The 70,542-nt window shown below is 50.7% G+C and overlaps 1 protein-coding gene across 4 annotated transcripts; it reads left to right on the top strand.

The window, feature by feature from the left end:
• The first annotated feature begins 16,086 nt into the window (after positions 1 to 16,086).
• Positions 16,087 to 69,422, top strand: HLF (HLF transcription factor, PAR bZIP family member). 4 transcript variants are annotated; one of them, XM_028521917.2, is made up of 4 exons: positions 16,087 to 16,678; positions 18,759 to 19,091; positions 59,842 to 60,062; positions 64,945 to 69,422. In XM_028521917.2, exons 1-4 carry the CDS (start codon positions 16,564 to 16,566, stop codon positions 65,161 to 65,163), a joined length of 888 nt encoding a protein of 295 aa, XP_028377718.1. In that variant the 5' UTR covers positions 16,087 to 16,563; the 3' UTR covers positions 65,164 to 69,422. The 4 variants fall into 4 exon arrangements, with proteins under 4 accessions (XP_028377718.1, XP_028377719.1, XP_035889605.1 ...); XM_028521918.2 differs by having other exon boundaries at positions 16,090 to 16,678; positions 64,948 to 69,422; XM_036033712.1 differs by lacking the exon at positions 16,087 to 16,678 and adding an exon at positions 16,948 to 16,968.
• The last annotated feature ends 1,120 nt before the right edge of the window (positions 69,423 to 70,542 follow it).

The following is a 70,542-nucleotide window of genomic DNA, read 5'->3' as shown; positions in this document are numbered from 1 at the left end:
TGAGACAATAGGAATTTGTTTTCCCAGAGCTCTGAGGCCTGACAGTGGGAGAGCAAGGTGTTGGCAAGGTGTGTTTCTTCTAAGACCTCTCTCCTTGGCTTGTAGGTGTGCATCTTCTAAGTTTCACATGGTCTTCTCTCTGTGTGTCGGTCTGACTTTCCTCTTCGTGTAAGGACACCTTTCATAATGGGGTAGGGACCACCCTAATGACCTTGTTTTAACTAAAATAACCTTTTAAGACCCTATTTGCAAATATGGTCAAATTCCGAGATACCGTGGGCCAGGACTTTATAATATAAAGTTGGAGGGAGGGGCATACAATCCAGCCCATAACATCCAACAAGACATTAGTGATATATAATATGGATTGTTTGAAATCAGATCTTTACTCTTATTCTAGTTCTCCCCAAGGTTTTTGTTTCGGGGGGCGTGTGTTAGAGGCTGAGGAAGGGACAGAAAGTGAGATTGGACGAACGTCCCTCTGAGTATCCCTCCAGCAAAACAGCATGCAACGAAGCTGCAGCTAAGTCCGCTCGTAAATATCTGCCCTCACGTAACGATTCGCACTGATGACAGGAAAGCAAATGTAAAGGCAGCTTTGGTTACGTCGCCCTGTGTGAAGATGGGCAGCTTTTCTAAAGAATATGTTTCAGGCCAATCTCTCTCTCTTCCCCTTCTTCTTTCTGAACACCTCTTGGCTAGACCATTAGCTCTTTATTGAGGAACGGAGCCTCGTTGCGGGACATGGCTGAACAGCTGTTTCTGCAGTCTTCCTAATTTCAGGAAGGCACGGTTCCAAGACGGAACAGACAGCTTGGGTTGCGTCCCTAGGCCGGCGTTGAACGGCCCCGTTTGTGCTGCAGGGAGACGCTGAGCGGCGGAAGGAGTCGCTTTCCCGCTTCGGACTCAGTTTCTCCAAACGTAAAACCAAGCAGACGGACCCCAAAATTCCCCATGTTTCCATCTACTCATCCTATCATGGGATGAAAAGAAAGTATTTTGGTTTCTTTGTTGGGCTTTGTCAGTAAAAACTGCTGTTCTTCTCCAAAACACTCCCCCAGCACGCAGGTGGCTGTCACACCCCGCCGGTATCAGGGGCTCACACACAGACAGCGAAGGTGCGTTTCTCTGAGAATAAGAAGATCCGGGTCGTCCACCTTTGAACACCTAGTGCTGTTGATTTCATTGCACACTTCCTTTATTTTTATTTCTCCTAGAGTGAGGACGGGGAGGGGAGCAGAACGGCCTGAGGTGGAAGCCAGCATCTGAAGGACACTGTTCCGTCATTGCTGCTCAGCCTGCCACCCGGGAAAAGGTGCTCCCACCCAGAGGTCTTTCACCAGGGATGCGTAGCAAAGTCGCCCGTGAGATTTGTAAAAAATGCGTGTGCCTGGGGCTGCACGTGTCAGAAGTGTGAGTCAGCAAGTCTGTGGAAGGGCCTGAGTTTGTGGACAGGTCTGCGGGCATAACGCACCACCAATTCTGAGCTGCGTGTTTGCCCCCAGCCACTCCCGCCTCCCCACCCGACCAGCCCCAGGCCCACGGGATGGAAACAGCTCGTGTTACCAGTACGGCTCCCACGGAGAGAGCACATCTGCAATCACGGGAGACAACTCTTCTCCAAAGCCACGTGTTTGGAGTTTTCGTTGGTTGTAAGAAAAAGAAGACATCTAAATAATTCATAAAATGTTACCTATGTCACTGCTCTAAATGCAGTTATCATTTCTGGAATCAGGTGTAATGTTTTTTCTGTAGAACGAATGACTAATGCACTCTAGACAACTGCAAAACCTGGTGTGGCATTTGCAGTGGATGGAAAGCAATATTCGGTGTCAGCGTTCTTTGTTAACTCTCCGAGGCATAGTCTAGTATTACAGCCCTAAAAAACAATAGGCTTAACACCATCAACCCTCCCGAGGGTCTGTGTAAGGAAATTGTTTGCTCAACCACAAATCAAGCAAGTGCCAGCCGCCCCACTCCTCAGACTCGCGTCGCCGTGGCTGCCCGTGGAGTTTGCTCTCACTGCACTCCAGTGAGGGGCATTCAAGGAGAGAAAAACCTTACACAGAACATAGAGGAACCAAGAATGTCCTGTTCCCACCAGAAGTCCAGCGCCTGGAGCCGGGGTATCAGCAGGCGTTTGGGAGTCTAATAGAGCTGACTCGGTCCCCCAGCTCCCTCCTTAGCAGGACCGGGCTACCTGTGGAACTCCGACCGTCACCTCACCTTCCGAGCTCCAGCACGCTTTCCCCGCGCTGTGGCCGCAGCCGCAGTCCTGGGCGGGGTCGCTGCGAGGATCAGAGTCAAGAGGTCGTCTGTCAAGTGCTCAGCACCTGACAGGCACCCTGAAGTGGTTCCTGGCACCATCATTATTATTTTTCCTAAGGAAAAAAAAATGGTGCCGATAGGCAAGAATGTACTTTTTCTTCATGGTTCCCACTTACTGCGAGAAATTCAGAAGGAATTAGACTAAATTTTGGGAAGCTCGGATTTGCTTGTGGGCAAACAGAGGCGGCAGGCCTGCAGTGGCAGCTTCTCCGTAGACGGAGCACACAATGTGCACGGACACAGTGGTGTGCGTGACGTTCCCCTCGGCTCCCTTGGACCCCACGGGAGCCGTGAATCAGTAGCTTCCCTTGCAATCTAGTGACAACTCAGTCCCTCTCAAGTTGCTGCTACAGGTCGGCCCAGTCTTCGTCAATACGGGGAAGGTGGACTCAAACAGAGAATGGATTATTTACAAGATCTCATGTTCTCACAGGACCTAAGATTAGTGGGTCCAAAGCAGGTGGCTGGAAACTGCACCTTAGTTATTGTGAGGGAAGGGAAGAGGAAAAACGAGCCCTTTAAAATATGTTAACCCATTTAAGTCCTGAACTTGCTTGGGGAAAATTCTTGCATCCATTTGAGTGTCCAGGAAAAGTGGAAGAAGGAAGGAAGGAAGGAAGGAAGGAAGGAAGGAAGGAAGGAAGGAAGGAAGGAAGGAAGGAAGGGAGGGAGGGAGGATGTTAATATCAGACATTCAGAATCAAGCAGAAGTATAACTACCTGAAATATAACTACCATAAATCTTTTTGCACCAAATAACATAACATAAAAATGTAAAACATAATATGGTTGAAATAACATATACATATCAACAATTTACCTACTCTGTAAATAGAGAATACATATTTTTTTCTGTGCTGAAACATTTTCAACACTAACTACATACCAGGACTCAAACATTTGGTAAATTATCAGATGTTGGCAACTGCCCTGCCTGATTTCAGAAGCTATAACCCCCTCAAGGCTAAGGCTGAGGGAGTGACCTTTGGACCGTAAGCCACTAAGGAGACAAAGCTTATCTCCCTGGCAGAAGTGCCGCTTCTGCTCCTTTTTCTATAACTGACCCCCAATGCTTGGTTGGTTAGCCAATGACGGGTAAGATTCCTTAAGGGGGGAACAATCTAAGACAGGCATGATCATGTGGGAGGCCCCAGGGAAGGATGTGGGGGGCTATAGCAAAACGGGGTGATGGACCTTCACCCCTCGGCTTTGACAAAGCCCGAGTCCTCATTCTGTCTGCAAGAAGTCCCCTAATCTCTTGGCTGCCTTACTTCCCCTGCCTGACTCAAGCCTGAAACAATGCTGGTGGTGGGTGCCGCCCTGTGCTGGAAAGGGCAGGTTCCCTAGGGCGATGAGACCTAAGAAAGAATACAAAAAATCCTGTGAAACCTGCTTTGTTTAGAATGCTCTCAGTTCAGTGATAAGGGTCCAAGCAAGAAGAGAGTTTGTTCCTCAAAGTTTTACAGCTCTTTAGCTATCTGACCCTGACTCAAAATAGGCCTTCAGAGTTCTTTGTTTGTTTGATTCTTACTGCCTGACAATGATTAATGAGCTTTACCTGTATTCTTGTGCAAAATGAACCCAATAAAAGCCTGTCAAGGCAAGGGTTGGGGCGCTCTCCTCTTGAGAGAGTAGCTGTGCCATCCCTTTTCCTCCACAGGACTCGGTAGTCCATGTGAATTTGTCTCATGTCTCATCCAGGATGCTGTGGACACTGCAGGCCGGTGTCAGCATCAGTCAGATATGCACATAATATTAGCAGTGGTTAACTCTGAAGGTAGGGTTCAGACTGGCTTGTATTTTTTGTGGTCTTGTACAGAAAGTATTTGAATATTTTATAACCCATGTATGTCATGTTTATTAGAAAAAATAAGATTTTTTCATTAGAAAACAATATCTAAGAATTACTCAAGACTTACTGTGTGGCAAGTCTAAGTATTATTAAGCATGTGTCCTGACATTTCATTTCATCCTCATGACAACCCCTGCAATAGTACAGTAAAGACTGATGGTTTCTCCCGTCTTCTCACATCTCTTTTCTCTCTTCCCTAGTAAAGCAAGTTTTAGGTAAACACGTACCACTCACCCAGAGACATTTCCCAGCTTCTCTTGCAGCTAGGCAGTCAACTAACTGGATGAGAGTGGAAGAGATGAATGCAACACCCACTCCTCTTCTCTCTTCTGGCCTCTCTGGCTGCTGGGCGGTGGGCCCAGTGGACATGAGGCAAGCCATTGCCACCCTGTAGGGGATGGGGGAACGAAAGAGAAGCCCTGGGTTCCCGATGCCATGGCACCCAGGCTAGCCTTGGATCGGTGGCAACCGACTATTGGGAGGGGGAGAAATATCTGTCTTGTTGAAACCACTGTTACTTTCCTATCTGTTAAAGCTGCCAAATAAATATTATTATTTTACATTGTGTAGCTCTTCTTTCAAGAATTGTGATATTTACATTGTTTTATAACCACAAAATTTTATTTTAATTTTGTTCAACATATTTCAGTGCTCACCAATAAGCCTTGTATGCCTTCAACATGACTACTTTCATAACTATTTTATTCTAATTATGCTCAGTGGCCCTGACGCTGTGTTTTTATTCCAGAAGGGCATGTAGATCACAGTCTCATATTCCTAGAGTCCTTCATACTGGAATGGCAGCAGGGTTGTTTCCAGAATGCCCCGTTCCCCCAAGTCTCTCAGGTTGTTTCCTGTGGTGGTTGTCATTGTCATTGTTGGTGTCATCGTTGTCTCTTGGGCTGTCGGGAAGTTTGATATCAGCCTGATTGTTTCTTCTCTTAAAACTCGACTCTTTCTGCTAGGACACCTTAGAATAACAGCTTCACAAAGGTTGTGTGACAGCATCAGCCAATATTTAATCATTTTAACAGAGCACTATAAACCCTTCAGTGGTAGATTTCTGATTTCATCATGCGATTTTCTTCTTATATCATTTAAGTTTTCTTTTTATTCTGTTATCATCTTAAGAAACACCAACTGTCTATCTTAACTTATTCATCCATTCAACAAATATTAAACAAATGTTGACTACCAGTTTTTCTATTCAATCATTTTTATCTTATTTTATTTTACTTTATTTTCTTTTTTTGTAAAAAATAACTTATTTTTTACTGTTGTTCAACTACAGTTGTCCATATTTGCCCCCTGCCATGCTCCCCCTACCCACCCACCCCCACCTCCCACCCTCAGTCCTACCCCCATTCGACTTTGCTCAGGGGTCCTTTATACATGTTCCTTGATGATCCTCCCTCTTTTTTTTTAAGATTTTATTTATTTATTTTTAGAGAGGGAAGGGAGGGAAAAAGAGAAAGAGAGAGAAACATTAATGTGTGGTTGCTGGGGGCCATGGCCTGCATCCCAGGCATGTGCCCTGACTGGGAATCGAACCTGCGATGGTTTGGTTTGCAGCCCATGCTCAATCCACTGAGCTATGCCAGCCAGGGCCGATCCTCCCTCTTCTTTCCCCCATTATCCACCCTCACCATCCACCCTTGCCCCTCTGGTTACTGTCAGTGTGTTCTTTATTTCAGTGTCTCTGGTTATATTTTGCTTGCTTGTTTGTTTTGTTGATTAGGTTTCATGTATAGCACTCGTAATGTTACTGTGTGCCAGGCCTTGTTCCAGATGCCAACAGCAGAGTAATGAAGAGGATGGACAAAGCTTCTACCCCATGGAGCATGTATTGTAGTGTGAGGAGGCAGAAGATAATTTAGCCGACAGAGAACTAAACAAGATTACTTCAATACATACATTTTAGAAAGAAACACCAGGATGATGTGCCCATGTGACTGCCACAACACAGTGGGTCAAAGACAACGTCAGCGTTTGAGCTAAATCCTGAATGATGTGAAGGAGACATTCATCCAAAGCTCCTCATCTCTTCTTTCTTTGTCACACTTCACATCCAACCCCTCAGAAAATCCTGCTGGGAGTGTTTGAAAGTAGATTTCAAAATATGTCTTGAGTCAGACCACTTTCACCACCTCAGCTGCTACCACTCTAGACCCAGCTACCTTTATCTCCCGTCTTGTCTCTCTGTTTCCAATCGTACGCCTGCCCCCAGAGTTGCTTCCTCTAGCATCCATAACGACTTCTGAAAAATTAGTCAAAGTGTGTCGTTCCGTTGCACAGGTCCCTATACTGGCTTCCTATGACAGAGAGGGTTATTTTCTACCAGAAACCATTTATTTTTTTTTCCTCTACAACTGGAATTGCTCAGGTTTAGCTGGGCACATTTCCCAGCTTCTCTTGCAGCTAGTTTTGGCCATGTGACCAAATCTGCCCAATAGGATATGAACACAAGTGACATGAATAATTTCTAGTCTGTTCCCTTAAGAAGAAAAGGATTATCCTTTCCTTCTCCTTCCCTGTAGTTCCATTGGCAGGCCTGTGGACCCACACAGCGGTGAGCTACCTTCCTCCAAGGAGAAGATGGCAAACTCTGGGGGAGGGTGGGATGACACAAAATGTGCTTCCTGTCACTGTGGAGGCCCTTGGACTGCTTACCCTCAGCCTGTGATGTGAGAGAGAAACAAATGTCTATAGAAATGAAATCATTGCCGTGCGGGGGATGTGAGCTGAAATGATGAGTGGCACTTCTGGACCATGCGCTTCAAGGAAAAGATCGCTGTGCATTTCCTGACCTTGCTCTCGGGTGGTGCAGGCACAATGGCAGCAGAGGGAGCAGCCGCCTTGCACCTTGGACTCGGGGCTGGAACTCTGTGGTCAGGAGCTTTGATCTCAACTGCTATGCCGCAGAGAGCCAGACAAGGATTTTAAATAACGAAGAAAAGTGATCCAACTCCTCTCCCCCTTTTTAACCCTAGTGCCTTTCAAGGGTAAATTTTTTTTTTGAAGTAAAATGTATATTCAGAAAAGTCCGCATATTTTAAGTGTTCAGCTCAATACATTTTAACAATATGGAGATCTCTATGTAACCAGCATCCAGGTCAAGAAGCAAAACATGACTCCAAGCCCAGAGTCTCCCCCTCACATCTTGTTCCGTTCACTTACCCACCCCCACGTCATGCTGAAGCTGACCCCTGGCGGCTTGCCCGCGATGATGGCCAAATTTGCAGGAGTTTGCAAGCTGGTTGTTAAACACAGCCACTATGAAAAATAAGTCTATATAAACTTCCAAGTAAATAAGGTATATTAAAAGCAAAGGTAAGAACTAGAAAATGCAAGCAAAAGTATAGTAACAGATAGCAGACCAGGGTGGCGGGGAGACGGGGAGGGGCAAAGGGAGGGGCCAGGAGGGGCCTGAGGAAATCTGAGGGGCAGTGGCTGTGCTCGTTAGCTTGATTGCGGTGGTTTTGTGAGTGTGTGCAGAGGTGAGAACTTATCAGACTGTATATTTACACATGTAAGTAGTTTATTGTATGCCAATTATACCTCAACAGAAGTGGCAGAAAAGAAAATGTGCCGAGGACAGAGCTCACCAAATATTTGCTGAGAAGCTAAATCAATACGGACTAGACTAGGAAGGTTCAAGGGTGGTGGAAATCCCAAGTGTCGTTGGACGCCTGACATCATTTTAATCCTGTATTCTCAGGGGACAGCCGCTGCTGGGGCTTTCAAATTCGTCTGTGAGCAAGGTGCTGCTGGGAAGGCCATTTGGCACACAGAAAAAGGTAATACATAATCAAAACCTCCCACTTCCTAATATTCGACTGTGTTTTACTAGTATTTATGCTCTCGACATTATTTACATCTATTGTCTCCGTCTCGTGGAAACCCCACACATTTTTGCTACAGCAAAGCTTTTCCCAACTCCGTCTGGTGACATCACAGTAGTAGCTCGAAACTGGCCAAGATAGGAGGAGTATTTACACCAGGGTAATCAGTCCATACTACAAATCATGACTTTCTTTTTTTTTTTGGAAAGCCAGGTGTTGAACATTTCTCAGCCCCTGCTCCCCAGAGTAACCGCTGCTAAACTGGCTTCTAAACTCATAGGAAGTCTATGGGCAGCGCAGACTCTCTTGGAGCCCACTCTTTGGCCCCGCCCACCCTGCGTGTGTGCGCTTCGCCACGACTGCGTGTGGAGTGGATTCACGGAGGGGAGAGTGGATGGCGGGGGTGTGAGGATGGGCGAGGTGGACGCCAGAGAAGATGTACGTGTGGCCAGATTTTGCTCTTGGGACAATATCTGAGAATGGACTTAGAAGGGGGAGGCAGAGCTTTGGGACGATGGCCCGATTCTGGAGAGGTTCTAGGACCTGACCTGCTTGGAGAAGAAGGGCTTGAGGGCTGAGAAAAGGGTAAAAGTGCCTAAGGAGGGGGCATCATCTAAAATAGGTTTAACCTGTAGTTAGAGGATTAGGAGTTCAGGAAAGGACCGCGTGGTCAAGGAGACGAGGCAGGTTGCAGCCATGAGATTAGGTCCCCCATACTTTTGCAGAAAAGGCAGGTATTATTGCAGATCCCTGGTTTCAGAGATTTCTTTGATTTGAGTCAGGATGGGGAAGGTGACTCACACACAGGAAGAGAAAGAGGAGGAGTCTTATCTCGATGGTAAAATTACACTGATAAGATAGGGAGGAGAAAACCTGGAAGGGATTAGAGGGAGGAGGGGTGGATTTTCTTTTCTTTTTTTTTTTTTTTCAGAATTCAACGTTCAACCAACTCCTGCATGAGTGGAAAGAAGAGGAGATACTTCCATCCTTTTGTGCGTTCATTCATTCATTCATTCATTCATGCATTTAATGTGTATGTTTCAAGCAGTCGGCTCAGAGCATTTGATGAAGAGGCAATGTCTGAGCCTAGAACTTACTTAGATTTTACAGTCAGAGTCTTATTGTGGTGGCTGGAAAGGAAAAGATTAGGCATTCAGGAGGCGGTGGAGCAGGTTGGGCGGGGGTGGGGGGGTGTTGCACAATGAGAGCGGAGGAATAGAGCCAGCTCTTCTGCTCCCCCCACTCTCCCACAGCCAGGTGAGGAGGAAGAGGTGCGCTGCTGGGGCGGAGCTCCTTCTCCCTTTTCTTTCTTATATTTTTAACTTACTAGCATCCTAGCGTAGAACCATCGAGCGATCACGAAACCCAGTATCAAGATAAGTTCTAAAACTGATCTAGAATCTAGGGCAGCACATTTATTTATTTATTTTTTTTACAGATGGCCTCAGAATCCCACAAATCAGAATAACCTCACTAATGGGTTAAATTTTGTCCCCCCCAAAAAGATATGTCCCAGCCTTAACCCTTAGAACTGGTGAATGTGACCTCATTTGGACAGAGGATGTTTGCAGGTGAAATGAAGGACCTCCAAAGGGGTTCTAAGTCTAATGACTAGTGTCCTTATGAGAGGAAGAAGAGAGGTATTTGAAACCCACAGGCAGAGAGGCGAAGGCCACGCGAAGGTGGCAGCAGAGCTTGAAGTGATGCGGCCACAAGCCAAGGGATGCCTGCAGCCGCCAGGAGCTGGGAGAGGTGAGGAAAGATCTTCCTCTAGAACTTTCGGGGGGCAGGTCGCCCTGCTGACACCTTGATTTCAGACTTCTGGCCTCCAGAACTGTGAGAGAAAAGCTTCTGTTGTCTGACACCACACTCGGGGTCATTTGTTAGGGCGGCCCTAGGAAACTGCACACCTTGTCAAGAAGGCAGAAACATCGACCCACCCCAGACTACTGCACGGAAATGTTTAGCAACAGACCCAGGAACCTGCATCTCAATGAACTCCTCTAAACTTTGCTAAACGTTGACAACTACTGATTTAAAAAAAAAAAAACACCCAGCTGAATGTGGCTTCTGTCTTTCTGGACTGAAATGGCTCCATATTTTAAGATTTAAAAATAAAAATAAAAAAGGAAATCCCATAGTCTGCCTGCCATTCATTTTCTTAGCAAAGAACCCAGGCTTATTAAGCAATGATATGAGATACCCAGATTACTGGTTATTGGAGACTTGTAAATTGCTTAAGCATCGACTGTGTAGCAACTGGAGACAGGGCGACCGGTCTTATTGGACAGGAAACCTTTCTGATTCTGCATGTGCAAAAACTAATAAGGAAGGAGAGCTGAATGACTGAGGTTTAGTCTCGGCAGGTAAACAGAAACCCAAGCTGGAGAGGTAATGAAGAATCTGGGAAGCATTGATAACAAACACGATTAACATTCAGATTTGGATGAAAGCTGACAGGCAGAGGAGGAAGAAGCAAGCCCCTGAACTCTGTAAAGGACATTGTTCACCCTTCCAAGGGCCAGCGAGTAGGAACAGTTGAAATGTGAGAGTCAGAGAAGACAATGCTCAGCAAGATGATCGGTACCTTTAGATGACCCAGGCAGATGATTCTAAATGTTGATGTTGCCCCCATGCAATCTAGCAAGTCACACCTTTGAATAGTTCCCGGGTGTCTTCCGTGCAGTGAGTGAAGTGGCAGGCACAGAGGAGTATCCGGAGCAGCAGCGGGGAGATGGGTGTGTAAGCAAGTTTCAGGAGCACCAAGGAGGACTAGCTGTTTGAGGAACGCTTCACCAAGGAGCGGCCACAGAGCCAAGTCCTGAAGGTTGTGACAGGCATTTGTCAGATGAGGAAAGGAAGCGAGTGTGAAATGTGATAGTGTGGAAACTCGTATTTATTGAGTCCCTGTTTTGTGCCAGGCACTAGTGTGAGTTCTTTATGTACATTACTGCATTTAATCCTCACCCATGAGGCCCATATAATCACTATTCTCATCTTACAGTTGAGGAAGCTGATGCACCGAGAAGCTCAGTGACTTGCCCGAAGTCACCAGGCTAACAGATGGTGGAGCAAGGGTGTGAGCTCCAGGGGGATTGTTCCAGAGCTGCCACCAAAACACTGCATGCTGCCTCCTGCTGTTGGGGGCGGGGTACAGGTGGAGGGCTAACGGCAGGGATGGAGGGGGCTGCGCTGAGCTGGAAATGAGCCTGGAGATTGGTGCTCAGCTGGGCTGGGTCGTCTGCTGCGTAAGAGCATAGGTTTTATTCTACAAATAGTGTGGACACACTGAAGGCTCATAAGCGAGAAACAAAATAAAACCGAACGAGTGCTTCTGACCAATGACTTTGGCGGTGATGATTTAGAAATGGGAATGAAGGGGACGAGTGTGCCTACAGCAGTGAGTGAGGAGGCTGTGGAAACTCTATAAGGGAGAGCTGAAAGTGTTTTAACAAAAGCAGCGACAGGATGGGAGGGAGAGGGTGTTTCTGAGAATTGTTAGGCGCTATCCTTGTCTGTTTCTCAAAAAGTCACATTGGGGGAAGAGGAAGAAAGCAGGGTCCAATGTGCAGCTTTTCACTTGGTGGCAGGGTGCACGATGCCGTTATGGGAGGAGGGAAGAGTGAAAAGAGCTCCTTTCTGAAGGACAGCCAGGCCAGGCCAATCTGGCTGCACATGGTTTGTGCCATGTGTCGGAGGTAAGCCAGATGCCTTGGCCTCTAGTAGTTAAACCAGGTATCAGTGTCTCAACAAAGACACCCACTAATAGATGTAAAGTTGGCCAGTCGCTTACAAGATGGCCCACAGGGAACCCTGCCCAATGCAAAAACGCCATATGAGATGATGGCAGTTTCTGTGGATCAGAACCTTTGGGGATGAAGACACAATGAATTTTAATCTTGGGTAATGTAATTATGATGTGCCTTGGGGTGTTCCTCCTTGGATGCAACTTCTTGGACCCCTCTGAGCTTCCTGGACTTCCCAGAAATCTCTTTCCTTTGCCAGATTGGGAAAGTTCTCCTTCATTATTTGTTCAAATAGGTTTTTGATTTCTTGCCCTTCCTCTTCCCCTTCTGGTACCCCTATAATTCAGATGTTGGAATGTTTAAAGACGTCCCAGAGGTTCCTAAGCCTCTCCTCCTTTTTTTTGAATTCTTGTTTCTTCATTCTTTTCTGATTGGATGTTTCTTTCTTCCTTCTGGTCCACACAGTTGATGTGAGTCCCAGTTTCCTTCCCATCATTATTGGTTTCCTTTACATTTTCCTTTATTTCACTTAGTGTAGCCTTCTCCTTTTCATCTGATTTGCAACCAAATTCAACCAATTCTGTGAACATCCTGATCACCAGTGTTTTGAACTGTGCATCTGATAGGTTGGCTATCTCTTCAACACTTAGTTGTATTATTTCTGGAGCTTTGATCATTTTTTTTTTTGTCTTGATGCATCTGTTACATAGTGAGGGGCAGAGCCTTAGGTGTTCACCATGGTGGGCAAGCCACATCACTGCTTTGTGACACTGTATGTGGGGAAGGGGTCCCAGAGGGAACAATGACACTTGCTCCACTCTCTGTGGGCTTCCAGTCACTTCCCCCACTTCCCACAAGCAAATTGGGCCCTTCTGGTGCTGATTCCTGAGTGAGTGGGCTTGTGTATGTTCTTGGACCCTGTGGGTCTCTCCAACGAACTCTCCTGTGAGGCCGGAAATCTCTCCTGGCACCTCCACTCCCACAGGTGTTTTCAATTGGTGTTTTGAGGCTTTATTTCCCTGTGCTGGGGCCCTTGTGCCATCTGTCTCGCTCCCCAATTGTTCCTCCCAGTTTATCTGCACACGAATGTGGGACCGCCCACTCCACCAGCCACTGCCGCAGTCTTGCTGGCCAGCTGCAGCCTTGCGTGCCCCGCTCCACAATCCAGCGCTGGGTCTGCCAGCCACTGCCTTGCCCGCCCTGGTCCTCCAGCCACTGCCTCACTGCAAGTCCTATCCATGTGCCCCTCTCTGCCCCTCCTACAGGTCTGGATGAATGTGTCTTCTTTCACTCCTTGGCTGTTGGACTTCCATACAGTTTGATTTTCTGCCAGCTTTTCATTTTTAAATTGTTGTTGTCCTTCTTTTTGTTGTGCGAGGAGGCACAGTGTATCTACCTACGCCTCCACCTTGGCTGGAAGTTTTGAAAATCTTTTCAACAGTCACTGCTAGAATAATCAGATAGTCCCATGAGAAAAACAAAACAAAACAAAACAAAACAAAAAAAGAAGCAGCAGCAGCTCGATCTGTACCTCAACATTGTACACAAAAATGAATTTGAAATGAGTCAGAGACCTAAATGGAAAAGCTTAAACTTTTAATAAATAAAACTTTTCATGAAGAAAGTTTTAGAGGACAGTATCTCTAAGACTTGGGGTAGTCAAAGGTTTTTTAGTTCACAGAATGTAAAAATCATGCAAGACAAATTGGTAAATTAAACTCATCAAATTAAAAGCTTCTGCTCACCCTGGCTGATGTAGCTCAGTGGATTGAGCGCAGGCTGCAAACCAAAGTGTCGCAGGTTTAATTCCCAGTCGGGGCACATGCCTGGGTTACAGGCCACAGCCCCCAGCAACCCCACATTGATGTTTTTCTCTCTCTCTTTCTCCCTCCCTTCCCTCTCTAAAAATAAATAAATAAAGTCTTTTAAAAAAAAAGCTTCTGCTCATGGCAAGACAACATTAAGGAAATTAATAGGCAAGCCACAGACTGGAAGGAAATATTCACAACACATATATCTGTGAAGAACCTGTACCCAAAATGTATTTAAAGACTCCTGAAATTCAATAGTAAAAAGACAAACTACCCCATCTTAAAATGGGCAAGGGACCTGAACAGACACTTGGTGTAGTCCCTTCCCACATTAACTCAAGCCTCGGCCAGGTGTCTTGCTCTGAGCAGTGGAACTTGAGTGAGCAAAGTGTTGATGAGCACTGCACACAGGGAGATGCATCTTGAATTGCCAGCTCACGGCCACCCTGAGCTGCTGTGTAGGAAGCCTGACTACTCTGCTGGGAAGACCACATGAAGAAGCCGTGTAAGGAGACCGTGTGAGAAGAGAGAAGTAAAAGAGAAGGCCAGTCGTCTCAGCATCCCAGCTGAGCCTCATCCAGATTGCAGAATGATGAGAAATGAAATGCTTCTTGTTTTAGGCCACTAATTTTTTTAGCAGAGGGTGGGGTAGGGGGGCGATTATAGGTAGGTGGGGGAATGAAGCAGGGAAATAGCCTTTGCCCTTGCAAAGGGATGGAGGGGGGGTCCCTTATTTCTGAAGAACAACACAATAGAATTGAGGGATTCGCAAAGTTCAGGAAAGACCATTAACTCCATGCCCAGCTCAGACTCCTTCTCTGGACTCCCTCCCCAAATGTAAGTGCCCACGTCACCTGTATCTCCCCATTTTCACTTTTCTAAGACTATATTATAATGTTTGCAAATATGCCAGACCCTAAACTATAAGTTCTTGTGGGTTGGAATAGTCTTATTCACTCTTTTCTCCCGAGTCCCAGCACAGTCTCTCCCATACAGAAGCTCAGTACCTGTATGTAGCATTAGCTAAAAGTCTGTTTTTGAAATTTGGCTGAAATCTGAAACATAACACCACTTCACTTAGAACTGTTACCTTAACTTTTAGTTGTAATTTGCAAGTAGGGAGAAAATGTAGAAGTCATTTGATCGTATGCCCTTTTAGGAGGAAACTGAAGCTCAGAGAGGAAAAGGCACCTGCCAGAAGTCACTCTGCCTGGGACCCCCGGCACCCACGTGGCTCTGCTGGGCTCCTGGCTTCCAGGTGGCTTCTCCCTCCCACCTCCCTCCTGGGGGGGGGGAGGGGGGCTCCAGGGAAGTAGGACGCACGGAGACTCCACCTTACCCCAGTCCAGGGATGTGGGCTTTGTGGAGGTCTTTATACTGGTAAAGGCCTTTATGTCTTAGTGAAAGAACATTTTCTTTAGTCTGTGCCCATTCCTTCTTGCAGACCCTCTCCAGACCACACTACCAGGATCTCAGAGAGATGTGGGGGGTGGGGGAAGAACCTGCTTCCCTGGAGCTCTCCAGGCCTGGATGCCATCGCCCTGAGCCCACCCCAAGTCGCCCTGAGCCCACCCCAAGTCGTGTGGGGAATGGGGGTCCACTCGCACTGGGGGCAAAGGGGCACAGAGCACTCCTGGGCCACCGGCGCTGTGATGCGTCAAAGTGACAGCCAGAGACACTGCTGCTATGGCAATGAACGCCAAGACCCCCTTTAGAAATACTTTACAACTTTATTTTAATTACCGTGCGGACTTTGTAACTTGACCCACGAATGGTCATCTGTATTCTCCTCGAGCAAATATTCCTAAATCCCATTCAAGTGTGTGCGTGTCTCTTTCCTGACCTCATTCAATTTCAGGCAACTGTGTATCCCTGTTGCTACCCCCTGACAGCGTGGGAAACAGCTCACAGCGCTAGGTCAGGCGCTGCCCTCTCCACTCTACTTTTTGTATATTACTAGAACTGCCGGTAGGTAGCTCTTTTCCGTGGTTGAGGGAGCGGGTCAGGAGACGGGGACGCTAAGCTCTCTGGGGCCAGGAGAAATATTTAGAAGAGTATTCACCTTCAATTGAACTAAACTTGTCGTTCTTAAGCTTCAGTGCTCATTAGAACCACCGGGGTGCTTTACCAATTAATGATGCCTGGATGTCAGCGCAGAGGTCTGACTTAATTGACCTGGGATGTGGCCTGAGCATGTGGATTTTTTTAAACTCCCCAGGTTATTCCCAGGTTGAAAACGACTGACATAAATTCCCCATCCTTTGAACCACCCTTAAAAACATCAAATTCTTAGCCCAGGACGTTGGCCTTGGGGATCTGGCACCTGACCCTTTACAACCTGCCAGCTCCGCATGGTCCCGAAAAATCCGCGCGGGCGACGATGCTAAACACGCTGCCGCGGAGGGCGGGGCGGAGGCGGGGCACCACGTGGCCACGCCCCCTGTACGCCTATCGGTGCGCGGTGCGGGCCCTGACGTCACTCTTGTCAGGGCCACGGCACATGGGTGGCCGGATGCGCTGAGCCCGGCGCTGCGGGGCCGCGGATCGCGGGGGAGCAGCGGCCACCGTCGCGGGGAGGGGGGTGGGGTGGGACCCCGTGTGGCCTCCGGCGCTGGCGGGACGGGGCCGCCGTGGCGCGGTGTGTTCCGCTGTTTTGCGGCCGTCTGCATATTTTGTCTTTCTTTTTTGGAATTCTGAACATTTGACAAGACGAGGGGGTTCAAGGCAGGTGAGAGCATCCCGCACGTCGCGGCGGAGCCGGCCGGGCGCTGGGCGCGCTCTCCAGAGACCGTCTGCACCGGGGACCTGAAAGTTTTTTTTTATGCAGATGTATTTATAAAGATATAAGTAATTTTTTTTTCATCTCGTCTCCAAGCGAGTACTTTTGGCAAAGGACAGAGGAAAAACCTCAGCAACATTGGGGGGGGGCGGTGTTTTTTTGCTTTTTTGCCTTTTTTTTTAACCAAAAAAATATTTTCAACGCGATGGAGAAAATGTCCCGACCGCTTCCCCTGAATCCCACCTTCATCCCGCCTCCCTACGGTGTGCTCAGGTCCTTGCTGGAGAACCCACTGAAGCTCCCCCTTCATCACGAAGACGGTGAGCGCTGCCCTCCTGGCTGCCCCACTCTGGGGAGGGACGACGCTCCTGGGGTCCCCCCTCCTCGGCATGGCACCCCTGCTGGCTCGCTGGAGCGTCCACCCCCGCGCCCGCCCCATCCCGACACCCTGGCCCTGCTTCAACGAACTGGAGGGGCTCTCCCACCACCCCACCCCTCCTCACGCATGGGGGTCCCGCTTGCTGAGCCACGTTTGAAATAGCCGTGGGGGCCCGGCCCAGCCTCCCTGGGTCCCAGTCCTGCGGCGCAGGTGGGAGAGGTAACTGGACAGGTCAGTCTTTCCTAAAAAAAAAAAGGCTTATCCGCCCGCAGAGTGAAACCAGCTTCTCGAGAGCGGGGCCGTTCCGGCTGGGGAGGAGAAACCAGGGGGCTTGCCTTTGGGCAGGTGGGGGCTCGGGTGGGGGTGTCTCACTGCCCAGGCCGCGTATTGTCATCATATTATTGTTTATGTTGTTAGCTGGGATTTGGAACTCAGGAGGTGTGAGCAGAGTTGCGTGTTCTCCAGTGAAGAGTAATTCAGAAAGGGGGGTGAGAGGTGGCAGGGAGTGGGGGTTGTTTCTCGGCGGGAAGCCGTGCACGCCTCCTGCGCTGACACTTTCCCCCGTGCACTTTCTTGGTGGGAGGGGAGAGAGGAGCAGCCTCACGTGTAACCGCGCAGGAGCCTCCTCTGGCTTGAGCCCTTTCTTGGTAAGTCCCAAACCTTCCCCAGCAACCTTGGCTGGGGAGGGACCCGAGGGGTCGTGCAAGGAGGTGCTGAACCGAGCTGGTGCCGCTAGGGATTTGGCATTTGGGCTATTGCGGTTTCTTGCTTTCTGTATCACAGCAAATGCGGGCGGTGCGGCTCAAAGTCTTGAAAGATCATTTGGCTGCAGATACATTGGGAGTGCTGGCATCTCCTTTCCTAGCAGGAGGCAACCTGTTGCATCGCAAACATTGAGGGGTTTGGTTCGTGGTCTGTAGCAGCACAGCCTTCCTGGTGACTGCCCTTTAAGGAAGGAGTAGCGCTTGGGAGGAAGGTGCTGCCAGTAATCTTTTTTTGCATCCGTTGTTGTTTTAAGTCAGATTCTCAGCAGATGAAACCCTGGCGTATTAGAATGGAGGACGTGTGGAGGCTGTTTCTCTGAGGAAGAAACTCCGAAACCAAATTCCTTAGTCCCGGATTTCACCAGCGCCTGAGGACTAGACTTGGCAAAATTCAGAGCGCTGGTTAAAGCCTTCAGGGGGTGAGGCAGTACTTCCAGGTAGAAATAGCTGCATACCTGCGTCATAGGTATGTGGAGTAACCACCTTCTCCATTAGCTGTGCTTTTGATAGGTTGCGTACATGTGTGATTTTTGTGAATCGGTTTACACTTAAGTGTTCGGAGGAAGAGGGGAAAGAAAACACTGTATTTAAAAAAAAAAAAAAAAAACTACTTTTGTAAAACGCAGTGTTGCCCCGTGGATTTAGAAGCGAACAGAGGGGAGATCGGGAGGGGAGCTCGGTTTCCTTCCACGCCAGCGCGAGGTATTGGCCAAGTTCCTTCAAGGCTCAGGGTCCCCATTTCCTCATTATGAATGGGGGTGACCGCTATTTGCAAGTTGATTACAACATTTTTGGAGGTAATTTACGAAAAGCCAACTCACCGGCTTTCCGAGTCTGAATGACTTCACGTTGTTCCTGTACTAAATTCGGTGGCGGTTGCCTGTTGTCTTAAAAATCACAGCAGCTTTACGGGATTGCGGGTGGTGTATTCCCACCTTGGGTTTTGATTGTCTGTCTCCTCAAATAATGCCCTGAGGTCTGTGCTCTCTTGTTCATATCCTCGAGCAGCCTGTAGCCCTGTCCCGAGGGCAAGCGCTTTCCTTCCAAAGTAAATAGGAAGATGTTGAAAAGCGGGCAGAGATCCGCGTCCTGCCTGAACTTTTAACTCTAGACCCACACGAGCCAGCGGCCAGACAACCCTGCTGTTTGTGATGAGTGGTTTCGTAGCAGAGTCCAGGGGAGGTGGTAAAAAAAAAAAAAGAGGGAAAAAGAAACTTTGTTTCTTCGTTAAAGTCCAGTATCCCCCTTTTCCTGCAGCATTTAATAAAGATAAAGACAAGGGAAAGAAGCTGGATGATGAGAGCAACAGCCCGACGGTGCCCCAGTCAGCCTTCTTGGGACCCACCTTATGGGACAAAACCCTCCCCTACGATGGAGATACTTTCCAGTTGGAATACATGGACCTGGAGGAGTTCTTGTCAGAAAATGGCATTCCCCCCAGCCCTCAGCATGACCACAGCCCGCACCCTCCGGGGCTGCCGCCGGCTTCCTCAGCTGCCCCCTCCGTCATGGACCTCAGCAGTCGGGCCTCCGCACCCATTCACCCGGGCATCCCGTCCCCGAACTGCATGCAGAGCCCCATCAGACCAGGTAAACTCTCGGGAGGCTCTCTGTCCGGAGTGGGAGGAGGGCTAAAGGGAGGGGCAGGATGGGGCGGGGGCATAAACACCTTCATTAGGGGGCACTTAGCTCACTCTAAAAGAGGCCTTGTACCGGATGGGGCAAATACAGGTTTACAGTTGTTTGTATGGAAAACGATACCATAATAAATAATAGTGCAAGAGTAAACTGTTTTGCATGCTCACCCTGTAGACCTGCTCCCCCCACCCCCCATATTTCATGCACAGCAGTGGTTGTCCCACTTCTGTGAGCATCTGTATTACCTGGAGAGCCAGCTAAATGCAGATTCTATGGACACCTACCCTAGAAATTCTGATTCTTCAGGTCTGGGGTCATGGCCTAGGAATATGCATTTTTAACTAGCTCCCTGGAGGGTTCTGATGAAGCTGACCCTTGCAAGGACTGCGGTTTAAGAGCTACCAACTTACAGTTAATGGTTTGGACGATTCAGGTGTCCGTCTCTTCTGCTGTCTCTCTTCCCTGTTCCCCAAACACACAGATAATAGGCTCCTGCTGAATGATGTGGGTAGACCCGCTGTAAGGCTGTGGTTTACCCGCATTCATCCTTGTCTTGGCCTAAAGGGAAAAATGATGTGAGCTTTGGGTGTGCAGCAGATAGCTTTTTTTAAATCTTTCCATCTTGTGTTGTCAGTAATTGGGAAATTGAATTTAAAAGCAGCTCTCATATTCACCAGCCTTTTTCAACACCAGACCCTATATTTCTCTCTTTAGTATTCATGTGCCTATCACACTTAATCTGCTTTTGTGAAAGCCCGTGAGGCCACAAGGTCGGCTGTAAATAGTGTTGAAATATTACAAAAACGTCACCTGAAATGACCCCTGCCTCAGAGCCCACAGCTGGGTGCTCAGACGCAAGCACGCTGAGGCAGCTGTGGCTGCAGGCCCCCAGCCCTCTGTAGCACAGAATGAACAGGAAGAAAGGCCACTCTCTGTGTACAGGTAACCAGGAACAAAGATGCAGCCAGAGAGCCGAGGGCCTTAGCCGCAGGGGAAGACAGAAAGCAGGACCATGGGAGGCTTGTGCTGGAGATCACTCATGAACCCCCGTCCTCGCCTCCTGTACAATGTCTGTGACACAAAGAGCGAGATTAAAATGAAGGAAATGATGCAAAGGAGGAAGAGCACACCCCTCCCTTGAGTATTAGCACTGGAGTTCGAGTTCTTCCATTCGTAGCTCTCCGTACTGGCCCCTTCTCCGAAACCTGCTTTGAACTGGAACTCAAGGCTCCTGGCTGGAATGGAGTCTAGCCTTGACCTCTGACCCACCCCGGGGGCTGCAGAAGCTTGGGGAGAATACTCCTGCATGGGAACCCGAGTCCCTGTCACTGAGAATGTGCAGTGGCACTGTCTTCACTTTCTTCCCAGGAACACACACCCAGCAAAACAACCACAGTGGGGAGAAACCAGGGAGAAGGGGACAGAGCCCCAGTGAGAAGGCACAGCTGTGTCTCAGTACCTCTTTGCTGCTGTGTGACCTTGCAAGGTGACAACCTCTTGGAGCCTCAGTTTCCCTTTGTGTAGAATGGTATAATTTGTATTTGGTTGGGTTACTGTGAGAATTAGAGATGGCCTATATCAAAAGGTCAAAGGACAACTAGCACAAACGTTCTATGAATGAGAGCAGTTACAGTCGTCGTTATTTCTGTGTCGACTTTTATCCTTTACTTCAACCCCTGTCTCCTGGAACGCCTACTGACAGGGGTCGGGTCCAGTAGAGAACTTCTTCTTGAGAGAAGCGTCAGGGAATTTGGACCAACGGGGATTGGATTGGGGTGTTTGAACCCCCCAACACTTTCATTCAGTTGACAAGTATGTCTTAATCCTCTGCCAAATACAAGATATATACCATGTTAGAAATACCACATTTCCCCCCCTGGACGCACCCACTTATTAGGCCCCCACAGCTCAGTTCACAGTGAGAATCAGGAATCAGGGTTTGGGGATCTGAGGCTGCCATAAAAGTCATTTGTTGTCAGAGTTCGTTAGGATCAGTATTCGTCAGTGACCCCCAGGAACTCGAGGTGTCCTGGTCAGACTCACCATCCACAGCCGAGGGCCCCTGAGTTTCCGTGAGTGTCATTCCTTAGCTCTTAGCTCGTGGAGGAAGGAAGGGCCTTAGAGTCCAAAGGGACAGTGGGATCTACAAACATTTAACTCATCATTTAAGTGTCTCTTTGATCATGGAAATGCACTCCCAAATAACCTACTTTCAATCGAAAACTCAGCGATCCTCCTAACAAAAAAGGAAGAATGTCAAAACTCTTTTTCAAGTACCAGATGCAGACAGAGTGACCCCCTGCTGTTTATGCAGTGTCGATGGAGATGAAGATTATGATGGGAGTGTGGCCCTGGTGGGTGGTGGCTCACAAACAAACCTGAAAAAGGAGAAAGTTCTTGATTGTGCCCTGTAATCACCCCGGTGGCCAGACTAGACATACCAAGTTAATCTTGGGGGAAAGTAAGCCCCCAGAAGGGGAGCACACAGAGGTAGCCTAGAGCATTCTGGGAATTGTGTCAGCTCAGTCCAGAGCAGGATTTCTCCGCCTTGGCAGCGTTGGTGTTTCGGGCAAGCCTTTGCCGTGGGGACTGTCCTGTGCGCGGTAGGAAGTTCACACACACACACACACACACGCACACACACACTTCAGCTATGACGAGTGAAAACAGATCCAGTTGCCGCCCAGATGTCCCCGGGGGCACAGTCACCCCTGTTGAGAACGACTGATGTAGACTTGCAACCTGGACAGCACACTCAGGGCTTAACCCAGGACTCGGACACACACGTGGGGGGGGGGGGGGGGTTGTGCCGCCAGTGGTGAACGCCCTGTAGCGAAACCTTCGAGAGTGTCAGCAGACGGTTAGGTCTCAGGAAGATATACAATGTCAACAAGAGCACCGCTACGCACTTTTGGTGGGGAGAGCTATGACATGAGGTTAATCCAGAGACAGTTTCAGAGTGATTTTATCAAACATTTATTTTCTGCTGTTTGCATCTTTCGAGCTGTGCTCTGTAGCACTGTGCCATTCGGGCGCCCTGAAAGGGAGTCTGGCTGAAAGGGAATGGAGCCGTAAGGTGGCCCATTGTGCAATGCTACGTCTGCCCAAAACGTGTCTGGGAATGACGAGATGAGCGTTCTTGCGAGTTCTCGTACTACCTACCGTGAGTGCCCCTGACCCCATTTCCCATTTTATGCACCCACCCCACTTCCTCTGATCCAAGAATGGATCAAATATCTGTAGAAATACACTTTTCCTTGAAGAAATGACCCAGGCGCCCGCTGAGACCTTCTGTGGCTCTGGGGAGACTGCCAAGCGCTCTGGGCTGACGTCTTCATGAAGCAGGAGAGCAGTGGCGGCGGCGCTCCGGCCACCTGCACGAGCTCCTCTGGCACCTGAGGGGCAGCTTCGGGGTTGGGGGGCGTGCCCAGGCCAGCAGGGATGGCGGAGTCATCCCGACCCCGTCGTCAGTGTTTGCGTTTCAGGTGCTGCCAGAGGTGGTACTTGGAAGCGCCCGGGTACTGGAAAAATAAGGATCTGTTTGCCCCGAGAATTGAGCAGTTGCTTTAAGGACAGCAGTCCCTTTAGGGAAAGTCATCTATAGCAGACAAAGGCAGAGTTATTTTTAAATCACATGCTTGTAAAGCCAGAGTTGAAATCGTTTCCTCTGGTGGTTTTTCTCTGAATAGCTTGGGGGTGCCCTGCACTGTTAGACCCATATTCAGCTGAGGATTGAGAAGGTTCCCTTTCCAGCCCTGAGCAACGAGACTGTGTCAGGAGGAGGGCTGGTTACAGAGGGAAGCGAAAACCCTCCCGTGCGGGGGGGGGGGGGGGGGGGGGGGGGGGGGGGGGGGGGAGCCTCAGCGGGCGGCACAGAAGAGGGGGGAGGTCGGGTGGAGCCTGGTGCCCCTTTTCCAAGCTGGAATTGGTGGTGTCTGCACTGACTTGCCCCTTGAGGAGGTCTTGGCGTGGAAGGAAGGTGAGGGCGCTGGCTCTGGGACCCGAGTGACGGCAGGGCGAGCCCTGTGCTGCCGGGTCTGGGGGGGCAGGAGGTCCTGCCGAGGCGCCGGCACTCGCTGGCTTTTCCCAGGCCCAGGGGGTGAAGCGTCAGCCTCCCCCTCCCCACACGCGCAGGCGGTTCGTGTGTTCCCCACCCGGCGCACTGGCACGTCTGCAGGTCGGGAGCGTCATGGCTGACGGTTGCTGTGCTCTGGGCCTCGAGTATCCTGGAAGAGCCTCAGGGTCCAGAAGAGCGTGCAGAGGGCAGAGTCAGCTTTGCCGTGGAGGCAGGCAGGCTCTTCTCTGCCTCCTCTGAGAGCCTCTCTTCTGCAGCAAGCCCTGCGGAGCACAGGCTTGCCCAGTCTTCTGGCCATGTCATGCTGTGCCACTCCCGGGGCAGTAGTCCCCAGTCCCCAGCCTTCTGGCAGAGGTATTTTCAGAGAGGTATGGGCGAGGGCAGCGTGCTTATTAGGGGCCTAGGCCTCAGTCCCAGGGACTTGGGTCCACAGCCTGGACTCCCATTGACCTTCTGTGTAACCTCGGGCCAATTTCTCAATCCCTTTAAGCCTCAGTTTACTCACCCATAGAAGGAAGACTGTAAATAGCCCCCCTCCCTGGGGTGTTAGCAGGGTTCAGTAAGATACCACGTCACAGAGGGTGACACGGGGTGTGGCCCACGGAGACCCGGTGCCGGAGCTGCCCTTACGGTGTCTGTGGCACGGGGGGAGGAGAAGAATGACTGCACCCCCAGCCCCTGTTCTTCACTTGGGATTTGTTCCATCCAGTCCCCTTCCCTCTGCGAAAATAGGACATGCATTTTTTTAATTTTTTGTCAGCACTCCCAATATTCTGTGCAGCCTGCTCGACTCTTCTCCTGCACTCTGAGTTAAGACAAGCCACTCCCCCGATGTTCACCCATCAGCATCACTTCTGGGTTCCCACCTCCTGTGGAGGAACAGCCACGCGCTTGGTGCCCAGCACCATCCCCACTCCAGCCCCCAGCCACTCCGGGCCCAGCTCGCGTGAGCCCCGGCGACCCTGGCTGCCTGCCCACGTGGCCGTGTACTTCAGGCACGTGGCCGTGCCCTGAGGAGCTCGCCCGACTCCGGGTGGTGCGCTGGCTGGCTTCCGTCCCCCTCCCCCACGCTTGCTTCTCTTCCCAGGAGAAGCCCAGCAAGTGCCAGCGAGAAATTGTAACGCTGACCCTGGCACGAGAAAGCCGAGCTCTGTGGGACGATTCAGATGCCAGGGAAACCTGCTCTCTCCCACATCCTAGCCAGACCCCAAACTTGGCCCTGTGTCCTCCCGTCTGCCCAGCGGCCCCCGTCTTCTCCGCATCGCTGGGGTGGGCAGGGTTCCTGCAGGCCAGCTCCTGCCAAGGGTCTTGGCAGAGTCTTTCCAGTTCAGCACTGTGCTTACCAGACTAGAAAAAATAGCCGTGTAGAGACAGAACTAGGTAGAGGAGAAGGAAAGGGCTGGGGGAGGTGGGAGGAATAAAAGCCTTGATGACATCCGAACGTAGAACGCCAGAGGAGGAGAGGACGGCGGTGATTTATTGAGCTTCTCAGAAACCTCTCTGCCAGCCAGCACTAATCACTTTCACCCAGGAATCATTTTTTATGTCTCAGCAGTGAAAATAGAGGGAGGAGGGAAGGTAGTCGGGGAAGTAATAAGATTTAAAAAGAAAAAAAAAAAACGGGAAAAAGTCACACAGCAGAAGGACGGGAAGGTCCAGGGTCTGTGTTTGACTCTATAATGGGAATGCATGAGAATATTCTTCATCCACTGTAAAATTTGGCGTTGCCTCAGCGAGTGTCGGCCTGAAGCCACTAAACCATCGTTTGGGAATAAACTTGCATTTCCTTCAGCCACAGGTACCTACTGGCTCACCTTGCACAGCGTCTGTCAGAGTGTCTTGTGTTTGAGACACAGGTCTGGTACAGGCAGCGTCGCGAGGTGTCAGAGCCTAGGATGCAGCCAGCCAGCCTGCTGTGACGCTGACTGTGCCGTGCACGCTCGAGACCTCTGGCAGGTCGTCTCAATGACCCGAGCACCTGACTTCCCATCTGGGATGTTAGCATAATAGGGAACCCGCCTCATGGGATGTAGAGGGTCCCAGGAGCCAACACGCGTGCAGAGTACTTGGCATGGAGTCCGGCACCCAGGAAGTGCTCAGTGACAGCCCACTACTGTGGGAGGCATCCTTGCTGCCCCCCGACCTCGGTTCTCACGGGAGGACCCAGCCCGGGGGTTTCCACACCTCTCCCTTCCTAGCTGACGAAGGCCTTAGGTCGAGCCATTTAAATTTCTCCTCTGTTTCTCTGCCTCAGTTTTCTCCGCCTCTCTTAGCCTCTGAGGTTTAGGTAACCTAGGGTCACTAACTGCAGTCTTTATTTATTCCTCCTCACTCGCTAGATTAAAAAATCAGACAAACAAAATGCAGTTCAAGGAAGTTCTTGATTAGAAGATTTCTCCATGATATCTCTGCTAGTAAAGCAGTCCATCCATCAGTGCTACTGTTGCATTTTTAATAATAGGCATTAGTCATTGTACTTGATGTAACATAATGGCCTGGGGGTAAAGAAACTAGAAAGGCATGTTTCGGTGCTGGGAGAGGGAAAAGGTCCAGTCCGGTTCAGCCTCCCGCTTACAAGCGAGGCTTTACACACTCACTCCAGAACAGTAATCCCTCTTTCCCCGAAACGGCCCTTGAATGGGCAAGTCCTTCTTCTCTCCGAACCTTCCCTTTCTCATCTGCAAAGTAACATCTCTGTTGGGTGTATGTGAGCCCTCTCCCTCCACCACAAGTCAGTCTTGTTTCCTTTCTCTGGTAAACGGCATGCAGGTTCGAAAGCCACAGGGAAGTCGTGGGAGCAAGGAGCAACGTGGATGGCGCCCAGGAGCAGCCTTGGCTTGCAGCTGCACCCTGGGGCAGACGGGCAAGAGGAGCACGGCTTGGCTGCTGGTCTAAGGAGAGGGCAGTGCAGTGGGGCTAGTAGGGAAGATAGAACATTTAGGGGAAGGGGTGAGTGACAGGACGAGCCAGCGTGTTCTCCATGCCAAACGATGGATTCACGGAAGCTGCCGGTTCCTGCAGAAAGGAGGGGCGTGAAAGAAAGAGAGTGACACCTTTCAAAACCAGGGAGGAGTGCAGACAAGAAGACCTGCCAGACCTCACAGGAAGCAGCCGCTGCCCGGGGCAAGAGTGCCCCCGGGCGAGGCTTCTTGGAAGAGTGGGGCCTTCTGTTGGGCCTGCAGGGAGAGGTGTAGCAGCCAGAACGGTGCTGCTGCTGCTGCGTGGGCAGAGCTACAGAGGCAGGAATGCCCACGGGGTGTTTAGGGAGCAAGGTGTAGATCCAGTTGGCTGGTGCAGGAAATTCACAGGAAGGAGTCAGAGAGAAGAGTCTGGAGAGGTGGGTGCCAGCGAGGCTGGCAGCTGTGTGAGTGCCAGGCTCCAGTGCTTGAACTCCATCCAGCAGGCAGTGGGGAGCCCTGGAAGGGTTTCCAGGAGGGAAGTGGCATGTGGACATTTCCACTTGGGTTCAAGGTTGGATTGGAAACATTTTTAGATACTTCACAATAGTTTCCTCTGGCAAACCGGGACTTCCTTATTATTATTGTTTGGAAAATAAATACTCTCCCTTGAACATCAAACAGCTTTTCAAAACATAGTGTTCTAATGATCTAGACAAAGTAATTCAAAAACACAGGGTTTAGGTTTCACTTACAAAAGCCCGTAATTTGGGTGATTGGGGGAAGCACTCTTTGGCAAGGAAATCATTTGAGGGATTCGAATGGTTCAGAATGTAAAAGTCTAAAAGCAGGCCTGGTCTCATAGGAGCAGAAAAATAGATTTTAATAAACCTAAACGCATTAACATTCATCACATTTAAATGCTTCTGCTTCACAAAGCTTACTAGGTTTGCAAACAAGTGTGCGGAACCGACCTCTGTTTGCATGTGTGTTCGTGTGTGTGTGTGTGTGTGTGTGTCCGCGTGAGAGAAGGAGAACGAGGAAGCAGGCGTTGATGCCTCAGCGATCCAAATAGCACTTGCTTATAAGCATTACCTGCAGCAGTGATATCAAGCTAAAAATACTTAGCTACGTTTCTGGCCAGCTTATTAATTTTACTCCTGAGAGACAAAGGAGTCATTGTGACAGTTTTGCATTCTTGAGTCCTGACCTTGTATTTGTGGCTTCCTTCTTCCCTGGAACGGGAATTAGCTGCACAGCGCGCTCAGAGAAGGTGGCGTGGGGGGTGGGGGTGCATGTGTGGGTTCTGTGTTGGGAGTACAGCTAGGGGAATGGAACTTGGTGGGAGGGCCCGGGGTCTGAGACGGGGCGGTGGGGGGGGGGGGGGGTGGCTGCTGAGTGGCGCCGGCATGAAACAACTCGTGCAGGTGCCCCTGAAGTGTGCTCTGACGTCAGGCCGAGACTGGAGAGAGCTGGAGGAGTTGTCGTAACCCACACCGGCTGACGTAAATAAAAAACCACAGTCCGTGTGTGCAGTCGCACTTCCAGCGATGTGCCGTAGACAGCTAGCTACAGGAGTGTTGGCAGCATCGAGTGTGTCTGCTGGCGGGGAGCGACGCAGGCCTCGCTCCTGCGGCGCGGGCTGCTGGTGGATGCGCGCTCCGTGACTTAATGGGGAAACTCCCAACACCTCCTCCTCCTCCGCTGACTTCAGCAAATACTGTTACTGTCTCCGCTGCCTACCCATCCAGCCCACCACGGGGACCCGGTCTTACTGTCTGTGCTGAGAAGTCACACAGCTCTCCTGCCACACGAGGCCCTGAAAAGTTTTGTTTTTAGAAGTTCAATCTAGGATTTTGGTTTTTCATGAATGATTTTGGGAAGGTGCTTTGGGATTTGGGGTCTTATAATCAGGGATGGCACATGGCTAATTAAACCTCTTTCCCCAGGTTCCCACAAACAGTGAGCGTGCGCTAGAGAAAGATGCTCGAGGGAGCTACCACACTAAATCATCTGTGACAAAATGCACTCTTAGAAAGTGGGATTGCATAAATGGATCAGCAGAAATAAATGCTTTGGCAGAGACTCCTTGAGTGGGAAAGAGCAAGGCTTTCTTTTCTAATTAGCTCTGGGTAACAGTGAGCTTTGATGTCTTTGCCGAGAAACCGAGGCGTGGACAGCAGAGCGGAGAAGGGGAGTCTCCCTGCTGCACTTTAATGGAAAGAGTTAAGCAAGGCTCTCCATTCATGCACGAGAAATGCCTCTTGAATTGAATCGAATGGGAAGAGCTAAGGTTTGTTTTGGGAAGGGTGCCCCCAGGCCCTGGCCAATGGGAGTCAGTGCTGTAAACCAGATGGACGAGATCATCTGCATGGGTGGGGCGGTAATCAGCTTGCCCAGAACAGAGGTCAGGATCCACCGAGACCTACAGGGTTCTTCTGAGGAGAGCGGCAAACAGTTGGGCTCCCTCTGTCCGAAGGACGGAACTGAAGACTTAATTCCCCTTACAGTGGATTCCTCTTGCTGCAGCTGTAGTATCACCAGTGGGGGTTATGGAGGCCTTTGGCAGAGAAAACTTGGAAAAGAAAATAGGGTGGAGATCTCAGATCCTGTCAGAATAATACTGCTTTTAAAAGACCAAAGGCCACCGAAAGATTTATAGAGGAAAGAGTAGGTTATGTAAAAACGTAAAGATAGAAATAAAACCCGATAGAGCTTCTGAGAATAAGAAAACATAGTTTTGTAGAACTGACTTTGTAAGACATGCACGGAATTTATTTCGCTGCAACTGATTTCTTTATATGCTTTCCCCAGGGAGGTGGGTACCTTTTTTTCCTGGTAGACTCTAAAGTATCTTTATTCACATGGCAAGTGACAGCTCAGTAATTTTTAAAATATTTGCATCCATGTAAAAAGTACAATTTTTTGAATTATAAGTGAAATTTACCCAAACATAACAAGCCACTTAGTAATATTTAGTTACTGAGTTCCTTAGAAGTTTGAAGATGAGTGACAGGAAGTTTCAGTAACGAAGCAATTTGAGTTTACCAATACTCTGTTTCCCTTTTTACCCCCAAGCCAGCCTGGCAGTGGCATTCCACGGATGTGGAGTCTGTGATCACTTGATCCTGAATTCATTAAACCGAAATCATTTTCTCTGTCCTCTTTATAAAGAAAGATATTACCAAACACATGAATTACACACACATGATTTGGGGAGGCACACTTATTTGCATACAAAATAGGCTGTAAAGATCTTAATTGTGTGTATATAAATTGTTCTTAATTACAGTGTACATTAGTGAATAGCAAGAAAACTTCTGTCACTTGACACTTCAGTAATTCGGGCTAGTAATTCCGTGAAATGATTGCGAAGAGAAATTGTTCTCTTTGTCTCCAACCCCAATTTGTCCCACCCCACTAAATTTTTATATTTTTAAACTTCAATTTTCATGTCATTATATGGAATCCAAAGAGCATTTTGTTCATTTAACTCCCATCAGAGAGCATGTCCTAGACCAATGCCCGAGGATGCTGGTCTCCTCTGGAGTCTTACTAATGAAACGATTATCTATTTGAGCAGCCTCCTCTTGTTCTTCCCTCCTGCTCCCCAGCGGGCAGCATTAGGTGGTGGTTAAACCCTTGGCCTCAGCTTAGCCCTGCCCTCTACTGGCTCCGGGGCTCTCCCACCTTTGTTTCCTCCTTTGCGTGTGGGGCCCATAACACCTGCCCCTGAGCATTCCTGGAGGACCCAGGGAAATCATAAATACAAAGTGCACAGAACAGAGCCCCATGTGGGAGTGGCAGCTTTCATCCCTGTAACTTCTATGCTATGATGACTGTCCCTTCCCCTCCCCTACCCGCATAGTCATCTATGGATGCTTACGTAGGACGCTTCTTGTGCTGCGGCCGTGATGGCCGGGAACTGCCCCCACCCTTCAAGCCACCGTGGGGCAGAGAGGGGAATGACGAGGCGGAGCGGTGAGCGTCCTGTCCTGTCCACTGACCCCTCCGTGAAAGATACACTGCAGCAGGAGATGTCGGCAGGGGTGGCCCTGCACCCGTGCGTGGCCCGCCTTCGTGGGGAGCTTTCCTAAGACATGGGGGCTCCACGGGCCAGGTCCGTGTCTTTTGTCTCTGTCCCCCGCCACCCTCTGACTCCGTGCCTGGAAGACCTTGAGCGGGGCCGGGGTGGTGAGGGGTGAAGGGTGAGATGGAACTTCTCTGCGTTTCCTTGAGCACCCTCAAGACTTTCCAAAACACATCATCAGGTTTTTGTGGCTCGGGTTCTCTTCTTTTTCCTTCTTGGTGGCACCTCAGGGTCATGAAGCGCAGAACTGGCCGTTCCCCTGGTTGCTGGTGATGGGCGGCTGAGTGGGGACGGGCAGGACGGCGGGTCTCCGGTGGTAGCCAACTCCCCGGCCTGCTGCTCCCCCTCGTGTAAGTCTCTCAAACACTTCCTCCTTAACTCCCCTACCAGACTGGGGTGGGGGGGCAGCCTGGAGAGCAAAAGTGGACCCTTCTGTCGAAGTGGAATGGAAACGGGGGTGGGGGGGCACTGGTGGGGGAGACGACGGAGAAAACAACAGTAAACTCTGTGGAAGACGAGTGCGAAATGGTTTTTCCTCCAAGGGGATGACTGCAGGTAGGTGGATTTAAGAATTGGTATTGACCTGACGGGAGGGCTTTTCAAACGCATTGTTAGCGGCGTGGAGCTCTTGGCAACGGTCTGGACACAGTGCGTCCTGTGCTGTGTGTGGGGATGAGGCAGGATGAGCTTTACACCAGCCCTGACCTAAGGACGGCAAAGTACATGGTGGCAAACCAGGCCTGATCGCCCCCTCTGAAGAGGGGTGTTTCATTCTAGCTTCCTCAGCGTATTTTTATATCCTATCAGATATCTCTGAATTTCATAAGAGAGTGCACACGAGGCTCCTAAGTTTAAATCAGCTCAATGCATATGAAACCGTAGGAAGCCAGAACATGGATTGCAGCCGGGGCGGTGCTGAGCACTTGAGGGGAGAGCTTGTCCGAAATCAGCTCGCCCTAGAAACGGAACTGGCTCCTGGAGTCCAGTCTGCCCCCCAGAGGACGGGACGTGGCGGCTGCATGGCCAAGGTGTGTCTTCTCCCCTCTGCGTCAGCTCTTCCATTCTCATTGCAGGCAGCTTAAAAATACATGCGGGCGGATCTCAGTGGCCAAAAACCATATGGAGATCAGGATGAAATCATCTCCAAGGCAGAAATAACAAGCTTTCAGAAAGGCAGTCAGAGAACCTCAGTCCTAATAGCATCAGCACTTCACTGGCAGGCCCCTTAGGCACTAAACTCAATTGGATTTGGAGTCGGACGTCTCCTGAGAAGCCACGAGACCCTGGACAAGTCACCTACATTCTGAGCCCCTTGTTTTCTCCCCTGGACCACGGCGGGATCGTCACGAGGGTTGAACTGCATGGAGTGGGCCCACCAGTGAACTGACCTGGGGCTGCTCAGAGCTGCCCCCCCCGGAAAGGTTTAATGCGGAGTGAAACTCTGGCCTTTAAAGATCCTTTTCTACAGTGTGCTTGTAGCTGAGTCTCCTGAGTCTCACGCCCAGATTTCTGAGTTGCTGGCTGAGGCCTTTTTAGACCTGTGGCACATCCCTAGGTCCACTGAGAGATCTCCCTTGTGGTCGCAGCTCTGCTATTGGTTAGAAGCAGAACCCTAAACAACTCACTGGCCTGTCTGGGTTTTACTTCATTTTCTGCAAGATGAGAACAGTCTGTGTGCTTCTGACTTACAGATATGTCATCATGTCAAATAAGAAAGCCAATTAGAAAAGTAGCCAAATACAAGTGCAATCAAAGTATAAATAGGGTCAAGCGTTATTATTGCCATTGGGTTTTAGGCTCCCCCATTGGCAAGAGGGGAAAACACGTAGCAGCAATTGCAAGGTAGGCCATTTCCAAGGAGCTCTGGGTTCCAGAGCCAGTTTGCCGGGTTGGGTCAGGTCCCTCGGCAGGTGACTGAATCTCTCCAGTCCTCGGTTTTCTTATCTGCAAAACGTGGGTGCTCGTTTTAGCTCGGTGACTGTGTGTTCTAAGACTACTGTGAGCTGGAAGATTAGCACTCAAATTTTGGTGCAAAAATATCAAGCCTCTTGGGGCGATGATACTGTTCCCGAGCAAGCACATGGATCAAGGCTGGCATTCTGCCACCCATAAAGGAGGACAGGTTTAAAAATTTAAGCTGCAAAGCCAAAGACAGCTGACACCTTTGGGGAAAAAATGCAACTGCATTAAATCTAGTTATTTCTTAAAAATTGCCTGTACTCTGGACAGGAAGCACGGCTTCTGTCCGGTGCTCGGCATTCCAGAGTAAACCTGAAAGCAGATTATGTGGCCAGGATGACTGCTCCAAGGCTTGGGTTTGTTTGTTTGTTTGGTTGTTTGTTTGTTTGTTTTTACCATGGTTTGTTAGCCAGACCAAATAATTTTTAAAGAATAAAAAAGGAGAACCCCCGAGGCCCACAGCTCAAGTCTTTCGATGGCGACTTTTCTGGAAGGGCAGTGGCCGGCTGTGCTCCCGGGCCATTCCTCTGGGCGGCTGGATGCGGGTTCGGAGGACCTCCCGTAAGAGTGGGTTACGTCTCACGGCCACTTTGATGGACTAATGGGTGCTTGGAATGTCACCCTCCGACAGACCGAGGCTTGTTCTGGGCTCATTGGAAAGAGTTCCGAGATTAATTAGGATGGCTGCCGTGGGCCTTGGGATTTGCTCTCCTGACAGAGATGACTGGGAAGACCCTTCAGTCCTTGTTCTTCCACTGAGCACAGGGTCAAGGACTCGAGCCAACGCTGCGTCCGGTGTCCTAGCAAAGTGTTTTCCAAGCCCCTGGCATGCACTGCCTTGCTCTCCCAGGGGGGCTTATTCTGGTTGGCGTACAGAGAGAATGGAAGAAGGGCGGTCTGTTGGTTCTGCTCCCTGGTCACAGGACAGGAAGTGCAAGGCTGAGGGAAGCTGTAATTCCAGAGCCCGTCAGATTCCTGTGGGTCCAGAGGAGCACAGGCTTGGGCACACTCACCACTCCGGCCACAAACCCCAGAGCCCGCGGGCTGTGGCCAGCGGTCACGGCTGCGGATTCCCTGGAAACCCAGCCCTCGGAAGGAGCAGGAGGCTGGCCCCCAGCACTCCACACCTGGTGATCCTTGATATTTAAGACAGAATGCTGTCCCCTTCTTCAAGAAGGCACTGGGGAATTGACCAGTTGACCTAGGGTTTGAGGATGCCCTTCGGTTATCCACGCGGATGGAGCCAATAGTCGGAAGCCCGTTTCTCTTCACCTTTGGCATATGCTTCATGCTGGTCTGCTTTCCTGGACGTTCACACTCGTCAGATTTTCTTGCTGTAAAAAATGCTTGAGGAGGAGCTTGGTGCTTTTCACAGCTCCTCCATATGCTTTCCATAGCCAGCCAGATGCCCCAGAGGTCTCTCAGTCCCCTAAGTTTAAATGCGTGAACTGCACCAGTGGAATAATAGTAATGGCATCTTATGAGCACTTAACTATGTGGCTCCCTGGGGCCAAGGTCGCTCTGAGGCAGGGAGCGGCCGAGGAGCCTGTGGGGCAGGAAGGGGTCGTGGGCTGGGGTTAAACCACCGTCTGTGGAGGCGCTACAAGAGCTCCCCGAGCGTGGACACGACTTCCTCTGCTGATGTGGTGGTTTCTTACCGTTTCGATGGCTGCCCTTGAGCTCTGCGTGAGATCGGCTTTCAGTTATCCTGAGGCCGAGGAACCGGTTTGCAGATCAACGCTGGTGAAAGGCTCACCTGGGCCTGGGAGGCGCCTTAACTCAGCCTGCTCTGTAATTAGCTGGTTTTGGCTGACAGCCTCCCCGTGGTCGGGGAGCCAAGATGCAGCGTCTTCTAGGACCTTCTACTCCCTTCACCCAGAGGAGCCCCCTGGCCTGGCCTGTAATGCCCTGCAGCCTCCAGCTCCTCCCTGAGAGGTTCTGAAACTCCCCCAGGGTCCTGGCCTCTGCCCCTGCCACCTTCGGGCCCCAACGCAATCTCCGAATTGGGAAGAGCAGGTTGGCTGGAGGGCGTAGTGAATGTGAAAGCCCCAGAAATGGGTGAGCTAATGCATTGAAAGGAAGCCCCAAGAACGAGGCAGCTGGTCTCCTTCCTCCTCAGCCTGCGGGACAAACCCCCTCCCCCGAACGGCCCCCTCCTGAGGTCAGAGGAGGCCGAGGCCACAGTGGCAGTGGAGGCAAACCGTCGCCTGCCTACACAGGCCCTGGCTAGGTGGCTCAGTTGGCTGGAGCATTGTCCCGTGCACCAAAAGGTTGTGGGTTTGATCCCCGGTCAGGGTGCATACCTAGTTTGTGGGTTCTGTCCTGGTCAGGGCACCGATGGGAGGCAGCCAGTGAGTGTTTCTGTCTCACATCGCCCCCCCTCCCTCCCCGCCCCCTTCTCCATCTCCCCTCTCCCTCCCTCCCTCTCTCTCTGGGATCAGTGAGCATGTCCTCGAGTGAGGACTTAGAACAAATTAAGAGTTGCCTACAAATCAAGCTCCTTGTGGTCCTGGCCTTCCCACAGTGGTTACGCCGTATTTTTCGGACTATAAGGTATACTCCCCTGCCCCCCCCCGCCCCCACCTCCAAATTTGGGAGGGATAATGGTTGTTAATGCTGCTGTTGAGTTCTGCTTACATTTACATTGATCAAATATTATGTTATTTATGTTATTAAATATTTTGCCACATTTTTTGCTTCAAAAATTTTTTTCCCTATTTTCCTCCTCTAAAACCTAGGTGTGTCTTATGGTCCAAAAAATACATTGTTTGGGTTGCTCGGAGTTCATCCCCATGGCTACACGGGGTCATAGGAAGTTGGCTGCATTGGCCAGGTCCCTGTGGGACAAGGGAGGAGAAGTATGGGTATTTGCCACACCTTATCCCAGACCAGAATACACACGATTGAACCTAGACTCTAACTCCTTCCTTGCTGAGAGTGATCTCCGGTTGCAGGGGAAGGCACCTCGGATCCCAGGGTCACTGCCAATCTGGAGAAAGTGTGCATGGAGGACTTCGGTCCCCGGCCCTCCGAGAGAGGATGCACATTTGCACGGGACCCTGTGTGACGGGTTTCCACAGGTTACTTTGTGTCTCAGGCAGCATGCACCCCAGCCACTGACTTGTCTTTCTGTCTCTGCCTCTGTTTTCCTTCTGCACACGGCGGGCCCGGAGTGCCCGGCCTCGACCCGGCTGAGTTTGCAGGCAGCTGCTGTCCCTTTCCAGCCGGGGCCATGGGTTTCCTTGGGTCCTTCCCTCTGGCTCACGTTTCCCCAGGGCTGCTGGTGTGTACAGTCTAGAGATCACATTTTATTAACACAAAGAAATCTGCTCGGGCTGCCTGGCTCTCGCAGTCACGTGGAGAGCAATGTGCTCCTTCGCTACGCCAGCCTGCAGCTCTCTGTGCAAAATACAGCCGAGCGCCGGGCAGCGGGCCAAGCTTACATTTCACTGTGGAACCACTTTCGCATCCCTGCTTGGCAGAACATCCACGGCGGTGTCTATTTGGGGAGTAAGTCAGAGAAGTGTTGTTTCCCTCTCATGAGTGGCGAGAGATAGGACCTTTAGAAAATGACTTTCTCCAGTCTCGGTCACCTCCGAGGTGCCCAGGTAACCAGGTGATCCAGCCCAACGTGGCCACCACCTCTGCAGAGAGCCTCCTCCCTCCCAGGTTTCTCCCGTTCCCCTGGCTAAGTCAGTAAACACATCCAGCTCTGCCTGGGACGGAGAAACTTAGGCCAAGGTAATAACATCAAAACCAAAGCCCTGGAACTCTTGAGTAAACCAGTTGGCCTCCCAGATAAAACAACTCTGTTGTCCAAATCTTTCTTTCCAAAGATCTAAGACTTTTCAAACGTTGGTCCAGGGCCAGCCATCGGAGGAAGGAACTTCAGCAAGGCTCCTGGAATGGCAAACGCTGTTAAAATAAACAAGGGGACATCTCCCACTCAGTTCTCCCTCCCTGGTCTGTTTTCGTTGCTGTTGCCGTTTCGCAGTGCCCTCCCCTCCCACCTCTCCTCCCATCTCCCTCTTACTTCTCTCAGGGGCCAAGCCGATCCTCGCACCTCCAGTAAAAGAAGTATCTAATTTCAAAAAGAGGAGGTGGTATGATACACTTCTTTCGTATTCCCTCGTAATCGGTCCTTATATATAGGTGGCCGCCTGAAGCCCGCTTGGGTTTGGAAATAAAGTTGATTTTGGAAGTTTAAACCCTGCTTAGGAAAGACCAGAATGTTTAGGAAACAAAGCGTTATTAGAATGACACTGACTTCTCTTTTCTCAATGAAATCGATGCCTGTTGTAGCCAGTGATTGACAGACTCTCCCTTCCCCATCACACCAGCCCGTGAATTGCACAGAGATTTCTCGAGTGCCAAGCCTTATTCTGATTCCAGTGTTTACTGCCTTGGATCTCGTCCTTCGCTGTCAGTACTATCCAGCCACGCGGCAACTCATCGAGATCTGAGGAAACCTTTCCAGCACAGCGCATATGCCAGGCTGCCGCTCCTTGGGGCAGGCCACCGAGACGGGAGCCCCCACACTGGAGAGGCTGCCCCGCACCTCGGGGACCAGGATGCAGTCTCCTGCCAGTCACCTGGTGAAGCTTTTCTTACTCTACAAAAGGGAGGTGACAGAAACCCATGCCACCTGTCTCAAAAACCTGCTAGTAATTAGCTTTAAAAGTAATGCCAAGTCCTCACGTGGCTGGTAGATGCCTCAGCTCAGTGCGGGGTGGAAAGCTCGCTGCTTCCCAGAGTCCTGCCGTTGCAGTCACATTCGTCACCCCCTGAGTCAGGTGAGGCTGCCGGAGGGGGGAGAGTCACCCTGCTGTTCCAAAGAGGTCTCCTGAAAGGATGGGGAAAGGTTGAAGTTCCTAAGTGTGCTTGGAACTTTGTCCCCCCCTCCCCCACTTGTAATCCAGAGCGGTCCTTTTTAGGCACCTTTCTGGTGAGGGACAGACTCTGGCGGATGACTGAGGACGGCCTGGGGTCCGTGTCAGCTGTCGCTTCTCCATTGTGTGCGCATCCGTATCACCTGCTGGTGTCTCAGCCACCACGGTAAATGTGTAAGCCCTGGCAGCTTGCCGTCTGCCACCCAGCGAGCCAGCACCTCGAGCTCGCACCCCCTGCCCCGACCTGGGGGAGAGTTTGGGCAGTGTGACTTCATGTTGTGATTACTGTAGCCTCGCACGGTGCGTTTCTCGGTGCGTTAGAACACGGGGCGCTTGTCACTCAGAATTGGCTGCACGTAGCCTACTTTGAAAATCAGTAGGCCCCCTGCCAGTGTGAGTCCTGTAATCCTGGAAGATGTTTTTTCATTTTGCATAAAACAGGTGAAGGTATGTGAAGCGCATCTCCCAAACTCCCAATGCATTTCCGTGTACGTAGGTTCCGGTTGATGCGCCGCGCTTCACCGGAAGCCCCTCCCACGCAGGGACTAAGTAGGCTTTGGTCTCCAGCACCTAAGCACGTGCTTTGCAACACTGTTGGTACTCCGGTAACTTCTTAAACAGAATCAATTAGGGTGGCATTGGTTAATAAATTGTATAGGTTTCACGTGTGCATTCTGTAATAGATCATGTACATTGCATTGTGTGTTCGCCCCAGTTCAAGCGTCCTTCCATCGCTGTTTATCACCCTTTACCCTCTGCTACCCCCCACCCCCCTTTGCTCCTGGTAATCCCCCTACTGGTGTGTGTGTCTATGAGTTGTGTGTGTGTTTTTTTTGCTTAATGCCTTCACCTTTTTCATCAGCCCTGTAACTCCCCTCCCCTCTGACAGCTGTCAGTCTGTGCTCTCTGAGTCTGGTTCTACTGTTTATTTTGTTCATTAGATCCCACGTGTAAGTGAGTCACATGGTACTTACCTTTCTCTGAGTGGTGTATTTCACTTAACAGAATGCTCCCCAGGTCCGTCCATGCTGTAGCAAACGGTTTGTTGAATGAATGAAATGACAGGGACCTTTTTATATTACTGATTTAAAGAACTCTTGTGCCCACTGTGGTATCGTCAGGTGTGCTGGCAGAATTTGTTCCACGTGGTGCCCCTTTGCGAAGGGCCATGGTGAGAGGACACCAGCTCCCCGGGGCAGGGTGGTCTCAGAGGAGGCGGAGTGGACACGCCCCTGCGGACAGGTGACAGATTGGCACCCCTCCAAGGTGCAGTGAGCTGTCTTCTAGCAAACATTTTCCTGTTTTCTGATTGGTTATTTAATAGTCAAGGAGGAAGAGTGTTTTCAGACAAGAGGATTAGGATGCTTACAAATAAAGGTGGATCTTGACCTACCTCCCCCATTTTCCCATGCCTCGGGGCGGGGGCATAATCGGAAGTTGGTGCTCCAGCCTGCGATTCCAAGATCACCTGTGAGAGTTCTTAAAACCACCTAACAGCTCCTCAAGTGGGACTTTGATTAAGCCAAAGTTCCACATGGGGTGGGGCAAAGGGAGGAAGGCAGAGGGACGCCACTTACATTTCTCTGGTTAACGGAGGCGGAAGGACACCTCCCAGTGCGTCACGGTAGGGTGTGACTCTTGGAGTGCAGGCTTCGACTGGTTAGTGGAGTGGCGCCTCTGCCCGTCCCAGCGAGAGGCCGGGGTCCTGAAACAGACCTGGCCCTGAAGAGAACAGGAGCTCCCATGGTCGAATGGGAGGGCTGCAGCCCACCCCTGAGCAGGGCTGCGAGCCCTGCCTTCCCGCGTGCTGCTGGGGCAGCAGCGGTCCAGGAGAGTTGGAACGGGTGGGTCCTGGGATTTGTGATACTCTCCGCACTCCCTGGGCAGAGTTCATTCTCAGCCCCCCACACGCTGCCTGCTCTCACCAGAGACAATACTGTGGGCCTTCTGGTGACACCCGAGGCTTTTGGCCCTTCCCACACAAGCTTCCATTCACTTCCCTGCGTCTCAGCTGAGTGGTCTGTTGGGGAAGATACAAAGGTCTCTGCATAGAAGCATGCAGAAAATATTCCAGTGACTGAGGCATGTGAAACTTACTTTGAGAAAGATTTAAAATATAAAAAAAAAAATAAATACATAGCATGCTCCCTTCTTCCTACCACCCAGAATTAGCAATTTGACATATTTGCCATATGTATTCCTGTATAAATTTATTTATTTATGAATTTAAACATTATAGGCCAGTCGAGGTGCTGGGGAGCTTTTTAGAAAGAGAACTGTGTTCGTTACCTCGTGAGCCGAACGGGAGTAGCTCCAAGTCTGTTTTCCGAGGTCTCAGACCCTCCCAGCACTTCGCGCTCGTGTGCTAATAAGTGCACCTGTTTTGAGTGCAGTCGGAAAGCGAGGCAGCCTCGTGCACCAGGATGCCGAGTTCTCCTTGGCTGTACTTGGTCGGAGGGAGGGCAGGCTGCTCTGCGGGAGGCAGACTTCCTGATGTTTCCCTTGGAACGGAAAGGAGTGTTCCTTAACCCGCGGAGGTGCCGCACCAGAACGACCGTAACTCAGTGCCAAAGAAAAACAGACAACTGCACGGAGCCGACCTCAGAAGAAGGGCCTGGTGCACCTGCAGACCTCAGCGTGTGCAGTGACGCTGGCCCCTCAGGACTGTGGGGTGACAGGGCGCCAGTGGGTGACCGTCCCAGGTGGCCGTTGGACTGGGCAATGGCCCACGGCCACTCTATACTTTCTCTCCTGACTGTGAGAGATCCTGGGATTTGGGTGCCCAGCAGCACGCACCAGCCTTCCATCTGTGCAAAGCCGCCATCGAATGCCACGAGCAGCGAGAGAACAGCCAGAGGGGAGCAGCTAACCCCCCTTCGAGTTTACAACAGCCCGGCCGGGTCACTTCAACATGCTCTCCCACTAAAACTCGAAACAGCATCCAGGCACCTCTGTTCCCAGCACCAGGCAGGTGCTGCTGTCCTTGGCCTTTCACAGATGAGGCTGGAGAACTGGGTAGAGCGCAGAAGGGGGCGCAGCGAGGAGGCAGCAGGGCCAGAACACACAGCCTGGCGCCAGCATCCGTGCATGGAGCCGTGAGAAGGCACGTTGCCCCATGGAAGGTGGCAGAACTCCTGGGACCTCAGAACACCTGAGTCACGGGGCAACTCGGTGACAGACGTGTGCCGGGAGCCTGGCTGTGGAGGGAGTGAGGACAAAAGGAGGAGTGACTGACGTCGGTCTCCTCGGCCAGCTCCCGCGGAGTCTGACTTTCAAGGGTTGAGAGGCAGTGGCTTTCAGAGCTCAGGCTTTGCTTTTAAATCATGAAGGATATAATTTTTAAAATGAATTCTGTGATTTTGTATGACTCTCAGTTCCACAGCACCTTGGATATGATTTAACAGTGAAACACTGTAGTAAACCAGTGGTCTGGGAAGAGTTGGGGACAGTCCAGAGGGGACTTGGGAACACTTAGGGCCACCGCGCTAACACCACAAGCACAGTCCATGCAAGTCAGAGAGGACAGAACTCAATCTCCTGGTGCCCGCCCTTTGCTAATCTGCCCCGAGCAATAGGGAGACATAACACTCAAGAGGAACTCAGCCTTTCACGCCTGGTGTCCCTGGTCGACCATCCGGAGACATCCCTGTAAAGAAGCACCGTGATTGTGTGCATAGGCGGGGCACCGGGTCGGCGTTTTGCCATCAGGAGGCGGGATGGAGGGAGTCAGAGGTGCTCACTCGGTATTCGCCTCCAGGTGCGTTCAGAGACTTGCTCAGTGAGAGCTCCTTGCAGATTCAAAACACAGGGAGAGTATCTTCCTGGGAGCCGCATGTGCAAAGCCGCAGCCCAGGGCAGGCGGCGGCCCTTGGTAAATATCGGTCTCTTCCCCTTCCTGCGGACGGAGGCAAGTTGTGGGAGCGAAGCATCGGCAGTTCAGGGCAAAAATAGATCTCCAGGCAGGCTGTGGCTGCTTCTCCCCAAGCGTGGCCCAGATGCCAGGCTGCCTGGCAAGGACTCGAGGGATGCGACGGCTTCCTTCTTCAGGCCTCATCGCCTCTCCCGGATGGAGAAGCCTCCCTTTCGGGGCACTCCTTGGGTCTACAAAACGAGGACCAAAAAGAGCATTGGGGGAGCAGCTCAGGGAACAAACCTGTAGTCTCCCTTTTAAAAAGGGACTTCTACGTGTGTTATTGGGATCTTACTTTCAAGTTGGATACTCTGTTATCACATCATTACTTGGTCATACGATAGCAATAAAAATGGGAGCCCACAAGCAAACAGACATTTATTTTGGAGTGCATTTTTCTGTTTTCTTATCAGACATTTACTGAGGGCCAGCGATTTACCAGGTACTGAACTAGTAGGTGTTGGGAATTCAGCGATTCGTAAACTTGAGAAGGTTACGAATGGCAAAGAGACAGATGAATAAGAGTGTTACAGGGGGTGTGCCAGGTAGACCCAGGAGGGCCAAGAATGGCCTGCTCCGAGTGAGGTGTAGAGGGAAGATCTGAGGTGACCTGTGAACGGTGTCTTGAAGAATGAGCAAAAATTGCATCAATAGGAAGGATACATACATTTAAGTGACCCACTGAGGTCTCTCTCAGCTGACAGTAAGAGGTAGTTTTCATTAAATATGCACAGGAAGTCATTCTAATTGTTGTGTTAAGGGACATGGGAGTGGAATTTAAAAATAAGGAAAAAAGAGGATGCAAGATGCATATGGTGGTAATCCACAAAGCGACCCCCTGCCTCCCACCCAGGCAAAGGAGGCCCCGCTGCAGCGCGGGCAGCCAAGTCACGTGTCTGAAAGGTGGCGCGTTTAAGAAGACGTTGGGAGGTAACAGGCAGCAGCACTGATGGGATGTGACAGTTGCTGTGGCAACACACCCACTCCCAGAAAATCAGCGCTAGTGGGAGGGCAGGAGAACTCCTGGCACTTGTGCCCTGGGCCGCCCTGGGCCTCACACTGCTGGCTGGGCCAGAGGTGCGGACAGATTCAGAAGGACAAATGTCCCACGTGCTGATGGCCACCTGCCTTTCGTGAAATGGACTCTGGAATAAGATAAGGAGATGAGTAAGCTAGAGCAGAGACAGCAGGGAAAACAGTGCAGACACACAGGGGAGGTCTGGGTGAGCGTTGCCAAGTCCGTTTAGGGAAATGTCTACCCAGTGTTGTATTTGAAGATGTTGAATGACCCATGGGTTTCTATGGGGAAAAAATGCATATGGTGTAAATGTATGGAAGCTCCCACTTCTTTGTGGACGCAGTGGAAAAGAATGCTTTGGGCATAAATAAAAGAGTCCTTAGAGTAGCAAAAGGATTTGGGTTCATGAAAAAATTGGTTTTGACAAGTTTTGGCAGAAGAGAGCTGGGTGATTTCCTCGGGTGCGCCACCTTCTGGCAAGTTAGGGGCATGACATGATGTGACTACTCCCCTCCTGGGTGGGTGGTGGGCTTCCTTACCAGCCTCCAGTGTACCCGCTGCTGACATCCAGGGGGACTGTTTCCTCCATTGGTTCTCAGCCTTACATGGGAATCACTAGTGGATTCTTTTTCTTTTTGAACAAAGTGCCCCCCAAATACTTAATTATGGAAGTAATAGATGATTATTTTAAAGTGAAGTTAGAACTGTGTAGGTGTGCCACACGAGAGCCTGTTTCCCACTCACAGATTTAACTGTCAGCAGTTTCTTGGACACTCTTCCCGGCATTTTCTTCACGTTTGTAAGTATATAATATGTTTGTAAAAGTGATATACATTGTAAAAAGGTACAGTTCTGGCTTTATTTTACAACGATCATATATATAGCGTGTATGTAGGAATATGGAAATATATGAGTATACGCTACACATAATGTTATGCGACTTGCCTTTTTTTACATGGATCTTTTGGATATGTTTCATATTCGTACATCTAGATCCACCAGCTACATGAAATCCTGTTTGCTGGATAATTACTTAACAAGTACCATTAGCTTGTTTTCACCCATGGGTGCCATTCTCCGCATATTTGTCGGTATATCTAAAGTTTAAATCCGAGGTGTGGAATTCCTAGATGCTGGTTCAAAGTGCACAGGCTCTGAAAAGGAAGTACTAGTTCAAACCCCCACCAAGTACGTGGGAAGCTTTTTACTCTTCTATTAAACAAGCAAAAAAAAAGAAAAAAAAAGACTCCAGGCTCTGTTTTTCAGAGCTCCTGATGGCCGTGGAAGAGTTGCTGAACACCTGCATTGGTGAAAACGCCACCAGTGGACCTGGTCCCTAGCCAGGCCGGAGCACCGTGGCCCAGAAGGAGGGGTAGTGTGAAGAGACGGTGCTTCTAAGTCACAATGCCTCAGCCACGTCCACTCAGGGCCAAACAGCACAACTTCCCTTCATGCGGTCGACTGGGAGAACTGGAGCCTCGTTTCCTCCGGAGTCTGTTAAACTGGAGATCTTGACTCAGACAGACGTAAACGTCACCTGAGTCCGTGCTCACTGAACTAGTGTAAGACCAAGCTATAGTAAGAGCCAGAGAAGTAACACTAGGTACAATTGATACTTTTCTGTCATTGTTTCATAATAATCCATTTCTTCTACTAGGCATTTAAGAAAGAATTGTTTCGTTTCTTTGGGCGTTGCCTCAGATTCCATTAGAAGCAGGTACAGTTCGGGGGGTATTCAGCCAGTACTGCTTTATCTTATATCCGGAAGAGAAGTCCCCAGGCTGACTCATAGCTGCCAGTTTGGGGCTTAAGTGTCTCCTTCCCCTTGCTTCACCGGCCTCAATGGATTGCGAGAGAAAGGACTTCTGTCTCCAGAATCCCATTCAGAGCATTATCCACCTTAAGGAGCTGTTCTGGTGGTTGACCTTTCCACAACCAGTTTCCGCCGCCACCCACTGGCCTCAGGGCTCTGATCCCTCCCCTCACAGCCACGCCTCGTGTCCTCTTCTACCATCTGGGTAGCCTCTGTCTACCAGCTGCTGGAGCCCAGGCCTTTACCTCCTCCCCCACACCCCCACACCAACCTGAAGACCATTTTCCTCTCCTCTAACAGTGGGTTTTCCTTTCTGTTTCAAGGAGCTGCCATTTTGCCAGACTTGTCTTGACAGCTGGTCTTCCTACCCAGCAGCTCCTCCCCTGACTAGGTCGGTGCTGCCTTCCACTCGGGTTCTGGGTTAGGAAATCTGAGCCAACTGGGAGGCGGCTTCGTGGGTGGACACACCGGGAAGGGAAAGGGTTTCAGAGATGTCGGGATGACCCTGGTCCGCCGGAGGGTGGCAGAGGGTGGTAGGATCTGCTCCCCATGCATGGTCCCGTGGGCGCCGGCTTCATGGGCGAGAGGAGAAAGCGTGCCCCACAGGGAAGACCCTGCATCGGCGTTTGAGCATGACTTCGAGTCCGGCTCCTGTTCACGCGGGAGGCAACCAGACCCCCTCCCGTGCGCCGTGAACCCAGAGGCAGACTCTGGTCCCGGGCAGGCTTCTTCCTTCGACAGCATCAGGCAGGAGCCAGATGGGTGTAGCTTGGCTAACCTTCATGCAAGCTGGAAAATTTCAGCTCTTCCGAAACGACACATTCTAAGAAATTGTCTGGTCTGGAATACTGTTCTAGCCTGTGTCAGGGAACCGCATGACCTCAGGCTGGCTTACAGCTGTGGGTGAAAATGTACCCGCACCTCCCTCTGTCCCCCACCGACGGTGTGGTGGTAAGAACAAGATTAAGGATCCCCTCCAGCTTTATTCCTGTTCTGAGTCAGTGCCTGGCCACTTTTCTCCTAGGGGGGACTTGAATTTATTTGAGAAGACCCAGGTGTGCGCCTTTTCCCAAGTCTTGGCTTGAATCCGAATGTAAAAATCAGATGCCTGCCCACTGCATGTCAGTTCAGATTACAGATCGCTGTAAATGGCATACGTGGCCCACGGTCTTCCCCTTCTCCCTGCCTGCATGACTGATGGCCGGGCCGCCACGCCTTTATAACGTAAGTCCTCCCGCGGTTCCTCGCCTCATAGGTGTATGCCAGCTGGGCGATGCTGGCCTCACGGCGATGAATGCTCATGTGACGCCGGAGCACCGGCAGCCGCCGCAGGGGCTGCGCTATTAGGACATTACTCACCTCCCCCCAGATGAGGTGCTGGGGGCACGAAATCCACTTTGTTTGGTTACCAGCTGACTGGGCGGAATTAAGTTGATTTTCCCCATAGGATCCATATCCCTGACTTAGCATCCCCCCCCCCCCCCCACACACACACCCCAGGCAGCTCCCATTGCCTAGCAACACTTATTTAGTAACCTTTCAGGATTATCATTAACTAATAAGGAGACAACGTCCCTATTCGGCGTTGTTCACACAGCGTACGGTGCAGACAACTCCAGCTGCAGGTGGTTGAGTGCTTCTCCACGGGCCTTGTCCCCTCCATCGTCCTGCCTCCACCGCCCTGCACCCCAAACACACACTCTCCAGACCAAGAGTAACAATAAATAAAAAGATGTCACGGGAACTCCAGGCATGGGAGCAACAGACAGCGAAGGGGGATGCCTCCACTAGGCTGGGTGGCTCAGCCTGTCGAGGTACCCTCGCAGACACAGCTCACGAAGCACTCCCACCGAGAATGGAAAGTGGGCACTCGGCATTCCGAGAGGCGTGTAAGAACCCCAGGGTTCCTGCACGTGTAGAAGCCGGGTGAGGGTTGCTTGAAGGAAATTGTCGGACGCTCGCCTTTGGCATTGATTTTGCTGGCGGACGTGCGTGGGTGGAGGTGGAAGGGCAGGCAGGAAGAAAGTTAGGGCTTTGGAGTCAGCCTTGGTCTGAGTGTACTATTCCAACCGTCTGACCTGGAGCAAGTTACTGCACCAGTCTCCTCGTGTTGTTTACTCACCCACTTTGTGGCGTTAACAACGCAGCTCCTGGCCGAGGAGGCCCCGTGGCTGCCCATGAGCCTTCCGCGGTGGAACCGGGAGCACCGTCTCCACGGCCAGGCCAGTTCCACCAGCTGCTCCCAGAACTAGTGTGCCTCCTGCCTTCCTGGCCTCCTTGAGGTGTCCTCTGGGGCGTGCCCCTCTTCTGCCGCTCCCTGAGGCGTCTGGGTTCCCAGGGCCTTTCTTTGGTTTTCTCCCAGCTCCGTGTTCCCTCCTGGGGGGCAGCCTCCAGGTTTTCTGTATTGCTGGTGAGGACTTCTCTTCTGAAGCCTGGAGTCTGAAGCCAAGTGCAGAGCTGAGACCCACGTCCTTCGGCCTCTTCCTGTGGGGGTCCAGAGGTCCCCCGGACCCGACGGATCCACAGCCATGCTGTGTTTGCCTTGGAATCCAATGTGTTCCCTCTTCCAGTGAATTTCGCCATCTCTCTATCAGCTGTCAAGCCCCAAACCGGAACGTTTATCTCAGCCTCTCCTCCTCTTTCTCCACTGTTGCGTTGGCCAGAACTCATGTTGAACCCACCTCATTAACAACTCTGGACTCTGCCCATTCCTCTGCCATGGATGTGGGGTAAACGCTCAGCATTTCTGGTCTCCCCGTGACCCCTCCTCCACTGGGTTGCCATAGCAATATCTCATCTCTCACCACCCCTCTCCTTGTCCTCTGAGCTGCAACTACTACACCAGGTACCTTCTGTTCCCTGGCTGGCCCCTGGGTCCGCTCACATCCTCATGCCTTCACACATTCCGTTCCCTTTGCCTCGATCACCTCTTACCCTCTTCCTGTCTGGCCAATTTCACAAATTCACCAAGATGCCATCCTCCTCTGAGAAGCATTTGCTGAGTCCCTACTCGCCCTCCAAGGATCTGGATTAATGGTCAACCTTTGCACTCCAGCCTTCAACTCTCTGGGCAAATCTGTCTCCTAGCTCTCAGCACCTTCATTCTCGCTTCTGTTTGCTCATCTGTTTCTGCCTCTAGACTGTGCACTTACTCCCTGGGGCTGGGTTTTCTTTATATATTCTTGGAGTCTAGTCCGAAGTAGGTGCTCAATAAATGTTTCAAAATAAGTCTCAATCAACAAGCCTCTGTTAATAATCTCCCTATGCAGGGCATTGGCAAAGCCTTTGCCTGAAAATATTTCCCGTCTAGTTTGAGAACAGGTATTGCTTAAAAGTTACAGAGTCATTTGATCTGATAGAACTTCCAGGTGGGCCTAGGCAAAGTGCAGCATCCTATAGGTGCTGCAGGTGAGGGAAGTCAGAAGCTGTGGTCGGCACCGGGAGAGCTGGGAGGGGGAAGGCTTGACTTAGACCCAAGGGACAGTAGGCCTGGTAGAGCGGGAGAAGGCGAGAGGTCAGAGCGTCCAGGGAGCACGGCAGGCCAGCACGGCTTGAGCAGGGAACACACGGTGGGAACGACAGGGTCGGGAGTGGAAGTTCTTGACCGCCAGACAGAGAGGTTGGACTGGGAGGCAGTGGGAGGACATTGGCCACCTTTGATCGTGGGAGAGATGTTTGAGGAGGCGTCGCCTGGTGGCTGCGTTGACAGACAGGATTGCAGGTGGCAGAGAGAACGGTCAGAAGGTATTGCAGTTGCCTGAGTCCATAGTGGACTGGCCCGCCCTTGGCCTACAACAGGGAGCTGAACCGCAAAGGAAAGCCTCCACTGACCCTCCAGGAAACTGTGTTGCGAGAGCTAGCATGAGCCTTTGCTCTCATCCCAGACTTGCCTCCCAGTATTGAATGGGTGGTCACACGGAAGCCAGGGAATCTCACCCCAGCCCCCAGAACCGACAGGGTCGTTGGCTTCTGATCCGTGGTTCGTTTCTCGCTCCCGAGTGGGAGGTGTGTGGTTAACTGACAGAATGGAGACAGGCTTCCCAGGCAAGAGGAGGCCCAGCTGGAGGAGAGGCTGGTGGTCACCGGGAGACGGGAGGACGCGTGTGGCTCAGCCATGACAGCGAGACTGGAGGCAGCGGTCCTCAGCTGCCTCAGCTGCGGCGCCTGAGCCAGGCAGGACTCTCCGTGAACTCTGGTGCGAGGGACGACAGAGAGCGCTGGCCCGCAGCCAGGGCGAGGCGGCTTTGGGAAAGCATGTTTACTTACGGGCGCGCAGTTGGAGGCTCACACAGGAAAGCATTTTTGTGGATCTCCTCGAGAAACCGCACAGCCGCAGACACACCTGAACCTATTCATGCTCATCCGGAAGCTCAGGCTTTAAAACAATCCTGTTTTTCTTCCTATGTTTGTTTGGCTTGGTTGGGGGGTGGGGGCGGGCGGGGGAGAGGAGGAAGGGTGTCGTTTGGGCAGAGTGCGGACTGTCTGTGTGCCGTTGGTTCCTGGGTTCACGGTGGACGTCAGGAGCCTGTCACTTACCTAGTCCCCTGCTTTACGCCGCCCTCTGAATTCAAACAAAAATTGAAGGTTGCCCAGAGGGGGAGACTCGGTGTAATGATTCGCCATGGCAGCACTTTAAAAACTGCAGGTTTCAAATGATGAAGCCTGAGCATTTTCACCAACCCAGATGATTAAAGAGACCACAGGGGCCTAGGTGGTACTGGCTCCGAGGCTGCACGTCATCATCAAAACATGGAGGGAGCCTCGGAAATTAGGCTCCGGTTAGGAGTGAGCTTGTTTCTCTGCTTGGTAAGAAGCCGTCCCCATCCTAGGGGTGCTCAGGTAGATTGCTTAGCGGTTCTGTTTCTCCATAGGTCAGAGGTACCCCTCAACCCAGCGGTGTCGGAGGGCAGAGTGAGGCTGTGGTCATGCAGCACACCGTCCGCCTGGGTCCGGGTGCAGCGTGCACATGAAAGCAGGAGCCCCTCGTCACTGCTTCCCTGTGCTGGTGACGGTCCAACACCATGCACGCCTGAGGGGCTCCGAGGAGGGGCTCAGGCGAACACACCTTGGCCTTCAGCCTCCACTTTATCCTCTCCGAAGGTCTCCTGTTGGTTGGCCTCCAGTGTGTGGGGTTGCAGGGAGGCTGGAAATGGTCATTGGTGATCGCACCCGCTGTCGCCATGGCAGCCTGGGTGGGGATCGGGCCTCCCCTCTCTCAGAAGGAAAGCTGAAGCGCAGAACAATACAAGACTCCAAGCCAGTTGGCAGTGCGCTAAGACTTAACCTCCTGCTTCCCAGGTCTTCCCCTCACCACGCATCCCCGCAAGCACCAGGGGGCCTGCGTCCTCCCGCTGGACTTCGGATGGAGAGGGAGCTGGGACGTGTGTGTGTGTGACGGACAGTGCCCTTGTTTCCCACTCACGACCCTCCATGCCCACCTCAGGGGGCCAGTGTTGCAAGATCTGAAACAGACCTCGTGCAGGCTGAGGTCTCGTCTGGCCAGTCTGCTACTTCTCTGCACCCCGAGGGGCTGTGACGGCTGTGGGGAGAGGCGCCCAGCACAGGGGGCGGGGATGGAAGGCGCTCTGTCTCAGGGACAGGGGTGGGGAGGAACAGTAGGCCCCCGGGTGCTCTGACCACTGGCTGGAGCACCTGTCTGCCCCTCCTTAACCGACTCTGCGAGCCTGTGGTTAGGAGCTCCGCTGGTCTCACCCCTCAGTCGGTTCAAGGAGGCAGGTTTCCTGCTGACGCCCTTGGCCAGAAGCGTGATGATAAACACTCTCGGAATGAGAGGCCCTGTTAATCCGGCCCCAGCTCCTGCCAAGTTAGGAGCTGCTGAGTCAAGTCCAGGCACTTTGGGTCCTGATGCCCAATCCCAGGGCAAAGTGCTCGTCCTGGATATGGGGTCACGCATGGTGACATCCCACGGGCTTCGCTTGGGCTGTGGATAGAGGAAAGTGGGAGCTGGGGGCATCTGTGAGAGGGAGGTGTGGCCCCACACCCATCGAGTGGCCCTCCCACGCACTGCCCATCCGGCCTAGCCCCATGGTGGCGTGTCATTTCCCCACTTGACAATGAGGGAACAGGGCTCTGAGCACTGGAAGGGTGGGCCCTGGACCACAGAGCTACGCAGGGGCAAACCCCCAAGGAGTCCACGTGAGCCTGCACTTTCTGATGAACCGTGCTGCGTCACGGGAGGGGTCAAAGTGGGGGGACGAAGGCCAGAGCAGAACTGCCTTTCTTTACCCCAAACAGGCCGAGCATTTATTGGCGTCCTGATCCTTTAAGGACATGGACACAAAGTATGCCTCCCCCATGAAATGTCCTTGGAAGGCCACTTTCTGTCCGCAGAAGAGACTGTTAGGCTCTCTGCCAGGAGCCCTCGCCCTCCTCCTCAAGAGGCATGGTCTCAGGCTCCCCAGGAGCTCTCTAAAGACGCCAGTGAGTGAGACGTAGCATTGCCAGGAACCCTGGCCCTGTGGTCAGCGGAGGCGGGGTCACGTGCAGACGTGCCCCTGGCACCACCCACCATTCAGGAGGACCCATGTAATGGTGGTGGGGCAAGGGGAAGAGGAGGGAGGAAGTGGGGTGGCTGGTTTCCCATAACTTCCTAAGGGCTCTTGTCCTTGACGGGAGGCTATTCCTGCCTTTTTGGGGGGACTGCCTGCTGCCCACGAACATGGGGATCTAGAGAGGAGGGGAAGGAGGGAAAGAGAGGGAGAGAAACATCAGTGTGTGGTTGCCTCTTGTGCACCCTCTACTGGGGACCTGGCCCACAACCCAGGCATGTGCCCTGACCGGGAATCGAGCCAGTGACCCTTTGCTTCACAGGCCGGTGCTCAGTCCACCGAGCCACACCAGCCAGGGCCTCCCCGGCTCCTCTTTGAGGGGAAAGGGCAGTGGATTAGAAAGAGCATGAGCCATGGGTCCAGTGGACTTGAGGCTGCACTGCACCTAACTTCCCATCTTTCTAGCCGAGTGATTTTGTGCAGGTGCTTTTCTCTCTCTGACCCCACCCCCACTTCCTCCTGCATAAAATGTGGGACCCAGCCCCCACTTTGTAATGTGGACCTGTGGTTCAGTGGTGTTCCTTAGGCTCCTTACCCAGCTCCCAACACGGGACTCACTCAGGCAGCAGCACAGAGTCCATCGCTTTCCCCGGGAGCATTTGTGTGGGTGAGAACTTGAGGTTTAGAGTCGGATTCTCAAAGACCGTAGAGTGGTCTCTGCCTCATGTCCCAGCGGGGCAGCCCTGGGCAAATGATCACTTCTGAACCTGCCTTCCGCTGTCTGTTCCTATCCTCTCATCTCCACATCTGGAAAACGGGGATACTAACAGTTCCACCTCCACTCAGCTGTTGTGAGGATTAAACGAGGTAGTGCAGGGGAAGGACCTGGTAGACAGTGAGGGCTCCACCAGTCACCCCTGGATATGGCCAACAGTGATTACTCAGCAGGCTGGGGAGGCCTGCCCGCCCGCCCACGGGCCTTCATGTCATTCGCCCACTCAGACCCCCCCCACCCCCACCCCCGCCCCCAGTGTTTACATAATGAATTGAGCTGGCTTTATTGTGTTACCCATGCTTCCGTTGACAGCCTGTCACTGTGTGGAGAGAGCTGTTGGAAAAGAGCCCCGGAGATCAAAGCCGTCTCTGCAGCAGGCCTCTCAGGGTGTTTGTCCTGGACTTACGGACAGCGCTCGCTGGGCGCCGTGTCTCAAGTGGGCACGCGGGGAGAGTGCATGGGATTTGTTTTTGCCTTCGAGTCAGCCTGTCAGCTGTGAAAGGCTTAAGACACTCGAAAAGTACGAGAGCCGGGACAGATTCCCAGCTGCTGGGAGCCTTTCTGGTTGAATCTTTGGCTCAGGCTTTTCTTTCTCATCCTTTTTCTTTCTCTTTCTTTCTCCTTCATGTCCTCCTCTCCTTCCACACTCCCTTTCTTCCTCCCTCACTCCTTCCTTCACTTCTTCTTTCATTCCTGTAGCCCTTCAGTTTCTCGGTCCCTCTTTCTCTCTCTCTTCCCTTTCTTCTTCCACCCGCCGCCCTTTCTCCCTGATCTCCACTTCCCGCTTGTCTTTCTCCTCTTCCTTTCTGGGTCTTCTCTCAGCCACCTGCGACGCAGCCCCTGAGAAGAGCGTGTGCCCAGTAAGCAAAGTCCATTTTTTTTTTAAATAAAGTTATTTTCTTCTGTCATTGAAGTAAAAGATACTTATTGTAGGTAATTTGCAAAAGATACTCAATAAAAAGAAAAATTGTCCCTATTTCCAAACAATTGTCCTTGTTAGGATCCGGGAGTGCTTGTTTCTGGTTACTCCGTGGTTTACACCGAGGGTCTTCTGCGTGCGGGTTCCGTCTGGGAGCTGGGGTGCCACAGCACCTAAGACAAGGTCCCCGTCCGTCCCATGGAGCTTACACTTGGGTGGAGGGCGGTGGTCAACAAACATCAGAGGAACAAGACAATTCCAGGGGGAGCTGAAGCCTGTAGTAAAGGAAATGAGGCAGGGTGGTAGAGGCAAGTCAGCGGATCAAAGGAGATGACCTTTGAGCTGCTGTCTAGATGGTGGAGAAGGACCAGGCGGGCTGAGAGCGGGAGGAGCCTGTTGGAGGTGCAGGGACTGGGAGGGTCGTGCCTGGGTGTGTGAGGAGGGCCCGCAAGCATTTGGGTGCACTGAGTGAGGAGGAGCCTTGGCTGTTACTGTGCTGGGCAATGGCAAACCTTTGGAGGGTTTAGACATGGGGGAGTGACCTGTGGTGGCTTGCACTTCTAGAATACCTGCCAGTGGCTGGGTGAAGATGCATCCCCAAGACACGAGTACAGGGAGGGGGAGCAGTTCGGAGCATGTGGCAGTGGGTGAGGGGAGAGACCGTGCTGGCTTGGACAGGGGGGCATGATCTGCTTATCTGGTTTTTATAAAGTGTCTGTAATCATAGTACCCACAGTTTGTGTGTGTGTTTGTACATAGACAATTTATCGAGTACTTTCCGAGCACTGTGCGTTATGCTAAGCACTTCATTTTTATGCATATTACCTCATTCATGTCTCACACAACCCTGTGAAGCAGGCTTAGTCATCTCCATTTGCAAATGGAAGACTGGAAACTGGAACCCAGAGCAGTAGATTAAAATAAAACAAAATTAAATAACAACAACAAAAAAGGAAGAAAATCATTAATAGCCCCAGTCCCTTAAAACAGGCCATATTAAGAAATGGGTTCTGTTTCTTTCTTTTCCTTTGATCACAAATGCAGACGGCAGAGTCAGAATCCAAACCCAAGTGTGACTCACTTCACAGCTTGACCACTACCCTGTACATTTAAAAAGGCTGCAGCAATGTCCATGTTGTTGCGTAACCATCTCCCGCGTACACCGTAGCTCAGCTTGTACGTAAGTCATCCATGGCCACGGTAAAGTTCACCAAACAGTCCCAACCACATACACGAGTGAGGGTTTATTTGTTCGTGCCTCTGAAATTGCTGTGGGTCGGTCAGGCGGCTGTGCTGAACTTGGCCAGACTCGCAGGTCAAGGGAGCAGGTGATTTAGGCTGACCTGGGCAGGCCTGCCACACCTGTCTGTCATCCCCCCAGTAGGCTAGACTGAGCACGTTTCTGGTGCTACAGAGAGGAAGCGGGAACAGGCAAAGCCTCTTTGGGCCCCGTCTTGAAACTCACACGGTCACATCTGCCACGTTCTATTGGCCGATGCAAGTCACAAGGTCAACCCAGATCCAAGAAGTGGGGGAATAGACCGTGTCTAAAGCTGCAGAGTCGCATGGAACACAACGTGTGCAGACGCCTGCCACCGCAGAGCGTGTGTGTGGGACAAGTCAACAGGTTCCTGCCGTTGGAATGGAGATTGGCTAATTGGCCTCAGAATCCAGAAAGCCGTATCTTTAGGGTATACTTGTAAGACTTTTATTTCATCTCCGTACATATCGTGAGCACTCTTTATGGGTCCTACAGTCTTCTGAGGTCAGCGGCTTCCCGTGCTGGAAGGGATTCTTAGAAGCAGGGGCGTTTCCTAGCAAAGCAGTCTGTGAGCCCAGATGGTGGGCTTTTTCTTCCTGAAAGCAGTGGGTGCAAAGAGAGTCAACGGTTCTATTTCAGACTCAAATTATGGCTCTCTGGAGTGCAGAAGGTCACGCTAAGCAAACAGACCCCAAACTGGTTTTGGGAGAGAGATCTTGAACCAAGATCTGGGACTAAAACTTTGGATCATTAAGGAACTTCACCCATCAGTTCCAACAGAGAACCCTTTGGCCAAAACCAAACCACTCTCTCTGCTCTCAGCCTTTTTTAATGGAGAGTGTTTGTCAGCCGGCGAACGCTCCTCACTGAAAACTCCGGAATACGGTGTCTGCCTGACGTGACTGCTGTGAATCTAACGCTTTACTTATCCAACGGCTGAATGCGGAGCACGTCAGGAGGGTTGGAGGTGTTGCAGTTAACCTTGAGGGTTAAATAGTAAATGCAACTATAATTTATTATTTCGATGCAGCCGTAAATTAAATAAACCACGGACGGGAGAGGAGATAAGGGCACAGATTGCTGCTGTTCCCATTCATCAGTGACATCTAACTAATCAGCTAAATGAGCGTGAGACACTGAATTCTTGTTGAAGTGTGGAAGAGTAAATGGTGGTGGGGAAAAAATACAACAAAAAAATAAGCTATTAAAAAAAGTATGTGAGAATAGTAAACATCTCGGTTTAATTATGCAAGTTGGAGGTTTAGTCATGCCTCATCTGTGACAAAAGGGGAGGCCAACTCTGGGTTTAAAGGTAACTTCGCATCTCCTCTCAGATGTGAGTACTTTGTCCCTCCCTCCAGAGACCCTCCCGACCCTCCCAGAAGTGCCTTCCACCAGTAGCTTCAGAGGCTACGTCACAGGGCTGATCTCATTCACCCTGGTTCTTTCAGCGACAGCCTTGCATCAATGCCAAGCTCGGACTTAACAAATACAGGAGAATACCACATAATTATCTCAACAGTTTCTAAAAAGGCATTTGAGGAAATGCAATGCATCATTTCTTATTAAAAATAGAAACACAAGTCAAAAAAGCTCAGTATAACAAGGAGGAAGGGTTGAAACTGCCTTAATTTCTCCAACTGCATCTGCTGGGATTCTGGAGCAAACCGCCATGCTTCAGGTGTGAAGGGTCACAGCCTTCTTCCATTCAAGTCTGGGACAGGCAGGGGTCTCCGGTCTCGCCCCCTTTACCCCTCATCTGCAGAGTCTCGTGGATGCAGTGAGGTTTTTTTTTTTAAAGTAGGAATTATAAACATTGAAAGAAAGCAACAGCTGTCACTAGAGGCAGACGATAGGATTATTTACCTAGAAAACTAAGAGCAGTAAAAAAAGTCAGAACCATTAGAGCTAATAAGAGGGTGCAGTGGCTGGATAAAAACAACAACAACAGCAGCATTTTAAAGCCAGTAGCTCCCTATAGGCCAGCAATAACCAGTGAGGAAGTGTAACAGGGAAAATTTGTACTAGGAATAACTATAAAACATTTAAGGGATGAACTTAGCAAAAAATGTGAAAATTAAAAGGAAGAAAATCATGACGTAACTGCTAGAGATAAGAAAAAGACTAAAAAACAAAAACTAAAAATGGAGACTATATTTTGGATATATTCAATATTTTTAAGAGATCACGTGTGCCTAAATTAACCTGTGGCCTTCATGCAATCTTCATTCAAAAATCCCAATAATAATTTTAAATGTAACTTAGTAAAATATATTCTGAAATTCACTAGAAGGATATAAACGAAAATTTTCTGAAATGAACAATGGTGGGAGGCTAGAACTTGCCCTGTCAACTATCAAACTGCACAGAGACAATTATATTAAGACATTTGGAAAGCCTTGGGGGCAGACCCTTGCCTATACTGTGCACAAAGGTAAATTCCAGGTGACTCAAAGTTTTAAAAATATATTGGGGTGGCCAAAAAGTTCATTTGTTTTTTTCCATAAGATGGCTCCAATGGTGCTTAGTTGTCTTTAACGTCATTCAAAACAATTTCATCAGATTGTATTGTGATATCTGCCCTATCAGCATGCATTAAAAAAAACTTATCAAAATTGGTGAATTCTTATGCAGCTATTTTAACATTGAAAGTGGAAAAATGCACAACATTTTTGGCGTATTATGCTTTATTATTTCAAGAAAAGTAAAACTGCAACTGAAGTGCAAAGAAAGATCTGTGCAGTGTATGGAGAAGGTGCTGTGACTAGTCAAATGTGTCAAAAGTGGTTTGCAAAGCTTCATGTGGGAGATTTCTTGCTGGATGGTGCTACATGGTTGGGTAGACCAGTGGACGCTCATAGCAATCAAATTGAGACATTAACTGAGAACAAGCAGTGTTATACCAGGTGGGAGATGGCCAACATACTCAAAATATCCAGATCAATAGAGCCATTGGTGGAAATGAAAAATGTGTCTTTTATTTTTACAGAAAAAACTAAATGGACTTTTTGGCCAACCCAATAAATCAATTATATATGTATCAGAGAAAAGTGAGTAATACACATATATAGCCACACATGCATGTATACATATGTGTGTATGTCATATAATTTGGGGGTAGAGAAGGTGTTAAAGTTAGAACCCACAAGAAGATTTCAAGATATCACTACATTCCAATATAAGATCTTGCCAATAGTGAAAAACTATAAACCAAGTTAAAAAACAAACAACAGTCTGGGAAAAAAATATTTTCTGTAGATAAAACAGATGGAAGGATTATATTCATAATCTATAAAGAGTTCTTACAAATGACTAAGCAACAAAATCTCTCCAAAAAAGCGGGGGAGCAAGAAATACGCAGCAGCAGTACACCGGGGAAGAAACAAATAAATACCCAATAAGCACGTGAGACGTTCAGTCTCACTAGTAACAAGCAAAGTGCAAATTGAAACAGTAGTGATATTTGTGTACATCCTTTGGGAACATTTTAAAAATTCATATTTAATTTTGGGAAAATGCAGTTTCATAAATGTTGGTGCAAGCGTGAATAAGTATGACAATTTAGCAGTGCCTTTAGAACTATAAAACATACGTGCCTTTTGCATGAGAAGTTTCACTTCTTGAAATCTTTTCTACAAAAGTGCTCTCATATTAAAAATCTGTCCGTTGGAGAATGATAGGTAACTACTACTAAACCTTTAAAAAGAACTAAGTAGTTCTATGTATGCTAACATGGGAGATTGCACGTGGCATATTGAAAAAGGTAAGACATATGGGTGGCTGAACCATGTGTGTGTAAAAGCCAGGGTCTGAAAGCTTCTCACCAGACGTCAAGGGTGATCACCTCCCCGAAGAGCAGCAAGACGGACTGGGGGCAGGGGAGAGGATGACCTGGTGACACACTGCTGCATCTGTTAAAACTTTGCAATGAACAGCTTTGGTATTTTTTTTAATAGTGCACTGATGCATTTTTAAATGGAAAATTCATACAATTTTACAAATCCTCAGAAGGTAGGACAGAACAGTGAAGACCCTACTCCCGTCACCCAGTGACACATGACATTTTGGAATAAAGGGGGGAAAATCAGCCCGACACGGGTAACTCAGTAGGAAACGTGGACACCCAGCATGGCCAAGCGGAGCCTGGCCGTGGTCCTCGCGTCCTTTGCTGCTTGCTGTCCGACCTTGGGGAAGCCGTTGACCTCATCTGGGGTCCGGTTAGGTTTTCTCCATTCTGCAGGTAGGGCTGACCTACAAACACTGGAGAAAAGGGCTGGAGAGAAAGAACGTCGAGGAAGGTCTGGCCTAAGTGGGAAGTATAATCGTTAGAATGTCCGTGAATGAATGTCAGAGCCCCGCCTCTCAAAGGGCCGCCGTTAGATGAGGAACCCTCTCTGTAGAAGCTGAGCCCTGAGGTAGGCACGGAGGGCCAGGTGGGGAGGGGGTGAAATTGAAGAACCACCGGAGACCCTGGTGTCTGGTAGAGGAGGAAGTGTGTGTGTGTGTGTGTGTGTATGTGTGTGTGTGAGAGAGAGAGAAGCCTAAATTTATAAAGCAATAAAGGGTGACATTTTAATATTTTTTATATAGCATAACAAACAGAGTACTGAAGTGCTAGGGAGGAAGCCGAAGTAACTTGGAGCCATTAGATTTCGGAAATATTAATTAAGAGATGCTTCCAGAGGGTAGGAGAAGAGGGCACCTGCGTGTGTGTGGGGGGGGGGGCTAAATTTATAAAGCAATAAAGGGTGACATTTTAATATTTTTTATATGGCATAACAGAGTATTGAAGTTCTAAGGAGGAGGCTGAAGTAACTTGGAGCCATTAGATTTCAGAAATATTAATTAAGAGATGCTTCCAGAGGGCAGGAGAAGTGGGCACTTGCCTGTGTGTGTGTGTGTGCGCACGCGCGTGTATGTTGGGGGGGGGGGGGGGCCGGGTAGAGTGGAGGTAGGAGAGATGGGGCGCTGGGTAGCTCTGTTATTAAGTTCGAAGAGAATTTCTAAAGGGAAAATGAAATCCCCATTTGACTCAGGTATGGTTCATTTTCTGAGGCAGTGTCAAGAGGCAGAAGGTCAAATCCAGTTTGACACCATCAGGTACGGAATGCAGCAGTCTCCGAAGCCGGAGCCGAGCTGCCGCTTGGCTAATGAGAAATCTCTGTCCTCTGCCAGTGGCTTGGAGGCCCATCTCTTCCTCTTTGGCACTCGAGAGACAAAGAGAGCTCAAAGCAGAATGGGGACCTCAAAGGTCACCAGCACATTCATTTTGCAAGCTCCCCACCAGGCCTTCCCAGAAAACGGACGCACTGGGTTTCCCAGTTTAGCTAGAATGCCCGCCAGCGGCCTTGTACTGCAGCCCGGGGTAGGTTTTAATGACCCCTGCAGGGCACACCCGCTGCCCGGCGGTGGGCAGGGAGGAGGAGGAGGAGATGGGCCAAACAGAGCTGAGCCGTGCCCACACATTCGTCCTCTGGGCGTGAAAGGAACAATCAAAAAGTTCAGGTGAAACTTGAGGTTGAGATTCAGAGCTCTCCACATACACTGTGCGGTCTGTCACCGAGTTCACTGTGACCGGCACAACAAAATTGTGAAACTCAGTAAACCTGCTGTTCCGTGGACGTTTGTGCATTTCTGTGGTTTCGCCTGCGGACCTTCAGGTGGCACTGAGATCGCCTCCATTACGCCCTTTCCAGTTTGTTACATATTTCTGGGGCCTCTCCCTTTGTCGGTGTCCCCACTGCCAGTCTGCAGGTGTGCACGGGCTGTCCCAGCAGCCTGGGGGCTGGTCTCCCACACCCAGTCTTGCTCCCTTCGGTCCGTTGCTCACGCTGCCCGAGTCTTCTCTCCAGCCCTCAGCTCTGCTGGTCGCTCCAGTGCTCAGAGTCCTTCACCGGTGTCAACACAGGGCCTTGTGTGACACCCACCGCCCACCTTCCTCATTGCATTTCTTGCACCCACATCTCGCCTCCTCCTCCACCCCCACCTTGTGCTCCGATTCAGTGCTCCAGCCACCGAGACTGCTTGTGGTTCCTGAGACAGGTAGCTTCCTGTCACGTACTTGTGCCCGCACTACCCTTTGTCTCAAGATGCAGCTACACCGAGCGTTACCTGTAGGAAATGTTCCCTAGCCTGCTCTGTGTTCCGTCCTTCTCCCCGCACTCTGGAAGCACTGATGTTCATGTCCATCCGGGCACCCGCACTGTATCCGCACTGGCTAGTTACTGGTCTGATTCCCTGACTTTCCTAGAAAACACACCTTGAAGGTAACAGTCCTATGTTTCTACCCACTGCCCCTTGCACAGTGCCCAGCAGACAGCCGCTGCTCCGGGAATGTGTTACAGAAAAGAATGAGCCCACGTAGGTTTAAATTTAGTTTGCGACCACGTGCTTGTGGGTCTTGGTTGTGCCTGATCAGAGGAAAGTCGTACTCCACCTGCTGTGTTCTCAGGAGCTGGGCGAGGATGAAGGAGGTAAATGACGTAGGGCCAGATATAAGTAAGGGTAAGACTCCCGCCACTCACCCAGGAGCATCACCAAGTCGCTGGCTAGGCTGCTGATGAATTCCACCTCCTGTGTTGTTCCAGGGCAGCTGTTGCCAGCGAACCGCAACACGCCGAGCCCCATCGACCCCGACACCATCCAGGTCCCGGTGGGCTACGAGCCGGACCCGGCAGATCTCGCCCTCTCCAGCATCCCCGGTCAGGAGATGTTCGACCCTCGCAAACGCAAGTTCTCTGAGGAAGAACTGAAGCCGCAGCCCATGATTAAGAAAGCTCGCAAAGTCTTCATCCCCGATGACCTGAAGGTAAATTGGAACCGGTAATCAGGCCCTGGGCACACGGAGAGTGGGGGGACCAAGCGGCACATGACAAGGGTGCCCCCAGGAAGATCCCACAAGCTCATGAACGAAGGACTCTGGATTTCTGGTCCTACTTCTTGGCAAGTTGCTTCCTCTGTGCGTGTCTTCTGAAACAGGCCTTTCCTGTCTTGGTAATGCACCGAAGCAAGGAGAAGCAATTCAGTGTGGGAGTGGTTTGCAGCCCATGAAGGAGGCAAACTCCCTTTCAAGTTTGGGAAGAGAAAGAAAATTATTTGGGGAGGGCATGTTAATCTCCTAGTCTTCCAAGGGAAATTCCTTTTGGGAATTTATTGATAATTAATTGCTGCCATTTCCCTGAAGGCCTCAGGAGTAAAGCCGGACACAGGCCCTGTCTCCACATTGCCAACCTTGACGACCAGGGTGGGTTCCCAGACACTGTTTAGACGTAATGCCCCCTCTGTACCTCAAATGATGGTCGCCTGAATATCCCAACCAAAGGTTAATTCCAGGTTGGTTTTCTCTGCTGTGTTGAAAGGACACATTATTTATAAAGGAAAATAGATTTATCTTAGGAAGTCAGATGCAACTTAAAATTACTCTGACACATTTAATGAAGGGAATCATGTCCAACATGATGCCATGTCCACTAACGTTAAATTAGAACCACTTTCAATGAGCCATTGCTTACACTTTTCTGTTTATGCTTCTTTCCGAGCATAGAGACAATAAAGGTAGGATATGCACACTCAAGGAACAGGAACCAGGCATGGTTAGCCTCTCCCTCCTTGCTGACCCCATTTCTTAGAACTAAGTGTGGTTCAGAAGGAACATGGCTCTTAGGCTGGGGAGATGGTGTGTGGGGCGTTGTCCTGGCACTGAGTTAGACTGGTCCCCTCTGCCTCTCCCGTCCGGAAAGACTGGGGGGTGGGGGAGGGGTGGGGGGAGAAGTGTCTAGCAGACTGGAATCACTGCTGTTGTCTGTATACCTGACATTACCTTTAGTGACCCAGAACTGTCCCGTGTCAGGGCTGAAAGGGACCTCAGAGATTCATTAGACCAAGTTACCGTTTTGCAGTTGAAGAATCGGAGAAGCAGAAAGGTGAAATAAGGAGAACACTGCCAACTGCTAGGCACAGTAAGACCTAGCCCGGTCCCCAGTCTTCTAGCTTCCAGAATGGTCACTGCAGTGGGGGCTCTTGTCTGACAGCAACAGCTGCCCCCCTGAGACTCATGAGAGGCTAGTGCACAGTAAAACAGCAGAAAATCTAAACCAGCCAGGGAATCGATGGTTAGCCTCCAGCGGGGTGGGCAGGGGGCACTGTAGGGTTAGGCTCCAGGCGATTACATATCTTCTTTCATCTGGGTGGGTTTCCTCATCTTGTGCTCCTGGCCATCCAGTCCTGTCGTACGTTAGAGCTCATCCCTTACACAAAACTGGGGAGTGCATGCAGCATGGATTGCCTTTGGGATGGAGGGTAGTTTGAAAGGAGGCTGCTGAGTAATAGATGTAACCTCCAGCCAGACCTCCACAGGGTCTCCAGATTTCCAAGTTCAAAGCCAAGAGCAAGCTTCATAACCCAGACAACCTTGGTGGCAGAGAGACCGCATGAGTCTTACTGGGATTATGTTTGTCACTACTGCCATGGTCAGGTCGGACCTTTGCATGCCGCGTTTTCTCCTGCCCTGTGTCCTTGGGTGTCTTCATTTGCGCGTGAAGCCTCAGGCCCCAGACCATGAACCTGTGCAAAGCCAGAAGCAGAGCTGTAACGTATTTCTCTGTCTGGCTGAGAGCGCTGAGCCGGGTGGTGGGGAGGTGCCTGAGGCCCCCAGCCGTGCGTGAGCAAACCTGCTGAGTGCAACGGGCTTCCCCACAGCTGCCTGCACTTCTGCCCTTGAGCCATTCCTTGGGGCCGTGCACCCCTGGGAGAGCTGGGGGGTGACATATGGGATTCCTAGCTGAGACTCAGTTTAATTACTTTGATGTCCTAACACTTTTCAACTCCCTTGAAAAATACTTTTTAAATGCCAGTGTGTGCCAAGCCCCGTATGGGGGGCTGGGGATTCCAAGGCGAGCCAGTTGTTTCTTACCCTCAAGGACCTGCTAGTGTGGTGAGAAAAAGGGGTGCTGTCCTGTTAGGAGAGGGCTGGTGGGGGAGGGGGAAGCCGCACACATGAGACCCTCAGGAAGATGGTGGGACAGGACTGAGGGGGTCCCTGCTGGGTGGGGCTCACTGGACAACCAGGTGGCATCTGCACCTAGGAGGTGGAGGAGAGGGGAGAGGGGACGTAGGGCCACGCTTGTCAGCCCCCCTCAGAGGCGTTTTCCCCTCCCCAACTGTTCGGCGCTACAAAGGGCAGCAACCCCGGTGTTCCAGGCCAGGACAGTCCTTCCGCCACTCCTGCCCTCTGCGTCCTCCACCCTCTCCTGTTCCCGCCTCCCCATCCCTCACCTTTTATAGCTCGGCTGCACGTGTCCACGGGTGAGGCAGGGAGACGTAACACCTCAGAGGTGAGAAGAGCTCTGGGAGACAGAGTTGGTTGTTCCTCTGTGGTCAGCTGGGGACCCCTTAGCCCCTAAGGCCCTGGTCACAAACCACCAAGTTCATGGCCTGCACCCCCATCTGTCCGCCCACCACATGCAGAGCTTCTGCAGTTTTCCAGGGGCTTGTGCCTGGTCTTCATCACCGCCGGAGCTCCTGTTCCCCTGGGTGCAGGTTCTGATACACCCTCAGTCAGCCGCTCTGTCCAGTGGTCTCGGGAGCCGCCCTCCCAGGGGCTTTGAGGGGTACGGCGGGCTAACTGACAGAGTGAGGCAGACCATGTCCCTCAGAGCTGCAGGCTTCCCTTGGGCCCACTCACCCCTGGGAAGCCTTTCCCTCCCCGAGCCCCTCCCAGCCTCTCATCGGCCCTCCCGCCTCTCCCCTTCCTCCAGCCTCTCCCCGCCACACCCCGTCGCCTGCTGTTCCCTTTTGGAGGCACAAATAACACCCCACCAACAGCCATTGAGCACCTCCCCCTAGCTTACTCCTCTCTGAGAACAGTTCTGGTACCGGCTATTGTGAAGATTGTTCTTTTTCTCTTTGTTACGTATTATTATGAAACATATAGAAAGTGCTTTGTAAATAAGATCAGAGTCCCAGCTTGTGAACGGCAGGACAGAAGGTGCCCACACACGCTTGCTGTCTCTGTGCAGGGCACATGTCTGCCCGGGGCAGTGGGCAGTATGGGGGTGGACCACTGGCCTTGGACCTGGCTTGCAGCCGTGGCCCTAATCCACATGACCTCCTCCAATGCCAGCTGCCCCTTGGAATGCTGGGGGAGGGTGAGAGCTGGCCCTGCCCACCTGTTCTGGGTGGCATGTAACTGCAGGTATTAGGCTTGCTAGGACCTAGGAATCTGCTCTTGCAGATCGTCGAAAACAAGGTGGGGTGGGTGGCAAAATTCGCCCCGTGGCCCCACACACCAGTCGGGAAGGTCCGAAAGAAGGCTGGCATTGCCTCGTCTGCCCAGGCCCGGTTTCCTTTCCTCTGGCAGGGAGAGCAGCAAGGGGGGGAGGAGGAAAAGGGATTGCCTTCTTGTTGATCACAGTGAAACATTACTCAGACTAATTAGGGCCTAGAGAACAGTTACACAGGAAATTAGACTACATTCTCTGAATGCTAGCCACCAATATGAGTGTATTGATCAGTGGCAGGTGGAAGTTTATCTTTTTAAATTTCTGTTTTTAATCACCAAAGTGTAACTGCCCATTTTATCATATTCTCATAGTTGAAAAGGGTATAAAATACAAAGTTGCGGATGCTACCTCAGTCCTCAGCCTCCTTCCTCGAATCCCCCTGTGAAAGGCCACTTTGATGATAGCTTGGCACAAATCCTCTGGGCCTCTTTGTATGAATATGTAATATTACAACTCTTTAACCAGAGTGGGATGAGGCCACACATATTTACCTGCAGGTTACCATTGTCCACACCCCCGTGGTGGTGTATCATGAACATCTTTCTGGTTCCATGGGATCATTGTTTTATTTTGACGGCTGCAGAGTATTCTCCATCACAAGGTAGTTACTAAATCTCTTACTGATAATTATGTTTCTAAATTTTTAAAAATTACTTTTCTTTAATCCTCACGCAAGGATGTTTATCAATTTGAGGGAGAAGCAGGGGGGTGGGGGGTGAGAGAGACAGAGAGAAACACTGATGTGAGAGAGAAACATCTATCGTTTGCCTCCTATACACGCCCCAACCAGGGATCGAACCTGCAACCATTTAGAGTACGGACAGTGCTCCAACCAACGGAGCCACCCAGTCAGGGCAGGTTTCTTCCGCATATGGTTGTATTGCAAACAGTGCCGCAGTCAAAATGTTGTGTCTACACATGCTCGTGAACACTGCTCTGGGATGGGATCAGAGGAGGGGCGTTGCTGGAGCAGCGGTGTGTGCCTTCGAATAGTGGATAGATATGGCCGAGTTGCCCTCCAACAGTATTGTGTCAACTTATATCAAAAAGCACGTGAGTGCCCATGAAGACAAGGCTTCATAAAATAAAATTTTCAGCAGAGCGAGTAGAGAAATCTGGAATGCAATTTAGGGTGTGGGGTGAGCCACTTGCTTTCGTCAGCCTCTGGTCGCTCCTCGTGGGGCACATACTCTGCTGGGCAAAGAGAGCAGGGGCGCGCTGTGACAGGTTGGTCCTTGCTCCAGAAGGAAGCCATGGCGCAGGGACGCTCCTCTCAGCTGGGCAGAGACGGTCAGGGAAGGCGACACACGTTAAGACACCTGGGCCGCTGCCTCCGCGCAGCGCCCCGGCTGCCACTCAGCCCTGCCGAAATCTAATATCTTGTTTCTTGTTCCTTCTGTAACTAACGAGCAGGATGACAAGTACTGGGCGAGGCGCAGAAAGAACAACATGGCAGCCAAGCGCTCCCGCGACGCTCGGCGGCTGAAGGAGAATCAGATCGCCATCCGAGCTTCGTTCCTGGAGAAGGAGAACTCGGCCCTCCGCCAGGAGGTGGCTGACTTGCGCAAGGAGCTGGGCAAGTGCAAGAACATTCTGGCCAAGTACGAGGCCAGGCACGGGCCCCTGTAAGACGGCGCACGGAGCGGGGCTGGCTTCCGACCAGACGGACACTCGGTCTCCTGTCTGATCAGCGCCACACCCGAGCCCGCCTTCCCGCCGTCAGCACTTTACCAGAGGCAGCGATCCACAGACCGACCCACGTCGTGGTGTGTGCGCGCGCGCGCATGTGCTTGTGCTCATGTGTGTGGTCACCCGTGTGCGCGCACGCGTGCGTTCCTTTGCACTTGCCATTTCCAGATAACCCTCTCATCCTCTCTTAGCTCCAAAAAAAAAAAAAGGTGCCATGTTTTTACTGGACTGGGGAGACCTCTCCTGGGGTTTCCTGCCCTCCCCCCCGCCGCCCCCACTCTTGCCCTTCCCACGTGGCTTCATGTTCGCTCCTCCCTGCTCTGCCGGGGCCCTGCGTGTGGATCCGCCACAAAGGGCCCTGGTAAAACGGTAGCTCTCAGTTTTCAAGACCACAAGCCCTTGTTTCTGTTCAACCCGTAAGCCGCTGTGCTAGCGCAGTGCTCAAAACAAGCGGGCGCCGCCCCGCAGCGCGAGTCAGTCCTAGGTTGCTTTCCTCACGTCTTCGGTTTGGGTGGTCATCGTCTTCAAGTTTAAAGTGCTGTTTAGATTTGTTAGGTCCCGTATTTACTTACCGCTATCTACTAAGTTTCCTTTTAATTCTGCTGACTCCAGATAAGTCAGAGTACTATTATAGAACACAGAGTGTGTTTCTGCACTGTCCGTACCTGAAGCAATAATCCTATTGTACGCTAGAGCATGCTGCCTGAGTATTACTAGTGGACGTAGGATATACTTCCTCCCTAAGAATTCCACCCTCTCTTAAAAAACAGAAATCACAGTAATGCATTTGAGCATGCCCAGAACATTCCCAGGACAGGGAAGCTGAGAGAATGCCAGGCGTAAGAAGGAGGGGTCGATTTATCAGCACAGGAGCCGAAACCAAACCAAAACAAAAGAAAAAAACGCGTCTTGGAACAGGTCTGACATGGGGATGTTTGGTTCTGTTCTCTCCCTTCTCCCGTACCCACCCCCACTTTTATAGCTAATGTTTTCCATAGCCCTCTTGATATTCAAAACAATCAATTACTTAAGATTCAGTTTTCCCCCATTTTTTGTAATATATATATTTTTGTGACTTATTATACCTTGCTGTTTTTAAAAATCAGTTAAGTTAATGAGTTGGTGTTTTGTACGACCCCTTTTCCCAGTGGTGTTATTTTTGACTGCTTCATAAATTAATGACTCTGGAGCTTTTGTTTCTTCCCTCTGTTTGCTTTTGAACGTGTGTGCTTTTATAAAGTGGACTTTCTGAAACATGAATGTAAAAGACACTGGTGTATCTCAGAAGGGGATGGTGTTGTCACCAACTGTGGTTATTAACCCGATCAGTTCCAATGTTTACTATAGACCCAAAGGAGAGGTTATTAAATTGTTTAATGTTTATACAGAGTAATTATAGGAAGTTCTTTTTTTGTACAGTATTTTTCAGATATAAATACTGACGATGTATTTTGGAAGACATATATTATATTATAGCAAAGAGAAAAGGATAACTATTCCATGTTTTGAAGCTATATAGCAAAGATATATATTCATCGATGTTGTGCAGAGAAGAAGGGCCTGGAGGGTTTGAAGTCTTCGCCGTTTTAAGCCTGTTGCTGACACATCAGCGTGTTGTCTGCTTTCAAGTTTGGTGGCCGTGCGAGGCTTGCTGGGACGAATCCTGCTCTCAAGTACATGAGATTTCTTGTTTCTCATTAGGTCTCAGAAAGAAGTCAGTTACTGTCACTGAAAAGCACAAAATAGATGTTAGTCAAATATTTATTGGATGATGCAGTGTTTCTCAGGAGAAGCATCTGCCACAAAAATGTTCACTACACAGTTACGGCTTCACCGCAACCACCCCAGGCAGGCCTGTCCCTCCCCCCTCCCCCCTCCCCGCTCCCGTCACCCCCGCCCCGCCCCCACTGTGGGCACGCGCATTTTCGGCGGCGTGCGGCAGATATCGGTGCTATGTGTGTGGCTTAAAATTTGATGGATGTTTTGACTTTAAAGACGGTTCTTTTGTTTCACTAAGTTGTGTAATGTCAAGAGATTCTGCTGTTATTGCCAAGAAACATTCTGTGCTAGATTAAAATGCCCTTTCGTCCATGGGATTGTCTACTGTCCCGCCTCCAGAATATACCCAGTTCTGTAGTGACCTGGTGGGCTCCCTGCCAGCCCCTCAGCAGTTGTCTTGGGAATGTCACAGTCTTGGGAATGTCACAGTCTTGGGACATTGACTAGTAGGGTTTCCTGCTAGGTGTCCCTTTCTTCCCCAGCCACCCTCTCCATCGGGAGTGGGGAGCACGGGAACTGAAACGCGCTGCTCAGGTAAATAGCTAGTACAGGAAACAGACGAGACCTCTGGCAATCTCAAGCAGAACTGGATAGGCAACGCTCAGTGTGAGACAGCGAGCTCAGAACTGGCCTTTTTATTGGTAAAGAGGCTAATTGCCACACCATCGTTAAATGTCATTGTTCCCTCTACAGCGGAGACAGGTGATGCAGTTAACTGCAGCTGTGTTGAAGGGCTTGTACCCTGGACCACCCGAGTCCATTGATGTATAAAATGGCAGCCAAAAAAACTATGCCCCCCAAAACCAAAAACCCTATATTTGAGCCCTGGTCTTTCTTGGAATTAGATTGTTTGTATCAAATGAGCATCTCACATGTCTTCTGCAGAAAAAAAATATAAAAGATCATAATAAAACATATTCTTTCATGTGCCAGGAAAGGTTTCAGAAACCTACCTCGTCTTAAAAATTTGTCAACTTCGGAGTCTGTCCAGGTGCCTTATATGTAGGTCATTGTCAACACACACACAAGCACTCACTCCTCGACTCACTGCCTTCTGTCCAGGGCAGTTAGCTGGCAAACGAGGCAGCTCTGCCCCAGGGCGTGGGGGGCCACAGCCCGATCCGGGGTCACTGGGACCAGCCAGAGTCCGACGAGCTCTGCAGACTGCAGCTGTTACAAGAGTCCTGTTGCCATTCTTCACCTTTTCATCAAAAGCGTCTTTCAGAGATTAATCACTCAGCCATTAAAAATGAAACCAAATCATGTCACACCACCGTCATTGCGACACAATTTGGAATGAGGGGTCCAGGACTTCTTGACGAGGTCACACCATCGTTTTGTTTGATGAGATGTGCAAAGAAAGGCAAAGCTCGACCACCCTATCCCGCTCAGGCTACCGTGTGGGTAGGGAGGGAATGGGAGGGCTGAACGTGGTGTTTCCTTCTCTTAAGGAAGCGGCTGCCTTTTGAAACCCCACAGAGGGCACGATGTGATAGGTCTTTCCTCTGCACGCGTGTGACAGGCACCCACAAACCGTCCCTTAAAGCTGAAGAGCCCTTCGTTGGGGGAGCGTGCAGATGCGGCGTTGGCTGGGTAGGAAGCTGTACTAGGAACCCAGAGCTTTTTTCCCACTCACTCATCTTGGGAGCTCGGAATAATTCTGAATGGACGTTTGAAAGGTCTTGGGTCTACTTCTGGAAGAATTTTCAGAGGATCCCTCTCCCACGGCCCCAGGGTAAAACAGCAGGCGTCTGTAAAGTGCAACCTGGTACTTTTGTTTTTTGGTAGTTTATCTAATTTTCCCCTAGTGTTCCTTTTAGGAACGCTCAAACTGTATTGGAGCTCATCAGAGTGGTCCCAAGGCAGGCCCGCTTGGCCCTCTCGCTTGTGTGGGGGTTGGGCGGGCCTTCGTCTGACCCGGGGTCGCTGGCTGCAGGGGCTGGCTAGACGCTGGGCTCCCCGCCTCCCTTGAGGCAGATGCCCACTCTTTGCCTGCCAGCTCCCTGCTGAGGGCACCTGGGCGCCACTGGGGAGCCCAGGGTCTCCCACAGATTTTCTCTGCAGTTAATAATGCCATTTCAAAAAAAGAGCAAAGCCTTTGCCCACATTGTGACGGCTTGACCTTGGCCTCTGAAGTCAGTCCGTTTGGCAGAGGGCCAGATGTAGGTGGGGGCGAGTGTGTGTGTGAGGAGTTAAGACTAAAAGATCTTTTGTTTTGGAGCACCTTACCAAATATAACAGTAATTTACCATGATCTTTTTGGCAACACCACAAAGACTGTGTTTGCTAACCAGGTAAAAGTTCACATGAGGTCAGTTTAATTGTATATCATGATATTGGTGGTGTTTATGCTGTTAAATGCAAACCTTTCTCTGTCTGTTATTCTTAATGTTTAATAAACTTTGAATTTTTTTCCTTTCTTCCATGTATTTTTGTTGATAGTCTGCTAGAAATTAGATTCTGTTCCCACTTCTATCACGAAGAGACCATTTACAGAGATTAATTACATAGATGATACATTAATTCTATATAATTAGTGATAAATATTTACTGAATGTTTATGTACCAGACACTGTACTAAACACTTACATGGAATAATATTTCATTTAATCCCATATCAACCCTGGGAGGTGGGGGGCAAATTCCTGTTTTATAGAAGACGAAAGAGAAAGCTCGGGGCGTCAGAGAGCTTACCTGAGGGTGCGTAGGTGGAAGTGACAGAAATGACTTCCTATCCATTGGATAGGTGTCATTCAGAGTCGTGATTCCCCAAAGCCAGCACAAAGACTGTTTTCTGGTTGGTTGTGTAAAAGTCATGCAGGAACGTGCTCCAGGGCTCTGGACACAGTGATGCTGAATGTGGCCACACAGTAGATCCAGGATAGGAACCAGAAATCATTGTTTAGAGGTTCAGCTAACCCCCATGTGTGGCCAAGAACTTGGAGCCAAGGATTTACAGACTCAGCTTTCATTTATTTGAGTTCACGACCCCTTGGTGGAATCCACATAGAAGCTCCAAAACTTCCAGAATTATCTGAAATTGTATGCAATTTTCATGCACAACCAAACTTACTGTTTTTTGTAGGCAATATCCATAGCTTCCTCCCTGCCCCAAGGCATCTGTGGTGCCAGGTGGGATGAAACCCCTGACCTGTAGGAAGGCTGGTATCACACCGTGGTTCCCAGCCCCGGCAGCCGCATACAACCACCTGGGCTGCTGGAAACACCGGCCCTGCCTGGGCTGCGGCCCCAGCCAAGGAGCTCAGCGTCTCTGGCATGAGAGACGGGGGCTCTGTGGTGCGGCGCTCGATGATTCAGATCTGTCACTCAGCAGGTATGCGACCTTGAGCAGCTACAGAGCATTTTTGAACCTAAAGCTGCTCATCTGCGAGATGAAGTTGTCACTTCCACCTCGGAGGGTGGCGGGGAGAAATGCCAACCTCACACGCGCACACAGCTGCCGGCCCAGCCCAGGCCCTCGATAAATGACCTCCGAGGGAGCCCGGGAGGGAAATGCGTGTGCCCTGAAGCACTTCTTCC

Source organism: Phyllostomus discolor, chromosome 8 (assembly GCF_004126475.2).
Source record: "Phyllostomus discolor isolate MPI-MPIP mPhyDis1 chromosome 8, mPhyDis1.pri.v3, whole genome shotgun sequence".
NCBI lineage: Eukaryota > Metazoa > Chordata > Mammalia > Chiroptera > Phyllostomidae > Phyllostomus > Phyllostomus discolor.
The sequence above is the reverse complement of the archived record's forward strand: the minus strand, read 5'-3'. Positions and strand labels throughout refer to the sequence as shown.

Excerpts from the sequence above, each read along its gene's own strand:
- HLF (XM_028521917.2), top strand. The coding sequence starts at position 16,564 with ATGGAGAAAATGTCCCGACCGCTTCCCCTGAATCCCACCTTCATCCCG. Across the intron at positions 16,679-18,758 it reads CCCCCTTCATCACGAAGACG|CATTTAATAAAGATAAAGAC; the intron begins GTGAGCGCTGCC and ends CTTTTCCTGCAG. Across the intron at positions 19,092-59,841 it reads GCAGAGCCCCATCAGACCAG|GGCAGCTGTTGCCAGCGAAC; the intron begins GTAAACTCTCGG and ends GTGTTGTTCCAG.